The sequence below is a fragment of the Zea mays genome, chromosome 5, assembly GCF_902167145.1.
Source record: "Zea mays cultivar B73 chromosome 5, Zm-B73-REFERENCE-NAM-5.0, whole genome shotgun sequence".
In the NCBI taxonomy this organism is placed as follows: Eukaryota; Viridiplantae; Streptophyta; class Magnoliopsida; order Poales; family Poaceae; genus Zea; species Zea mays.
Window position 1 is genome coordinate 13,086,131 of NC_050100.1, and position 71,161 is coordinate 13,157,291.

The 71,161-nt window shown below is 42.8% G+C and overlaps 5 protein-coding genes, 1 long non-coding RNA gene and 1 pseudogene across 21 annotated transcripts; 3 read left to right on the forward strand and 4 right to left on the reverse strand.

The window, feature by feature from the left end:
• Positions 1-2,521: 2,521 nt before the first annotated feature.
• On the reverse strand, positions 2,522-5,590 carry LOC100502538 (uncharacterized; annotated as a pseudogene). The gene is made up of 4 exons (NR_160693.1): positions 5,267-5,590; positions 3,425-3,514; positions 3,201-3,312; positions 2,522-2,998 (listed from the first exon to the last, which is right to left on the reverse strand). The product of NR_160693.1 is annotated as an uncharacterized protein (transcript).
• A 2,674-nt stretch (positions 5,591-8,264) lies between these two features.
• LOC100278078 (uncharacterized) lies at positions 8,265-8,941 on the forward strand. Its single transcript, NM_001151473.2, is given in 1 exon segment — positions 8,265-8,941. A coding segment is annotated over 1 exon segment (345 nt). The 5' UTR covers positions 8,265-8,364; the 3' UTR covers positions 8,710-8,941.
• A 469-nt stretch (positions 8,942-9,410) lies between these two features.
• Positions 9,411-14,238, forward strand: LOC100216642 (uncharacterized). 10 transcript variants are annotated; one of them, XR_004849353.1, is made up of 8 exons: positions 9,411-10,352; positions 10,441-10,726; positions 11,872-11,986; positions 12,117-12,161; positions 12,597-12,687; positions 12,842-13,058; positions 13,140-13,573; positions 13,668-14,238. It is a non-coding gene; the product is annotated as an uncharacterized lncRNA (long non-coding RNA). The 10 variants fall into 10 exon arrangements; XR_004849356.1 differs by having other exon boundaries at positions 9,411-10,726; positions 12,842-13,485; positions 13,549-13,573; XR_002262164.2 differs by having other exon boundaries at positions 12,842-13,573.
• A 1,667-nt stretch (positions 14,239-15,905) lies between these two features.
• LOC100273513 (uncharacterized) lies at positions 15,906-19,263 on the reverse strand. Of its 4 annotated transcripts, XR_002748306.2 has the most exons (5): positions 18,480-19,202; positions 18,120-18,247; positions 17,164-17,234; positions 16,203-16,274; positions 15,906-16,115 (listed from the first exon to the last, which is right to left on the reverse strand). XR_002748306.2 is itself a non-coding variant. In XM_008646371.3 (3 exons), exons 1-3 carry the CDS (start codon positions 19,077-19,079, stop codon positions 16,113-16,115), a joined length of 675 nt encoding a protein of 224 aa, XP_008644593.1. In that variant the 5' UTR covers positions 19,080-19,263; the 3' UTR covers positions 15,906-16,112. The 4 variants fall into 4 exon arrangements, 1 of the variants encoding a protein (XP_008644593.1); XR_552642.4 differs by lacking the exon at positions 17,164-17,234 and having other exon boundaries at positions 18,480-19,225; XR_004849357.1 differs by lacking the exon at positions 17,164-17,234 and having other exon boundaries at positions 17,625-19,204.
• A 3,024-nt stretch (positions 19,264-22,287) lies between these two features.
• Positions 22,288-25,556, forward strand: LOC100282105 (uncharacterized). The gene is made up of 3 exons (NM_001155018.2): positions 22,288-22,605; positions 22,761-22,884; positions 24,974-25,556. Exons 1-3 carry the CDS (start codon positions 22,448-22,450, stop codon positions 25,322-25,324), a joined length of 633 nt encoding a protein of 210 aa, NP_001148490.1. The 5' UTR covers positions 22,288-22,447; the 3' UTR covers positions 25,325-25,556.
• A 1,619-nt stretch (positions 25,557-27,175) lies between these two features.
• On the reverse strand, positions 27,176-33,375 carry LOC100274109 (uncharacterized). Of its 3 annotated transcripts, none has more exons than XR_004858142.1 (6): positions 32,507-33,375; positions 31,884-31,986; positions 30,154-30,209; positions 29,489-29,847; positions 29,276-29,389; positions 27,176-27,516 (listed from the first exon to the last, which is right to left on the reverse strand). XR_004858142.1 is itself a non-coding variant. In XM_008683310.2 (6 exons), the coding sequence occupies exons 1-6, from the start codon at positions 33,134-33,136 to the stop codon at positions 27,424-27,426; spliced, it is 1,113 nt and encodes a 370-aa protein (XP_008681532.1). In that variant the 5' UTR covers positions 33,137-33,375; the 3' UTR covers positions 27,176-27,423. The 3 variants fall into 3 exon arrangements, 2 of the variants coding, with proteins under 2 accessions (XP_008681532.1, NP_001141960.1); XM_008683310.2 differs by having other exon boundaries at positions 29,683-29,799; NM_001148488.1 differs by having other exon boundaries at positions 27,209-27,516; positions 29,683-29,847; positions 32,507-33,223.
• A 3,991-nt stretch (positions 33,376-37,366) lies between these two features.
• On the reverse strand, positions 37,367-43,045 carry LOC103625973 (stromal 70 kDa heat shock-related protein, chloroplastic). Its single transcript, XM_008646372.3, has 8 exons — positions 42,246-43,045; positions 41,393-41,645; positions 40,247-40,326; positions 39,294-39,436; positions 39,118-39,216; positions 38,770-38,959; positions 38,116-38,514; positions 37,367-38,016 (listed from the first exon to the last, which is right to left on the reverse strand). Exons 1-8 carry the CDS (start codon positions 42,726-42,728, stop codon positions 37,612-37,614), a joined length of 2,052 nt encoding a protein of 683 aa, XP_008644594.1. The 5' UTR covers positions 42,729-43,045; the 3' UTR covers positions 37,367-37,611.
• Between the last annotated feature and the right edge of the window lie 28,116 nt (positions 43,046-71,161).

Here is a 71,161-nt window from a genome sequence, read left to right on the forward strand (position 1 = left end):
AAGCAGTCGCGGTTCTGTTGTAACCCCACTCATTAGTGAAAGGCTCTATCTGTCATACTGACAGATCTGAGCAAACGGAGGAAGGAGTTGAAATAGACTCCAAGCCCAGGTGTGGCTAACTCCAACGAGGACTAGGCAAGCATTTCAGGCTTGGCCGAACCTCGGGATAAATCCTTGCGTCTGTGTGCTCTGTTCTGTATTGTATCCTGACTCTCTGTCTTACTCGCCTTTTTATCTGCACTTCAATACTTATCTGTGGTATAAGCTTGATTTGAAGTGCGGGACATTTTGAGACAGGATCTTCCATTCCGCTGCGACCTACTCGAAGAGTCTTCTCATTCCACTGCGTACTAAGTCTTCGAGTAGAGTAAGAATTTAAGTTTTTAAAGTAATAAGTTTTATTCACCTATTCACCCCCCCTCTAGGCGACATCCAGATCCTGTTCCCGGGTCAAAGGGAACTTTCAATTGGTATCAAAGCCGGGCCTCTCCAGTGTGGGCTTAGCCGTCCGGAGATAACGATGTCGTCACAAGAGGTAACTGTAGAACTTCTTCTAGGCGATGGCTCTAATTACAAATCCCGGTCTGTCTCTATTTATAATGCTTTCATGAGTGTTGATCCTGATTTGAGACAGATCTTTAGTAGAAGTATTTTTCCATCTGATATTAGTAAAAATCCCTCTAATGATGAACTAAGATGTTTATCTCTCAATCACCGTGCTTGCAACATCTTAGTTGAATCTCTTTCTAGAGGTGCTTATTTTGCCATCATGAGTAGTGATAATGATTTATTTGGTGATGCTCATGATTTATGGAATAGAATTAAAGTAAAATATTGTGTGGCAAATTGTACTGCTTCTACTCCCTATATTGCTTGTGATGCTAACCTTTCAAAGGGAGAAGATCAAGAACGATGGGCACCCAACGATGAATCCACCTCGTCGACAGGTTTGGTCTCCACTAATAATAAGTGTTTTGTTGCTAACAATGACGGTGGAGACAAAAGCCATGATGATGAGGAATATGAGGATGATAGCGAGGATGAGTCTTCATCACCTCAAGGCACATTTTCCTGTTTGGCTTCCACTGACATTAATGACAGGAAAAATGATACCGATGATGTGGAAGAAGAGGAGATTCGCCGTTTCTACATCCATCTCAACAAAGAGGACAAGACACTCTTGGTTAAGCTGTTGAGAAGGAACAAGGAACAAGGCGATACGCTTCTCAGGCTAGAGGAGTCCCTCATCAAAACCAACAACAGCCTGGAAAAGATGACCATAGAACATGAGGAGCTAAAGTGCTCTCATGATGATTTGGTCCAAAGGTATGAATATGTTTTAATTAAGCAAAGAAATAGTCATGATGTTTTATCTAACATTGCTCAACTTAAAACGGAAAATTCTATGCTTAAGAGTCAAGTAGAAACAATGGAATTAGAAAAACGTGCTCTAGGTAAAAAGTATGATATGTTGTCATATTCTCATAATAAATTAGTTGATGACCATATCATGCTTAATGTTGCTCATGAGGTTATAATTGCAAACTTAAATTCATGTGAACCTCATTCTCGCACGTGTGCGCAATTGAATTGTATATCATCATGTGCTAACCCCTGTTGCTCAAAAGAAAGCCAATCATTGATTGAGCAACAAGTTTTAGGGTCACAAAAGAAATTCTGTGGGAATAAGAAGCAACGACATCTGAGGAGAAGACACTTTGCTCAACTCTCTCAAGATATCCACGGGCGCGTGGTGAAGAAGCTTGAGAAAGAAAAAACTGCAGCAAGTGTCAAGCTCAATAAGAAAAATGTTCCTAAAGATGAAGAAATCAACATGAGCTTGGAAAAAGGTAAAGATTCAATTAATCATGTTGTTTGCACTGACCCTCTCTCCATGTCATTCAAGTACACAAAGGGAAAAGGAAAAAGGAGGTGTTTCAAGTGCAAGAAGTTAGGCCACCTCATCGCGTCTTGTCCGTACAAAGACAAAAATGAAGGGACAAGGAGTTGTTTTGGATGCAACAATAAGGACCACACGATCACTTCATGTCCGGTCATGAAGAATCAAGGATGTGCATCCTCCAAAGTGATCCTCACCAAGGAAAATGACACACATCAAAGTGATCACTTCATTTGCAAAAGTTGAATACAACGTCGCTTTCAAAACATTCATACGAAAGCGGTAAATTTGAGGTACATGCATTAGGTTTTTTGTTTTGTACTAGTGCACATGCACCTAAAAATCCTTATTTTTCACGTAACTTTTCATTATCTGAATTTATACTTCATCTTTTGCATGTGAATAGACGTATATATATGTGGATGCACTATAAATGCGCTAAGTTTTAAACAGAACATTTAGTGTAAAACAATGTGTTTAGCTACTTCACATGAGATACGCTAGATAAACAATAAATCCAAAGGATTACTGCATAGAAATTCAGGACGAATTGATCGGGCGCACTAGCTACACCACGGCCCGAGTGGCTGATGGGTGTGTGACCCAGTAGTGTGCCTACTAGGGTAATACGACGAAACTGACGAAAAGGACGCACGTACGGCGGTACAGAAGTTGACCTATGAATTCCACGAGAACTCTGTAGGGATTTCATATGATTTGGTGCAGTTCAATCAGAGCCACATCAGAGCTAGGTCACAGGAAACTTAGGTTGTGTATAGCAATCGGACACAAGCTCAGTTTTCCACTTACAAGTTACAACACAGCAGCTACACAAGTGTGCACGAGATGGATGGGCTGCGCATATGCTGTGGAGTGGAGCTACGGATCCGGTCTCAGATGCACGTGCCTGTGGACAGAAACCGCTGCTCTAGGATGCCAGCCAGACCGCTACCTCTTCAAGCCTCGTTGTGTCGTCGTAGCTGTATCAAGTCATCAGGAGGGACACGGTCACTCTTCTTCGTGTTTAGGAAGCGTCCACCGTTCCCTCTCGCCCTCCTCGTCATCGCGTGCTGATGACGGGGACTCGTGAAGATACGGCTGGCAGAGTGAGTATCAATCAACACGCATGTCGTTCTTAGCTTAGCAAACTACCATCAACCACTGCAAGATACATACATACTAGTTTGCCAAGAAAACAAGCTGAAATAGTCGCTGATCCTCGATCGATCTTGAAAGGCACAAGGGAAGTACGTACAGAGGAGGCATGGTGTGAGTGATATAATATTGCTAGTACACTAACCTTTCTTGCTTTGACCAGCGCTTTCTCTCAAGCTCGGCCTTGGCACGTGACTGCCGCCGTCTTAGAATGCCGCGGTACTGCTTGGCGTTCACATAGACAGGCTCCTCGGACACTTCAAGAGGTAATGGCATTCGAGATTGAGTTAGCCCAGGTAAGGCTATTAAAATTTGCATGAACGAGGCCCCATGATTAATAATGCTTAATAAATCGACATAGAATAGTACCACATCTTGACTTCCATAGGGAGCAACAACGCCTGCGTAGTAAGGGTCTGAGTACTGCTATGCTGCATGATATTGATATGCTGCAGAAGCCTACACGAGGAAAGATATAAAACATTAGACAAGAGACACGTTGCCTTACAAGTTCTCAGAAAATGGAAGCATATACAGACAAGAAACAGAGTCCATGGAAAAAAAAAGGGTGCACACAATTGATTGGTTCACTTCCAGCTGCGAGTATGGTGCCAAATACTCTGGCACCAAAGCAGGTGTCTGCGATGTGGCATGGTGCCTTTCTTGACCAGCAGCGCTTCCATCTGGAATTAAAGTAACACACCAGCTCTTAATTTCTTTTGTCCGTAGCAAAAAGTTGCTCGGAGCTAAATGGCTTTCTTGTTACTGATGTTAGGTAGCAAAAAGATCTACTTTTGTTACCAACGCAGTGATTGATAATGAATCAAACTCTTCAAATCTAGCAGTATAGCATGTTTACTCAAGTTGGACGTGTACAGATGTACGCACACCAACGTTTAAAACATTACATAAGGAAGTTGCATTCTCTTCTCATCTGACATTATAGAGCGCAGTATTGTCAACAGAGGCAAACCAATACTGTGGGAATTTCAAAACAAGGAGCATACTATAATTCAAAAGGAAAGAGGGATGGATGGGAGGGGGCTATTCCAGAAGTTGGAACTAGCAAAGCATGGGATTTTTGCAACCATACTACATTTCAACAGCCTGAGCGGTTTATGGCATCCTTTCAAGGCAGTCAAATGACTCCTCCATGGAACCATTTAGCCTGATAATGGTGGTGAGATATGATAATGTAAAAATGGACAGGAGAGCGATGTAAATCACTTTGCAGAAGATTGCAGCTTGCTTAATATTTTGTACAGAATGCTCTAGTTGATTAAAGTACTTGCTTAATATTCCACCACGGCTGCACCGCCGGGCCACCGGACGGCAGAGCGGCGGCCTGCCCTCTGGGCTCCACCAGGTTCGTCGTCCCGCCCGGCCGCGACAACATGCTGCGCTCACGCTCGCCGCCTTGCTGGCAGCCGCGGCCGTCGCTGTTTCAGAGTGGCATTCAAGAAGAGAAGACGAGTGATGGAAAAGTAAAACCGAGGTGAACAGTGGCGGACTGGGCGGTATAGCACGTCACAAACGAGGATCGACAACGAAAGCAGGATATGCTCGGTCCAAAACAGGCCAGCGATCTTGTTGGCTTGATCGGCGGGCACGTAAAACTCCGCGACGCTCTGAATCCAACGCGAGAACACTGAACACATGCGCGCGAGTCGCGCGAATCATGGAGCAAAAGAGCTCTGGACACGAACACATCATGGCCAATTCAACGACGGATAGTAGAGCAAGGTTTTTTACCGCGAGACTCGAGTTTCAGCTGTAGCGGTACCAGATCACTCGAAAACCATAGAAAACCGCAACCAATAAGAAAACGCCGATCGAAAAAGGGGAAACCAAACTCCATGTGACACAGACGCGAGTGAAGAACACGGGAATTCTCCCACAACTCGACCAGCTCCGATGAACAGGACCCATCTCCGCCCGATCCAACCAGAATCCCCGACCCACTACAAGCTCCCCGAAACGGCTCCCCACTCCGTCGAAATTGGGAGGCCGACTTATCCGAACCCCGCCCGGCCAGGCCAGCCGCCCAAAAATGGAAACGAGGCCATCAAACCCGAGGCTGGCAAAAGAGGGCCAACACAGCAACACCAAACGTCCAAACCGCCAGTCAGGAACCAAGAGAATAAAAGGCAAGCAAGCGAGTGCGATTGGGCGAACGGGAGGAGAGGCTGTGACGCCGCTGCTGGTACTGACCATTGGGCGCGAAGGAGCGGAGGCGGCGGCCAATAGGCGAGCACGGCGTCTCCTTCCCTTGTTTCGTCTTTCGTCTATCTCTCAAGTCTCAACCTCTCCCTCGCGCGCGCGTGCGTTCGCGGGAAGGAGGATCGAGGAGGCCAGCCAATCGGAGCACACTCCGCGCAGAGGTCGTCGCCGTGGACGCGTACTAACCCTAGCGCTAGGTAAGACGGGAATGGGGTGGGGCATTGGGCAAGTGATTAGTATTGTACTACTAGTGTCTCGGACAGGTGGACGACGCCACGACGGGATGGATTAGTTTAACAAATGAACAGATTCTCGAGGGGCGGGGGATACGGATGGGCGGACGAGTGGACGGCCGGTAGAGTAGAAGATTCTTGGGATCGGACAGACGTGTGCGCGGCGCGACAAAAGCGAGCCAAGACAAGTGTCAAGTGACAGACGGACGGCCAGAGCTTGGGGAGAGAGGGGGAGGGACAGAACACGCGCTCTAGTTTAACTTGGCTTGCCTTGCCTCCCATGGATAATGCTAAACAGGAGCGAGGTGCCTAATCCCATTCCCATCCCGGGTCTCCGGTAGTGCCCGGCACACGGCGTGTTTAATTAGGCTTGCGCTCTGCCAGATGTCCGGTTTGCGAGCTAATCACTACCCGATCCGTGCTCCTTTGTGGTGCTTTTCCTCGTCTTCTACAAAGTGGCCCTTGATGACGTTCTGATTAGTGAGCGCAGCTAGCTTGTCGGGGACATGCGGGGCGACGTGGCCGGCTCCGCCGCGGCTGGTGGAACGGGCGCGACGGTGACGTCCGGCGGACGAGGCGGGCACGTGACGTGACGGCGCCGCGACCTCAACGTGGACGATCCGTCGGTTACGCGGGTACGCACTCGGCACTGCGCAGGCGACGCGTCGGGAGGGTTCGGTGCTGCTGTCTCGTGGCGAGGTGGCAGCTCGGGTTTTGGGGACCACAGCGGCGCGTGCCCTCGTCACGTTTCGCAGAGGCAAAGAACAGCCACTCCTACTACCCTTTGTCGGATAGTGAATATATACATTCAATCATACATACTTCCATGCTTCTAGAGAGGACGGGTCATCGGGGTCGTCTCAGACCGAAATCGACGGTTCAGATCGTATAGGTGCAGGTACGCACGGTAGCATTTCTCTAAACAAGTGCAAACGTGTGTCAGGACGTGCATGCTCACAGCTCACCTGTGCACACAACCGTAAGATTTACGATAGAGAGAAATGGCCTTGGGGAGTGCCGTACCTGCCGCGCTACCAGTGGTATAGCCATATAAGTGCTAGTAGTGCTGGGAATTGGGCCGGGTCGGGCCAACCCGGCCTAAGCCCATCGTGCTTCGTGCTAAACGGGTTCGGGCTAGCAAAGCCCAAATAATTTTTGGGCTGTATCGTGTCAGCCCAAAGTATAAAAAACTGTGGCCCAGCCCGGTCCTAAACCACGTCGTGCCTTCTTTGGGCCGTGCCAGCCCAAGCCCGGCCCGTGTATTTGACCACATAAAATCAAAATATTACAACCATATAAAGTTCATAACTTACTAAATTAAAGATATTAAACAATTCTAGCATTATTTGACCACATAAACTCTAAAATATAACAACAATATAAAGTCGATATCTTACTAAATTAAAGAAATTAAATAGTTTGGGTTTAATTGGGCCATGCCGGCCCAAGCCCGGCCCATCTATGCGGGCCGTGCTGGGGACCCGACGGGCTGAAAATTGAGGCGCGGCCCAAGCCCGCCTTCGGGCCGTGCTAGCCCGGCCCAAATTATTTCGTGCCGGGCCATGCTTTGGGCTCATATTTTCGGGCCGTGCTCGTGCTGGTCCAAGCCCGGGCCATATTCCCAGCACTAAGTGCTACCATGCCAGCGGCAATTTTGGCATAAAAAGGGTGATTCCCTGTACTGCTGAGTTACACACTCCTGCTCAATTGGCCGGTAACTGTTCTCTCAAACAAAGTTGATCAGCAAATAAACTGAACTCCTTTTATTTTACCGAGATAAATGACCTGAACTTTTGTTTGTTCTAAGTTATCCTTTCAAACTCTCCCTCTCTCTCACGATGTCTAGAGTATGTTTGGTTCGAGCTTTCTGAACTAGATTCACTGTCAAAAATCTAGAATCCTAACAATAGATATAACAACGGAATAGATTTCTACCAATCTACGTATTCCTCTAATTCAATTCAGGATTACCGTATAACGCCTGGATCTATTCGCTGCAGCTCACGCAGCGGCCGTTGCTGGCTTGCTGCAGCCACTGTGTTTGGAAGATCGCCGATCCAAGTCACTACCACCCCTCCTTTTTACGCAAATCCAGCTGGTTCGATTGTTATAATCGAGAACACATTGCCGCCATCTCTCCCCGTCTCCCAGCTCTGTTCTCGAGTCTGGTGGTAGGGACGCCTGCCGTTTTGCGACCGCACAGGCACAGCTCTGCGCCGCGCAGCTGCAAGACGACACCAATGACCGGTTGGTGTCACGTACTACGCCTCTGCCTGCCTGCCTCCAGCCACTGAACCGAGCTCTGAGCTCGACCGGTCAAAAGCCGCAGCAGCGCGCCCCCGCGGTCCCGCGCGCACAGCGCCGAAACGACGCGCACCCGCCTGCCCGCGTCCGAAATGCTGCCGCGGTGCCGCCGCGCGGTCACGGGTCACGGCACGGACTCACGGCGGTTTCCCAGGCGAGGCGAGGCGAGGCGAGGGAGAGAACGAAAGGGACGCCAACGTCGTTTCAAAAATCATTGCATGCGAGGCAACGGTCGCCTAACCTAATACGAGTCGTACTCCTCCTGGTCTCTTGCGGGAAGCGGCTCGCAGCGGCCGGCAGCGAGCCGAGTGTCACGCTCGAACACACACTGACACCGCACAAAGGACTCGCCGCTGTTGATCAACATACGACTCCTCTTTTGTCCGCCGCGCGCATGGCCCCTCCCCTCTCCGCTCTCTCCTTATAAGCAGCCACATAACGGCGGCGTCGGCGAGGGCGAGAAGCGGCGGCAGGCAGACACAGCTCTTAGCTCTGCCCTGCAGTGCGCGCGAGCGCGACGGGGGTGCTGTGCTGCCGCGGTGGTGGGAGACCATGGCGACGGTGCCGGTGCCGTTGCCGTGGCCGAGCGTGAGGAGGTCGCTGCAGGAGGGGGCCGCCAGCGCGGCATCGTACGAGCGGCGAGCTCCGTGGCAGGGGGCGGCGCGGCCCGCGGCCACGGTGAGGTCGGTGGAGACGCTGGTGGTGATCGTGGCCGCGATCGTGCTCGCCGCCGTGCTGGCGGGCGTCCTCGCGCGGGTCTGTGGCGGGCGGCACGTCGTGCCGAGCGCCCAGTACCACGACGAGGAAGGCTGGGTGGAGAGGCGCTGCCGGAGCTGCCTCGACAGCGGGCTGCCGCCGCCGGAGCAGGGGGCGTCCAAGACGAGCGAGGCCAAATAGCGTCATTGTGCATTGTGGTAGTACTACCCTAGTAGCCTGCTCTGCGTACTAGTACTGTGCTGTGCTGCTGTACTATTATAGTAATACTACTAGCGTTTGTCTAGGCAATTCATTACTGCAGGCTTCTTATCAGCGTATGCAAAGTTTGTGTGTAATTAGAACAGCCGGGTCTGGCTGCATTGCTACCTAATTGTACACAGGAGTGGTACGAGGCTAGGACATCAGGCATTAATCCTCGTTGCAGTATTTTTATTGTACGATATATTGGTAGCAAGGAAAATTTATTAGGCTCCATTTAGTTCGAGGAACTAAAGATTAGTCCTTCCATTTTAATCTTATTTAGGTCATGTTTATTTCAGATTATAATCTCTCTAGATTATATAATCCAGCGCAAATAATTCAACAGGTAAACAAACACTAGATTATATATTTAGATTATATAATCTAAAGTCCAGATTACAATAATCTCATATAATCTCCTCAAGAGTAGCTTATTTGAGATTATTTTGGCAAAAGACCCACTATCCATGGTTATGTAAATAGAAATTACAATATATGTCATTCTTCTTTTCTCACCTCAAATCTCTACTACTCTATAGGACTCTAATGTAGACCACCCGTGCACCATGGTTCTGAATCGGTACCGTCTGTATCATCCGACGGCTCGTGTGCGTCGACCCCCCCCCCCCCCCGATCTGCCGAGCCGTCGCCACTCCGCCCCTCCAATTCTCCGTTTCTCACGCTTGTAGGGTTTCGTCACCTCCCTGCAGCCGCCTCCGTTCGTTGTCCGCACCGCCGCCTCCATTCCCCATCCGCACCATCGCCGTCCACGCATGTCGCCTCCGTTCCCCATCCGCACCATCGCCATCCACGCTGGTCGCCTCCGTTCCCCATCCACACCAGCGATTCTGCACCAGCGCCCACCACCCCCGCATCGCCCCCACTCCCGTCTGCTGCCCCGCCAGTCATCGTGGGCTCGGTCAAGCACCTCACGCCTGCGTGGGTCAGCCGTCGTTCCCGCTAATCTCCTTCGCTCAGGCACCAGAGTCACACCATCCTCGCTGTCAATCTCGTCGCAAACCCTCCGCCCCTCTCCGGTCTGGCACTACCACGAGCTTCCAGACCCCCCGCCCGAGAAATGTTGTAGCGTCTCATGCTGGGATGGGCGGCGTCAGCGCCGTCTCTCGCCCTGCTGTGGTCCTCCTCCTCTGGGTGGAGTCCTGCACTTCTTTATTGTCTCGTCTTGCTCGCTCGTCCCCTAAATCATGTCTGTGTCGCCCCCTCCATTTCACGAGTTTGCTCGCGTTGGCCGGGGGACGGGGGTCCGGAGCCTCGTGCCGCACTCCATCAGAGACCCTGCAACCTTTCCGCGAACGCTGTTGTTCCTGCTCCTGCCGGCGGCCTTGCTACCAACCCGAGCGTGCGTGTGTTGGTGGAGCGAGGCAATTCCAGTGCACGGCGTGGATTCAGTTTTCGATCAGTGAATTGCACATACAGCTACCCTTGAGTCAAATTGATTGTATCCGCTTGTTTCTAACATCTCCCTTCCACAGTTCCACTTCGGCGACCGGTGTGACGAAGCAGGTTAGTCTGTAAGTTGTTGGGCTGTGGAGCAACCGTTTCCTAATGGGAAATTCGATCTGGTATGGTCCATGGAGAGTGGCTAATTTAAGTCTGCAATGAACAACCTAATTTAAAGCTGCAATGAACAATACATTTTCCTTGGTTCAGAAATTTCAAAGGACCTGATGGTGGAAGTAAATCGTACCTATGCAACCTATATTCAACAAGCCCTAACAGTGTGCAATTGCAAAAAAACGCCAAAGTCTTAATTTAGGAATTTAAAGAAAGGAAAAGTTAACTTTCAGACAATTGGAGACGTGTGTTCGATGGGGGGGTATTTTGTGCTGACCACTCATCACACATATGCATGGCGCCCCAGCCCACGCACAGCCGCCCCTGCCCGACCGACGACCGCTGGTGCCGTCCGCTCCACGCCTGCGACCACTCCACAATGGTAAAACTCTATTGTCCTGTTCTGTTCCAGAATCACTAATAAACAAACTTCTTTCTTTCTTTTGGGTGGAAATTCAACATATTATGTCTTAGATTTGTCTGGTCTTGGTTGAATTTTATAAGCACGGGGTAATAATTAGTGTCGAGGATTGAACTTGTTAATTATGAGAGTGACTGGAGTAAAAAGCCAAATTAGCAAAGCTGACAACAGAATAAAAAACTGCAACTGACGAAACCATTATTTTAGTGTAACGTCACAACACGTAGTAAAATTACCTCACCACTTCACTGTTTTTAAGGCGTCGCCTAGGCGTCGCCTAGGCGACGCCTAGGCGTCCGGGCGGTGGTCTGACGCCTAGGCGCCTTGCCCGCCTACCTCGCCTAGGCGTCGCCTAGGCGCCGCCTAGGCGTCTAGGCGGTGGTCCAACGCCTTGTAGCGCCTTACCGCTTTAAAAACCATGCACCACTTTAGTAAGCAGCATCCCTGCAGTCTTTAGAAGCTCAATTTCCTACTATTGTCCTTCTGAAGCAGAATCCTGAAATGGCATAATGGTTCTGCAGGTTTAATTTAGAAAACTAAGTGTAGATCGGTTGTGAAGCCGAGAGCCACCCATTCCAACTCCATGCATTATTATTTTATTTGTTGTAACTGATAGGCAAGGATGAATTTTCCTGTTTTCTTAATCATATTGTCCATATCTACAGGCTTTCAGAAATTCGCTTAGATGTCCGTAGAAGAATCTTAGGGAAACTAATGATGGGGTTTTGCCAGTTGAGGGGCTGTTAATTACTTTTTACTATTATAAAGCATTAGTCTTGACAGTTCTACGGTCGTCCAGCGTAATCCTTTTACAACCATGGTTAGGCTCCTAAAGTTTTTATTACGGATCTCACTACTCTAACATGGGAATCATTCTTCATTTACATGCTTAGGCTCAAGCCATTTACATCTCTGCATCTAAATTTTCAGGTTGTCACTTTGCTCATAGGTATCATTGTTTCCTTAAAATTGAGCACATAGCTATTATTTAAAACATTATTCACGAATTTGTCAATACATAATTTCTCTTGTCGTATTTCACTACAATTCAAAATAAGGGATCTTGTCATATTATTTACATTTATGTTTGTCTGACACTTGTGCAGGGTGGCAAGTTTGACCATGTAGATCGTTTGTTCCAAAGCATGGAGAGCGCTTACATAAATAGCTTATCAAATACAAGTGACGTCAAAGAGCTTATTCCAGAATTCTTTTACATGTGTGAGTTTCCCGAAAATTCAAATTCATATCATATTGGTGTCCTGTAATAAGTTTGGCCCTATCCTCGCAATGAGGTGAAAGCTGGATAATTGGTTCCATTGTCTAAAAATATCATCTTGGTGTCAAGCAGGATGGGGAACCTATAGGCGATGTTGCTCTCCCTCCATGGGCAAAGGTAATAGTTCCTCTTGATATTAGTTATACTTGTAATAATAGTTTTCTTGAGGATGGATTGTTTGTCCACCAGGATAGTTCTGTTGCTTTTATAATGACGATTAATTTAGCTTTGCAACCGTGTTAGTAAAAACCTGTACTGTTCTCAGATACACAGGGTATATCTAGCTTTCTCAATATAAAATAGATTTTCTCAAACATTCCAAGCAAATTTACTTCACATAATGTTTTATTTATATTCTGACTTTGGCCATCTTCAGTTCGCAAATTCAACCCTAATAGGTTTAGCATTGCAAAGAACAACTTTTGCATACTATTATGTAGCCCAACTTCATAACTTGAAGGTGATGATGTACTAGCTTTCGCATACATGTTACATTTTCTATCCCATTTAATGTTTTCCTTGTGCTATATGATTAATCCATACAAATTGTAGGGTTAACCTGAAGAATCCATCCACATAAACAAAGAAGCCCTTGAAAGTGAATATGTGAGCTCTAATCTCCATATCTGGATTGACCTCATAGGTGTGCGGTTGCTTTCAGTTTAAAATCACTATTTGTATACTCACCATGATCAGTTGATCATCACTTGTTGGTTTAGTTTTCACAAATTCACCCAAAATCTATTTCAAGTCTCCCCTTTGACCAACTCATTATTGTTTCTATTGTTGTAATCTAGATCAGGAGGTGTTGATCAGGAGCAGCTAATCAGGAGCCTCATCAACCAAACTGCAGGGAAAGCATTATAATACCATAGCAACACTATGTGACATGTATGCTTTCTTGGTGTTCCTTTTTGTCATTTTTATCTGGTGTTATCATCTAGCCATATCTATCGTAACAACACCCAAGAGGTCCGTGAATATGATGGGTTAGCGTTTAGTACTCTATACAAGGTATTTAATCTCAAACATATTCTGAATTTCTGATATTAGAGATAATTTTCTTTTTCTTTTTAATTTATTCACCTTATATAGAGTACTGGACTGCAAGCCATTGATGAGATTGTCCCCAAATCTATGACGAGTTCCTCAAGCTCTATAAGTTTCTGGATGGATTCAGTTTTATTTACATCGGTGCATGGTTGCCTTCAGTTTTAAATCACTATCTATCTACTGACGGCGAGCAGTTGATCGTCATTTGTTGGTTTAGTTTTCACAGATTCACCAAAAATCCTTTTCAAGTCCCCCCCTTTTGACCAACTCACTGTTGTTTTCTATTGTTGTAATCTAGATCAGGTGTTGATCACGAGCAGTTGATCAGGAGCCTCATCAACCATACTGTAGGGAAGCATTGTAATATCATAACAACACTATGTGACAGGTATGCTTTATTGTTGTTCCTTTTTGTCATTTTTATCTGATATTCGTTCTTCTGGTATCACAGCGCTGACAACATTGGTCCGTGAGAGGTAAGTTGATAATGGAACTCAAGCCTCTGCAGATGTTAACGGTTGTTTCAGTGCTATGATTTAAACCATTCTAATATTCGTTCATATCTTGCAGGCAAATGTTGGGGATTGTCGTGCAGTCCTGTGTTGGAAAGGAATAACAGTGGAGATGTCAAAGGATCACAAGCCGACATATGACGCAGAGCGTCAAAGGCATCAAAGATGGCTACCTCAACGGCGTACTGCCTGTGACCTAGGCTTTGGGGGACTGGGACCTGAAACTACATCAAGGCTCGCCATCGCCTCTTATTGCTAAACCAGAGATCCGCTAGATGATCCTGATGGAAGATGACGAGTTCCTCATCATTGGCTACGATGGGATATTCATGATGACTAGCCAGAATGTTATGAGCAGTCCGCAAGGGACTCCGGAGGCATGATGATTTGTGTTCCGTCGCAACGTATGGTCACTCTATTATCACATATATATAAGTCCGCATGATACTAATGGTTGTAATGTAGTGGTGAAATGGCTAGATTAAGGGCCCGTTTGGTTCCTTTAGTTCAAGGATTAAAGTTTAGTTAGAAGACTAAAGTTTAGTCCCTATCCTATTTGGTTCTAAAGACTAAAAGTATTCAAAACATACTACATGAATCATAAGAGAACCAAAATACCCCTTAACATTCTTCCTTCTCCCGTCATTAGTGCAACCGAAATAAAGGAGGGGTAAAAAGTGGAATTTATATGGTTTAGTCCCTTTTAGTCACCTCTTGAGAAACTAGAGACTAAAACAGTTTAGTCCCTGTTTTAGTCCCATCGTTTGGCAATTTAGGGACTAAATGAGACTAAAATGAAGGGACTAATCTTTAGTCACTCAAACCAAGCGGGGCCTAAAATAACAAAATTTATGTATGGCTATAATCACAAATAGACAAAACTTTTTCTCATAACAGTATAACACAAATTTGTACATAAGTTATCATGGTATTATATATTCCCGTTGCAACGTACGGGCACTCAACTAGTAAACAAATAAGGGTACTGTTGTCTTTATGAATAATCTATATTTATATAATCTAGACTACCAAACAATTACATGTAGATTATAATATGTTTAGATTATAATCTAGATTATATAATTTAGATTATAATGCAGATTATATAATCTATAAGCTGAAACAAATATGCCCTAGTCTATAAATTGCTAAATAGTGGAACTAAAATAGGAACTAAACTATTTTAGTATCTAGTCCCTAAAAGGGACTAAACCATATAAATTCTACTTTTTTCTCTCCTTTATTTCAGTTGAAGGAGAATGTTAAAGAGTATTTTAATCCTCTTATGATTTATTTAATGTGTTTTGAATGCTTTTAGTCACTACAACAACAGAGTAGGGATTAAATTTTAATCTCCTAACTAAACTTTAGACATTGTAATAAAGAAACTAAACGGATCCTTACTCAATGATGGTATTATAATGCGGAAGAGAGGTACCCTATAAACCACCATAGCCAGTCGATACGTACTTTTCTCCTATCGCACGTAAAATTGAAGATAACACGGAACCTGTTCGAACGACTGGGCAACAAATATGTGCGCTTCGGTCGACCATTCGGTATTTCGGTGGCTAATGCGGACGTATAACAAAAGAGTAAAAATGTCTCGTTCGTTTGTCACGGATTGGAATCATTCCAGATGATAAAAAATATATAAATTAGACAAGTAATCCAGCTAAAAACCCTTCTAAACGTCAGTTTCATGAGAACCGAACAGACCTGCTAAGCCATGAAGCAAGCCAGTCCAGGATCTAGTGGATCACTCATTCCTGGCCAGGGGTGAGAGGTCACTTGGATTTGTTCTAGGCGGAGAAGTGAGAAAGGGTTCACAAAATCAGACATATTTGTTCTTAGCCTAGATCAAAATGAACAGCTAGACCAAATTCTAAGGGCTCGTTCGCTTCCACCGGAATAAACATGGATTCGTTCCGACTCGTCAAAATCTATATAAATTAGAAAAGTAATCCGGCTAGGAATCAATCCAGAGCTCCAATCCCTAACAACCGTCCCTAACAACCGAACAGGGCTTAAATCGGATCAATTTGTCTGCCTAGAACGTGGCTAGGAACAGACCGATCCGGCCAAAACAAAACAAGGCCTAAAGGATCTGAATCGAGACAAACGACCAAGAGTTTGAAGGTTCAGTGTCATCGTGAATCCTATATGCCAAGGAACAATCATACGCGAACTATCCATCAAAGTTCAACAGTGGGTCGATGGTACGATGGCACTATAACCATATACTCCGTGTGACAAATATCGCAGACTCTGCAGTGAACTCAAACATCACCGTACGTAACACCAATGCGAAATATCAATTTTCTCATTGTAGGGAAACTGATTGATATTAACATGACGTGTTAACGGCTTTACAATAGGCACATTATCCAGTAGAGTTTAGTTGTTTCTTACTTTTACAACGGCTCCAAGCGAAGCTTAGAAACGAACCAAACGATTCATTCGCGAGGCAAGATAGCACACATCCTTCCACGCCGTAAGCATTTCACTGGTACAGGACACGAGGAGAGAAAAGGTCAGTCTCTTGAGAAGTTCAGCCAACTTTCTGAGCGTAAATAAGTTTGCAGTTGCTAACCTCGGGGTAGCAGTCCTGATGTACTATAGTTTGGTTGTGTGGATTAACATGAACCACGCAAGATATTCTCCCCTGCAAGAAGCCAAGAACAATCATTAAATCCTTGTTCGATTATTCCTATCCCATGTGGATTGGATGAGATTAGAAAAAATATAAAAGATTTTGATTTGTTTGGGATTTAAACCCACCGTTAAGCCATGTGGATTGGATGATATTGAGTCGGTTTAAATCTATAGTAAGTTAAAATACATCTCAATCCATTTCAATATACTATACTCCAATCCACGTGAAATTATAATAACCGAACAAGGCCTCAATCTTATCCAATCCACCTAGATTGAGAGCAAAACGAACATAGCCTGAATCTTGATTCAGAAGGACAACACGTGGATCATACGGAGTATACAGTGCAAGAAAAAGAACCAATAACGTTCACTTCTGGACAATATTTTAAGCCTAATATTCATCCAAATCTTTTTGTTTACTGCAACAATAAAAACCTCTAGCTTGTGCGAGCTACAGGCACTGGTGGATCTTTCACAAAATTGTAAATAAAAAATTGTTTGCTTATACGAAATTTGAATACAATATACAAGAATAAATAAAGTAACAATAGCAACCCAACCCAGGAATTTGACAGATAGCCATTAGATCAATGGAACCATGAACAGTCTTGCAGTCATACAACAACATTACCAGTTTATCACCATAGAGCTATGTTAATAAACCACCTATTTTACAGAAATATAGTAACACAAATACACACATAGAAGTACTTCTCTAGCATGTGAAACCAAAAAAGGGTAGAATTAAAAGTAGTTCCAGCAGAAAATTTTCTAATTTCTAGGATATTGCAATTTTTTCAATAAAATGAAGAACCAGGCCTACTGCAATGGAAATTCCACAATGAAAACTTTGCACTGGTCATCAGTCTCCATGTAATCAGTGGAACAAAACTAACCATGGCACAGGATTACGCATAGGCTTATAAATATGACCTGCTCCTCTAAAGCCTAATCCTCCAACAATATTCTGGAAGAGAGAAAAAAGAGGAAGATTTGTTGTTTCATGGCTAAAACAACTGTATCTTGTTGCAGCTATATGCCAAAACAACTATATCCAAATGCAAAAACCAAGTAGGGCAACTTGACATGCCTTATATCTATCAACATTGCTTAAGGCTTTACTTGACAAATTAAGATGAACACTTCATATTTTATTCTAGCAGATAGCAGGATTACGAAAAAACAACATCCATGCTACACTGTTTCATTTGTTCAATGAGACAATAGTTTTCCTCAGTTCCTAAGTGGAAAGTGCAAGCGATAAATTTCATTAACTAGCACTGTCTTTTCCTTTGAACGGAAATCCTTCATTTGGGCATTAAAAACAAAAAATACTTAAGCAATATAGCCTCCATACCAGTAGTTCCATAAATCCGTAGAGAAGTGGTACCACGAAGTGAGAAATGATAACAGTTAAAGACACAAGGAACATGTGAAATGTTGACGAGTATTCTTCTTCTCATGTGTTATTAGATCTATCACTACTCTCCCTCTTACTAGGTATCCCTTAATGATTGCAATTTATTACTGTAAATCAAACACTTCATTCAAGGATTAATAAACATGGAGATAGAAAATTTTCAAACAAAGGATATGTTTGATTACCATGCATTCTTACAGAGGCAACATACTAAATTACTGTTACATCTTGAAACAAAATCTTATAGAGAAATGATATCTAGATACAGGAGGTAACTTGTCACTGATCATGCTAAGTATTTACGACATGTCTCGTTATGTTCTTTTACAGATATAACAAATAATATATCATTTAGTGAATCAAGAATCAGAGACTTAGAGCATGTATCCTGCTAACATTACGCCATGAATGTTCTGAATATGATGGACATACCATGTCTGACAGATGAATGGTATCTAGATCAATGCAAGAAGATTGTGTAGATCTTCTTTCCTCACAATTTTTGTGCTGCACCGTCCTGTATTGGTTTCTCTCTATAATGCATTAGACATCGTATGGACCTTAAGAGTTAAGAATCATGTCAGATAAACTGTGTGGGCAATGCTAAACTCTTGTCCGCAGCGGAAATTCTAACTTGCTTCACCTCATCCTACCAAATTTATCGTCATAGAGATATGGGGCTTTTGCAATTCGCATTACCATAGGAGAAAATCAACACTGACACAGGTTGTAATCCAATTCATGAGATCTGCATATAACAATATACTAACAAACAAGAAATCAACACTTCACCTTGACCGGGATACTGAGGAAGAAGAAGTGAAGGTGACCCTCGACCTCGGCGAGGGCGTCAAAGGGCACGGATCCCCGCGCGAGGTCCTTGAGCAGGTAGATCGCGTCCTCGACGACGCGTATGCCGTCGAGCTGCAGGTTGGCGTCGACGTACGAGACAGCGCGCGCCTGGACCCGTCCGCCGCCGGACGTTACCAGGCCAAGCGGCTTGCCGCGGTAGCCGATGGCGACGTCGAGGCGGGTGTAGTCGAGCGCGAAGAGGTCCGGGTTGCGGACGCGGACCTTGAGCGCGGCGGATATGGTGACGGCGACGGCGGGGCGCGCCACGACGGAGACGTGCCCCAGGTGGAAGCGGGCGAGGGAGATGTCCGGGTCGGCCGGCCAGAGGAGGAAGCCCGCGAGCGCGAGGAGGAGGGCGGTGAGGCAGGGGGCGATGCAGCGGCCGCCGCGGCGCAGGCGGCGGCGGACGGGGACGAGGAGGACCGCGTAGGAGGAGGAGTCGGCGGGGTGCGGGTCGAGGTAGGGCGGCAGAGAGGCGGCGGCGGAGGTGGGGAGCAGCTTTTCCCGCGCCCCCGCGGTGGGTTGCGTGGTCCCCTCCATGGAGCAGTCGGGCAGAAGCAGCGGTGGGTGGGCGGGTAACGAGGCGGGGCGGGGCGGGCCGGCGGGCTCCCTGAATTGCTGATGATGGTGGAGTGGCCGAAGGGAGCTCGCGATTGGTAACTTTTTTTTGTTGTTGTTTTGTAGCGTTTCTAGTTCTGTCTCTGTTTTGGGATACTGGATAGCGATCTCTGGTGGAACGCAGCCCCGCGAAGCAATTAACAGGACGAATATTTAAGGCTAGTTTAGAAAACCATATTTTTAATAAGGTATTTTTATTTTCTTAAAAAAATAATTTATTTTTTCTTTATAAAAATATAAATCTCTCCAAAAAATAGAGTTTCTAAACTAGACCTAAACACAGCTATAAACCTGCAGTTTGAAATGATTTTGCAAGCAGTGACATTCAAATTTTGCTTTTAAGTCAAACCGACTTGTGTTCGATTTTCTTTTTAAACAATCATCAACATTATGACACTGAGCAGACTTGTCATGTATCTATATACCATGTTATAGATGTACATTGGGCCGTAGCCCAAAAAAATCGGGCTCATGCTTCACGTATAGGCCCGACCTGACCTGGTTAACATATCCGGTCGTGACGTGCCAGCCACAGGCTTAATGCTTGGCCCATAGCACGGCACGGTAAACTTTAGACGGGTCGTGTCGCCCGTTTAGCCCAGCAACCCAGTAACTCATTAGGTCTGCTGGATGTTAAAGCATGCATGCAAAACGGTAGAACAAAATAAGTATAGATCTTCAAATATAGCTAAAACAACTATAAAATTGTTGTAAATGTTGAGAACTATGATTTACAAAACTTCAATCTGTCATTAAAAAACAAGACAATAGCCATAAAACTGTTATAGAACTTCAAACATCTCATTATATTATTATAAAACTATTATAGAACTGCTTATATACGTCGACAAATTAAATGGGTCGTGCCACCCAACGGGCCTTAGTGGACCGATAGTTACATTGGTCGTGTCGTGCCATCTATTGGGCTCGATGCTCAACCCATATCTCAGCCCGTATATTATGATGTTATTGGCTCGGCCCATGGTCCACCAAATTTCGTGTTGTACTCAGATCGTGCCAAAAATGTCGTGCCTGGTGCTGGCTCTTTTAGCCCGGCCCTGAAGTACACGTATTACCATGTGCGTTGTTGGTTTCATATATAATTATATAAATCTTCACCATTTTGAAGTATAAATGTTTAGTTTATTTATAAATACATTATTATGTATCTAGATACAAATACAATGCAATCTATAATAGAAATCGAACGTCTTGCAATTTGAGAATATAGAGTAGTAGTTATTATAAGCCCTTTTTAAAATGCATGGTGAATATAGTATGCAAATGGTTGTGTTGCCACATGGGTGTTTATGAAGGCATGCTTTCAGTAAGCAACAAGCAGGTGCTTAGACATTTAAATAAGTTTTTAACCTTTTGTACATATTATATTTTGTTTGCCCTAAGCAGCGACGACACAAGAGGAGAGGTCGGAACGGAACAGGTGCGCGTGAAGCAGGGGTAAAATAAAACTTTTCATGAATTAAAATCATTTTTTTATTTTTTGTAAAACTCCAAAAAGGAATTCTAGCGGAAGTGTATGATTTGAGAAGAGCATAAAATCGAAACCGTTAGAACGCAAGCATTATATAAAAAGCTTATATTTAAAGATGGTAAAGCCCGTTTAGTTCCTCACACTATATTTAGTCTCTATCACAATGGATGTTTGGATTCTAGTTAAATATAGTCTAATTATAAAACTAATTACATAGATATGAATTGATCATCTATTTAGAAACACATCGTTTTTTTAAAACAATCTCTATCCTTAATTTCACTAGTTTATGGAGAGAGAAAATTGTTGGCGGTGTTTGGAACTCAGATTCTAGGAAACCAGTTTATATCTTTTTATACACAACTAATTACACATATATGGACTAAAGGCGTGTTTGGAAGTACTCCAATTTTTAAGAACAATTTTTATCATCATTGCAGAAACTGTTTTATGGGAAAAAAGGTTGAGTGTAGATGTTTGGAACCCAGTTCTTAAGAAACTAGTTGTCAGACACCTAGAAGCGGGCGACCAAGTACCTCACCGAGCAAGTCTAAGCGTTGAACCAAAGCCACAAACATACATTGACCACAACAATGTGTGACGCCAGAAGCCTAGGTGATAAGATACAAACACAATTCTCATGTCAGGGACGACCTTAGCACTGGAGCCTCTACAATATCCAGTATGGCGGAAACGACACGACGCCATATTGAATGGACGAATCCATAGACGCGGAATGACAACATGGGGCCCACGATAGCGGAAGGGAATCGTGCCCTGTTAGTCGAGCTCCGAGGCTGAACCATGGGACCCACCACACATCAGCACAGGGACATCAGCCACGAACCCATCACACGGATGGGGCGACGCCATATCCAGGAGCACTACTTCGTACGATCAGGAGAAAGAACCCGCCACAACGAATGAAGGACCCTTAAGATATAAAAAGGGAAGGACCCTCTTCCTCTCAACAGATATGCACATAAGTTGTAACACGCTCCATTGCAATATCATGATCAGTACTACATTGGACTAGGGCTCTGACCCGAACCAATATAACCCATGTGTCCCAAGTGATTCGTTTGAGTCTCAACAATTCACCGTCCGGAGTAAATCCATGCTAGCATTTCCACTGAACACAAATCTTATTGTTTACCGGTTACCGAAACCACGACACTAGTTTCTATTATTTGATACACAATTACTAGCATACTCTTCATATATTTTTCTTTAAAAAATAGTGGCAATAGATGTAAATTCTATGAAACCAACAAGGACATAATATAATTAAACAAACAAAAACTTATTTTAGCTAGTGGAGAGTAGCTTCCTGTTTTTTTGAAAAAAAACTGGAAATCCAATTTCTATAAACATAAGCTGGTATGTCCGAATCACTCTAGTTTGTATGAATCAGTTTTTTAAAATTAAAATTTTCCAAATAAGCTCTAAAGATAACAAGAACTACTAAATCTAATTAGTCCATGATTTAGTCCTAAAAAATTGTTAATCATTAATTGTTTAGACTTAATAAATGTATCTTGCAGTTTTATTTTCAACTAAATAATTAATTTTATAATTATACATATTTAATACGCGTAATAATTATTCAAACATTATTGAAGCCCCCTGCAACCAACACCGCAAACAGAGCTGCCAGGAGTCCAGGACATCAGGCCCCAGAAAAAAGTCCGAACGCATCTCTTCTTTCTACTTTCTTGTAACCCAAGACGAACTCGGTGAACTCTTTCTCCTCGCGCAGCACCGGAGCACAATCAAGGATTCCAGTCCAGTCCTGCCAATGGAGTGCGTTTTGGGCTTGGTTGGCCGCGACTTCGCGGTGGTGGCGGCCGACACCTCCGCCGTGCAGAGTATCCTCGTCCACAAGACTGACGAGGACAAAGTAATGGTCCTCGACTCGCACAAGCTGTTGGGCGCTTCAGGGGAGCCTGGTGACCGGTAGGTTTTCCGCCCTCGCCGATCCGTTCGTTCGACGGCTGGCCATCGATTCCATGTTCGACTTTCTAGGGTTTTTTTTTTGTGTGTTGCGCGATCTGATGCCGATCTGCCTGGGTTTCTGTGAGTTCTGATTGGAGGCGTTTCTGTTGGCGCAGGGTGCAGTTTACGGAGTTCATACAGAAGAACCTCCACCTGTACCAGTTCCGCAACACCATCCCGCTGTCAACCGCCGCTGCCGCCAACTTCACACGCGGCGAGCTCGCCACAGCCCTTCGTAAGGTACCAATCCAAATCAATCTTGTTTCTCTCTTTGCGTTACTGGGCTTGCCGTGCAAAAAGGTCGAGCTTTTAAAGGGGGATTGGCGCTCTAGAGTTTGGTTTGGGGTGGATTAGGGTTAGGTGCAGTCAGGTGTAAAGCCGATGTGGGTGTTCAAGTTTCGATTGAATGGATATTATTGCATGGTTTGTCCATTTTGTAGTCGATGGTGATTACAGAGCAAGTTTTATTTTTAATGTCTCTATGTATAGTTTAAGACCAACCCCTGTTTGCATATGAGATTTGCTCCTAGCTGCATGCTGTTCAGTATTTGCTCTAGTTTGGACAAATTTGTGTGGTGAAGCTTCCTGTATTCAAAATGTGGACTAGTTACAAACTTCTTAGGCTGTGGAAATCATATTTATCTTATATTTCGTCTATTTCTTGCTATCTAGTTATCTTGGTACTACATATATTCTCTTCAAGCCAGAACAGTTTTAAAAAATGATTATGTATTTACATCCTATCTTTGGTGTGTGGTGTCTGCCATTTATTTGGTATATATCATAATTTATCATGTGACCTTAGGAACTTACCCAAGTAACTCTAAGGTAAGTCAAGGTAAAACATAAATGCATAGGTGGAATAATCTCGCTACTTGCTGTGTATGCTTTGCGTTCAGCATGCTTTCAGTTTCCTAGCAGCAGGTTCCTGTTCATGGAGCTCCTGTACGCACCACCGCAACAGTAATTCATGTATAAGTAGATTCACTCTGATTTCTGATTGATCGTTGCAATGGGCATCACTGTTTATTGTGGTTCCATTCAGAAAAAGCTATGGTTTTGTGTTTGTATTTTTTTTCTATCAAATCATTTCTTCGGTTTAATTGCAACTGTACAGTATATTATGGTACCTTGTTTTTTTACTTGATCAATTGACAATTATGCTTCACTATGTATACAGATGAAATTATAGATTTTACATGATATATCAATATGAAATTGATGGGCCTGTGATAATAGTCTTGGCTACTAATATTATTTTTTGGTAAATATTTGTGGAGCGATGTTGCATCATGTCCCTGTCCTTGAATTGCATCAGCCTCTAATTGCAATTGTACTTTGGGGGAGCATTGGGCTGTTTTCATTTCAAGAATTCCACTTTTTTTTTGCTTTTAATGCTTTCTGCGGCCATGAAATGTGCTGCATATGTGCCACCATTTGTGATCCCATTCACATGAAGAATCGTGACAAATATTAAACAATGCTTGTTTCTTTTGATATTTTCCTAAGAGCACTTTCGTTGATATTATCACCTTTTTCTTCATTGTGCCCGCTATATATGTATTGACTATCCTCTTTATTGAGGCTTTGTTTAATACTCCCACCAGTGTCCTATTATTTGTCGTTTGGGACAAGGTTTAAATCAAACTTATAAAATTTTGACTATAAATAACTGTTTTGTTGTTTAGTTTTGAAACCTAATATTTATATGCACCGATTTGTCTTAAAAAGTATTTTCATAAAAGTATAAATGTACTAACACCCTGTTTGGATGTATGAATTGGCCCTCAGAATCTAGGAATCTGTATTGGCTGAAGTAAATATGGCTGTTTGGTTGTCATAGAACTGCAATAGGGAAACAGCTGAGCCAATTCCACACGGTATTCATTTTAGTAGCCTGCCACACACGATTCAGAGGTCGTGCCCTCCGTTTTGGGTGGAATTGTCCAACCTTTTTCCCATCGTGCAGCAGTTCAACAGTGTTATGTACTCTTGATGGCTTGGAATTCCAAGCTTTGTCTAGCCAAACATACATTGGAATTGCATACTTCCCTATGATTTTACATGCCAGTTTCTTGTTCATCCAAACAATAGAATTTGATTTGGAGCCCATTTCAATATCTTCAGTGATTTGGTATTCAACATCGATTCAATTCCTTGCTACTAAATTCTAACACCCAAATGAAGCATAAGAGTTTATTTGTATTTTAACAAAAATCATTGGTCAAAGCTATATTTTGGAGACTGTCGTTGCCCTAAACGATAAATAATAGTACACCGGAGTATATGTTCCTCTCCCCTGACACACGTCTGATTTTTACCTTGTCAGAATCCATACATGGTCAATGTTATTCTCGGTGGTTACGATAAGGATGTTGGCGCCTCACTGTACTACATCGACTACATTGCGACCTTGCACAAGATCGACAAGGGCGCTTTTGGGTACGGATCGTATTTCTGCCTGTCTCTGATGGACAAGCTGTACCGCCCGGACATGACCGTTGAGGAAGCGGTAGACCTCGTTGATAAGTGCATTAAGGAGATCCGGCTGCGGCTGGTTGTGGCGCCCCAGAACTTCGTGATCAAGATCGTCGACAAGGACGGGGCCAGGGAGTACGCGAGGCGTGAACTCGTCGGCGACAGTGCACCTGCTGAAGCTGCAGCTACGGTTGCCGCCTGAGGCATGAAACTTGTTTGTGTTAGTTGTTTGTTTCTCAGCGAGGCTACTATGTAATCAAATGGATACTGGTGGGGGTCCCACAGCTGTTTTTTAATCAATTTTAGCCCAGACATGTAATTCTGTTTCTGCACTAATTCATGTCTTCGCCGAGTACAAGTTGACACGGAGTGTGTGGCGCTTGACATTGCTGTGCACCATTTCTGATCACTGAAATGAACATAAAATCTGTGCCAACGTCCAACGGTGCGCAGCATATACAACGCACTGCTGAAACCTTTGCCAACGCCGCCCAGCGTACGCATTCTTTTTTAAGACGTTTCGAGTATAGATGGCCAATAACGGCACGAAGCCCGCTGGTTAAGCCCGATCCAAGTCCGAAGTCTGCTGTTTAAGTCCGATCCGAGTCCGCCATGGCTCGGTTTTATGCAGGTTCGGACTGGACCGGCATAAATAAGCGGGTTGGTCGGATAGGAAATTAAGCACGAGCTGGTTAAACCCGATCCGAGTTCGAAGCCCGCTGTTTAAGTCTGATCCGAGTCCGCCACGGCTCGGTTCTATGCAGGTTCGGGCCGGGCCGGCATGAATAAGCGGGTCGGGCTTGGATATGAAATTAAGCATGGTGGACTAGCCCGATACGGTCCGTTTACCTCTAAACCCGTTTTTTGTACTAAACCGTGCTTACCGGCCCGCTTAGCCCGTTTTTTGCCCTGTTTTTTCGTGTTTACCGGGTCGGCCTAGCCCGTTTAAATCCGCTGCGGGCCAAGCTCGGACAAGAAAATAAGCCTGCGGGCTTAAGTAGCTCGGCCCGGTTTTCTAACCGTATTTGGCGGGTCGAGTCCAAAACGGGCCGGGCTTCACCGGGCTGGACCGGGCGGACCGTTTAGGCTGTCTCCAGCAACGTCCCCTAAATTTCGTCCCCTAAAGGAATATTCCTTGTACTTTACAGAACACTCTAAAAGATTCTGTCCCCTATATATTCTGTGTCTCCAGCCGTCTAGCAGCACGACGAGGCGCTGACGCACCGTTTGGCTCACCGGCGCCGACGCGCAGTCGTCACTGGCTACTGTTGTCGGCCTGTCGCCCACCACCTAGCCAAAATTAATATAAATTTGGTATTTTGGTTACAACAACTATAGATTTTGTAATAGCATGGTAGCTTATAACATGGATAACATAATTTTGTAACATGAATAATAGAATTTTAGAAGATATGAGGTATGCATAAGAGATGATTCTGAATTAAAAAAAAATCTTAGGTTGGAGATGATTCTGAATTAAACTAGAAATATGTAGGTTTTTAGAAATCTATTCTCTTGTTATATCTTTGTTGAGATTGCATATTTTTTGCAGTTGAATATGCTGCGGCTGCCTTTTGCCTATTTCAGGCTTTATAGGAGTGATCTGCGATGGAAATTGAACGAGCTGGTAGATGCTGCTGAACTGCCGGTTCCTACTTCAACAGGAATTGATCCTGCCATTGCAACACGTAGACGATTGATTCGTTAAGGACTTTGTTTAAGGGAATGCGTTGCGATTCGGCGTTCAGGTGTGCATCATTGGCGTGCTAGATAAGGTCAGAAACGGTACAAGTATATATTTACGAGTTGAGTTGCTTGTCACAATGTCAATAATATACCATTTGGGTCAGAAAGTAGCTTGTGTCAATCTGGCAACTAGCAGCAGACCAACATAAAGTACTATGATCTTGTTCTCCACAGAACAAAAAAAAGGTGCCTGCCAGTCTGCCACACAGTGATCTCACGAACGGTATTCTACTGCGCGTCCTGGAGTTGGAACTGACACGCAATATTTCATCAAATCTTTTATCTAAGATATGCATGGCAGAACGGGTACACGCACAGATGCAGCCTCTCGTGTTCTTTTCAGAACAATCTATTTACAATTTTGTGTTATTGTGTCAGGAACAGCGACCAAGACTACCGGCAGACAATCGCAGACTTGTACTGCGATGCGCTAAATGTTCTGATATGAAGGCTAACAGTGACGTCAATAACAAATTATACACTTTTATACAAACACAAGATCTGCGCTATAGTTAATAAGAAAACCGCCAAAACTGAATCTACAGCAGCTTCTTTCTACAGAGGCCTTAAGAGCGGGTAATCTTCAAGGAGCTCTCGCTCTGACAAAGTGTCATTCTCATTTTGTGGAGTCCATAGGACCTCGACTGCCTGTAAAGAAGATTAACAAACATCAGGCATCGCTATTGTAGGCTGTAGCATATGAATATGAACAAAATGCAGACAACCTGAATTTTATAAGGAAGTAGGTTAGCAAGATGCAGCCTGCCTGTTTGCCTGGATGTTTTTTTTTGGCTCGGGCATATGAGCCTAGCGTCGGTCAGGGTGAAAAAAGTACGGTTCAGGAGATGCAACTTGCTGTATTTGTTTCTAGGCTAGATAGGGATTCTGTTTGTTTGCAGGGGAGTAATCACCTTAGAATAACATGTGGTAGAGTTACGCATTTCATTGAGCACTTGGGTGTGACAGAGGGAGGGGTGGGAGTAGGGGTGACAATAGGATCTAAATTTCACACTATAAGGTTTAAGAATCAGATTCGTATCGGGCTCTATTTCTATTATTTTTTACTAAAATTTATTTAAAACTCTAACATTTTGTGAAGAATCATTTGGATCGCGATCCATTACCACCCTACGTGGGAGACAGACCCAAGGGCAGGTGGGGTCGCCGTAGTCAGAGAGGACAGCCGGAGGCACGGGCACGTGCGAGGCACAACCGTCGTAGTAGGCGGCTGTCCTGACCCTGTCGGTGCCGTCCTTGAGCAGCTTCAGCAATGGCGGCATGCTGTCCTCCTCGATAATGAGCTTGGCAAAGTGCCGGCTATCGCAGGCGAACGAAGAAGTTGGTTCGCTTAGTCCTTTTTCCCTTTTTTATTCTTGTTTTCATTTTCCCTTTACTTTTAGAGTGAATTTGTGAGGCTCTTGCTGGTTTCATCTCTGAGTTACTACACCTTACTTGGACTAAATGCTTTGCAATCTAGCAATGTGTTACTGTCGCCTCAAGAAAATCTAGCAAGATGTTCCTTATTAAATGTCGGTATGTCACTACAACATAACATTGATTTGCTGCAATTTTAAATTGCTGACTAGATTTGACAGCCTCACACAACAGAAATCAACTATGGAACTGTTTTTGGACCAGCTGGATCAAATTTTGGAGCAAATACTCCCTCTGTCCCAATTTATAATTTGTTCGACTTTTTTGTACCAAGTTTGACCTGTTCGTCTTATTTATTATTATTTTTGTGAAAAATGGAAAATTCAAAGCCATACTTAAAGTATATTATGTGCTAAACAATATCACAGTAAAAATTAATAATAATTATGAATCTTTTTGAATAAGACATGCCAGTCAAACTTGGGATGAAAAAGTCAAACAAATTATAAAATGGAACGAAGGGAGCACCATTTTATAGAATTGTAGATGTTGGTAACCAGGTTGCTATCGGTTAACATTATTTTACCCCCATACAATCAGGCCCCTTTGTAACAAAAGAAAATTGTAAGAATACTACAGGGTTCAAATCCTACATAGAAAATTTTCCATAAACCCTTTTGGGACAAAGGATTGGATTCCTACAATTCCTATCATATTCCTATGGAATGGCTTGTTTTATTGGAATTTTATCAAGAAGTTGAATCTCGTGGAAAGTTTCTTTGTGTCACTCTTATCAAAATCCTATGTTTTCAGTGTGCTTCATCCAAACGTTCAATCTTACTTTCGTTTTTTCTCAATCTACAGGATTCAAAATGTTACTATTCCTATGTTTTTCCAATTCTTATGTTTCTATAATCATGCGTTCCAGACAGGCCCGCAACATGGAATGACTCCTGACTCCTGGGTAGGGATGGTAGGACTAGAATAAACTTCATGATATAACAAGAGACAAAAAGAAACTAGCAAGAAATACCAGTATTTTGCGCGATGGTATGGCACCCATCTTTTGTAGAGCTGTCTTTAAGTCATTGCTGCTATTTATAACCGGCACCTTATGTACTCCCTCAGCAGCAACCAATATGGTTATCTGCAAATACGAAATTAAAAAGGCTTAGATATCATGTGGTCACTGCTGTGCTAGTGATACTAGCAAAACTGGTAATCAGAAATATTCAATCACACAAACCTACACAGTATACACGACGGAAATCATACCCCCTGCCCCCTCTTCTGGAATACGAGTTTGTAAAGCAGCGTTTTTAAAGACTATTAATTCTTGAATCACAATCGGCATCTAGACTCTATCAGCAAAAATATATTCATTGCATTTGCATGCACATAAGTTACAATTTTACAAGCCTGGTGCCATCTGCTACATACCACAATGTACTCGTTGCTAAAACCACTTGATCTTTGGCTGCCTCCTTTATTCCTCTTGATGCTGTTCACATTCACAAGTGTCTCTTCATCAAACTTGCCCCTCTCCTCAATTGAAAGCTGATTGAAACGTTTCTCACCATTATCAATGCTTCGTTTCACATCCACCTTTTTTGAACAATAAACATATTAATAGGCAGCAAAGTGAGAAATTTGTTGAATTCCAAACCTTCACTAAACACATGATAAGATGCTCAAGCATGAAGTATTGATATGACTTACAACCTAAAAGGAGTTTATGATCACTTCATCGCTGGCAAAATGGGAATGTAAATGAAAAGGTCGCTTTGCATTTTTCTAGGAGTTGTGCATAACATTACATTGCAGGACAAGTCGAAGAGTTACATTTAGATGGAAACAAGAAACAAATGGCAATCTGTTAAATAAGCTAAAGAAAGCAAAAGGTGGGCTTACCGATGAGTAAGCTGAGATACAACAGTCCGGATGCCGAAGTAATGCCAATGTTGTCTCTATGGAAAAGAACAGCATAACAACTAAATAATCAGCATGATTTCAATGCGATAGCAGAATGGTCATAAGCCTTACAGAAACAATACATCTATACAGTTTATTTCCAAGGAAATTATGGTGCATAATGTAATTACAATTTAAAACAATACTAGAAATATAATCAAGATTATTATTTTGTATCAGGTAACATACATTCTAGCCCAAAATAGAGATCGTAAAAACAAAGCAGCAGCAGCGCGATGAAATATCACAGATAGAAATTGTGTCCAACAAAGTATGGAAGTGATCCTTGGCATGGGCTGAAACTTCCTATACAGCAACAAGTTAAGGACCTCTTTGCGAATTCTGTGTTTTCTATTGTTGGGAATGGGGCCAACACGTTATTCTGATCTGGTAGATGGTTAAGTGGGGCTGGTATCAGGAACATTGCCCCTGAAGTTTTTTCTAAGGTTGGCAAGAGGACTCTATCTTCTAGAACTGAGGCCCATGCTCTTCAAAATTGGCAGTGGGTCAGTGATATTATGACTCCGTTTCACTGGCTGGGTTACAACAATATTTATCATTATGGGATACTTTGGGGGCGGTAGAGTTAACTCATGAGGCTGATCCACATGTGTGGAGGCATGAAGCCTCAGGGCAATTCTATTCCAAGTCATGTTATAGGTTCCTTTTCGCTGGATCCATCACTTTTGAGCCATGGAAGAGGCTTTGGAAGACTTGGGCTCCACCACAATGCAAATTTTTCCTTTGGTTGGCTATGAAGAATAAATGTTGGAATGTTGACAGATTAGAAAAGAGAGGGTTGCCACACCCAGAAGTTTGCCCCCTATGTGATCAAGAACAGGAAACGATCCATCACCTATTGAATAGGTGCATCTTTGCCCGTCAGTTTGAGCACAGTATTTTATCCCCCTTTGACCTTGGTCACCTCACTTCTGGTAATGATGAATTCTCTTTCTCTGAGTGGTGGAGACAAGTGTGTAATCGGGTGCACAAAGATAGGAAAAGGGGCTCAACACTCAACAGTATCATCATTATGGGGGTTTGGTGCTTATGGCTTCACCGTAACAGGGTGGTCTTTGATGGGGTAGCTCCTTCCATAGGCAGATTGCAACGAAGTTCTATAGATGAATTGATGTGTTGGGGTATGGCTGGACCTCAAAATCTTGAGAGTTTAGGCTTAGGTAGGGCCCTGAATGTAGTAGGGTCCAGTTTTATCTCTACTGTGTAGTTCTCCCCTGTTTTTTTTTTGGGGGGGGTTGTTGTTGTATTATGTAAGATGTGCAGTTCTCGTGTGCATTCGATAAAAAAATACCACCAATAAGGGTGACACTACCCGATGAAAAAATGAAAGGAACCTAACATATCAGAACATAAGGCCAACATTATGTACATTACTTCAATTAAAAGCAAGATCTTGATGATTATCCTCAACAACCACATGTTCCAAGTTCAGTTTTTCCCTTTTTGTTCTGACGTGGTGTGTGACCCATACTAGTTCATGGCAAGCTGGCATTGCGGCTGCAGCTGTAGCAGCCAACCAGCAGAGGCAGCAGCAGTAGGAAGGCAGGAGCAGCGGCAGCTTAAATGTGAAGTGAACAGGCTCCATGCCAACTACATCACCACAACCCTGAAGCAGTAAAATCAAGCAGCATGTATGTTTTCTGTTTTACCTGTCAACACATAGCTCAACCCAGCTGGGGTAGATGTATCTGCTTTCTCAGCTATTTGATCAAGCTCCTTCTGAAATGATCGTGCCATGCCCAGCAAGCCAACCTACCAACAATGTTAACTTATTATAATGTTTTAAGTGGATGCATATACCTTGTTACTTAAATTGGATACATACTACTAAGTACTAACAATGAAATTAATAGAAGCATGCATGCCTTATTTTTGTACATCTAGGTACATCGTGTAAACGTCATGATTTGAAAAGCATATAATACCAAGCACTAATTACTTATCTTAATCTTAAATATACTCCTGCCAGCTAAAATATACATGCGACAAATGAGCTATTCACATCCAAACAGTCACTGATATGGATTCTAGGCAACATATCCGGTGTACTAACCACAAGGCCGGCCTCGGTTGCAGTTCTATTTAAGCAATGGCTTAAACCAAGCATGTCGAAATGGTGTGGCAGATCAGGAAGTATGTTACAAGGAAAATAGGCAATGTAGCAGCAGTTTACATATGCACTAGTACTATTTTCCGCTAACCGATGAACTGGATATGGCACCTGATCCGTGCAAATGTGAATGTATCCACCAAAGCAACAGCCAAAACCTACCTGTAGCTTGAGGACGGTGGTCTTCTCCGTCTCTGTGAGCACACTGGTAGCGCCGGACGAGTCGGACAGGAACCCGGCCAGGTAGAGGAAAGCCGCGAAACCCATGAGGGTCACGAGGAACCCCGATCCCCCGAAGCCGATGCCGAGGGCTGGGCCGACGGATACGAAGGGCGAAGGAGAGTAGAAGGGAGCGGCCGTGTACCCGCCCCTGGGAGCCGGCGCGCTGTACCCGTAGGATCGAGGCGAGGAGGAGCGCGAGGAGAAGGCCGACCCGCCGACGCGCCCGCCCGAGGCGGCCAGCGCCGCCGCGTGCGGCCCGCCCGCCGATGCCGCGGCGAGCAGCACACCGGCCAGGAGGAGCGCGAGCGCGGGCCGCTTGAGCGCCGCGAGGGAGTCGAGCACGGACCTCCTGAGCGCGTCTACGGCCAGGAGCGCGCCAGGCCTCGCCGGCTCCTGCGCGCCGAGAGGAGCGGGACGGTGGAGGTGGACGCGGAGAGTGGAGAGGCGAGGGGTCCTGAGGAGGTGGGGGTGTAGGCCGCTGCCGGGCGGGAAAGGGAGCGGGCGCGAGCGCGAGCGTGGGTGCGGGGTGGAGAGGAAGCGAGTGGCCTCGAGGAGGGAGGCGGCGGCCATGACGGCGGCGCGGGCCGCGCGAATGGAAACGGAATGTGATTGGGAGGAGGAGACGGCGGTGGGAGCGGGAGGGATTTTTTTGAGAAGTGTATGTGTGCGTGTGTGTGGTTGACTGGGTGGTAGGGGAGCATCGATCAGGTTGTGAGGCTGCGGGCTGGGGATGCCGGAGACCGCGCGACGTGGCCGACGACGACCGGCGGGCGGCGGCCGTTGCGGCTGAGGAACAGAGCGGAAAATAACTAACGGCCCAGACCTGGAACGGTGGATTTCTATTGCCGGATTTATACTTATATAACCCATTAGTTTAAACTTTACAAACCCTAACTAACCAAATTATCCTCACACCCATATTTTTCCTGAATTTATCAAATAAATTGCATTCACACATAATATATTATCAAAATCAGCAGTTCAGATCGCTAAATAACTCTCACTTAAATCCAATGATCAATTTTATTTGGATACATGTGAGTACTATCTATACCCATGTACTCATAGATACAATACATTAGCATTGTACCACTATTATCATATAATAAAACTCATCTAAGTGTTTAAATGGTCTCTCAAACAATTCTTGCTCCATATCCTCTTTTTCTACAAGTCTTGCTGATTATCTAAACTTGGTCTTCTGATTCAATCTTTTGATCATACAACCATACACTTAGCAAACCAATTAGTCCATAAGGTTGTGATAATCATCAAACACCAAAAAATATACGAATAACTTTTAGATCAATTTCTCTTTCGACTACGATAAACATTCACTAATTATAAATTAATTAGGCTTAATAAATTTATCTTGTCATTTAGTATTTATTCGTGTAATTAGTTTTGTAATTAGACTATATTTAATACTCGTAATTGGCATTTAAACGTTGAATATGACACATGCTAAACTTTAGTTAGAAAACAACGCCCCCTAAGCCCTACCACAACAGGAAGGCCACCCACCCGATGTCGTCCTAATAATCACCGGCGTCATCATACTTTGCGCCATTACCGTGGCAATCGTATGTAAAGCTTTGTCGGGCAGGTACCCGAAGAGGATGCGGGCGTGGGATTTACATGATGATGTGGCATTGTACATGTATCCAACAGCAACCAGACGCGGATGCATAAAAGTAGGGTAGTGTGGTCTATGCGGTAGAAATTGTCGTATGCTCCCATCGCGACCCATCAATTCCAACGACCACAAGAAGTTCAGACTAAGTTTCTGTACTGGGAGGCGGGAATTATTGGAAGCCGCGTTCGCGCGGGACACGGGCCCGTGGTTAGCCCATTGCGGAAATAAGGCTTTTTTCGCATTCTCAACACGCAAGTTGCTGGTAATGGTCTTACACCTTGTCCAAACAGACACGATACCTTCTCCATGGTCAATAATCACCTCATCTGCTACCCAATCATAGAATGAAGTCATATGAGATTTATGAGACTAGAATTAGACAGCGCCTATCAGGCGCTATAAAATTTCTTTGATGCAGCTCTAGTGTCATATCAACGAAGACATCATGTGTTAGCAAATGCTTTAGGATTGTGCTCTAATGCAGCCTCCCAAATTTCATATATGCCTTTCTGAAATATAGATTAACAACAATATCTTATATTAGTGTCAGATACTTGAAACTGTTTCGGAGGCGTAAGATACAAATATTAGTGTGCCCTCGGCTATTTGCAATTTTCTAAATTCAATCAAGATGATAAGTGTTTACTTCTTTTTATGAAGGAGAGTGGGATACTGGCTGCCAGCTCCCAGTTTTCCAAACATGACTTGGGATATCGAGAAGAGTCTATTGTTCAATGACATTGGTTCTGATGCTTCTGCTTCAAGTTTAGAGTCAATGGCTTGTGTGTCCGTTAACTCTAGCTCCCAACTACCGTGGAATTAGATCTCAAGGCATTCTACTAAATTGTAATACTAGAATAAGACCAATACTAAGCATGATTCTAAATGCCAGGAAATCGAGAGAGAGAGAAAACAAGTACCGCAATCACACTTACCTTTTGCTATAATCACTGAAAGTGGGAGTTTCCATGCCTTTAAACTGAAACAACGAAGAGGGTGAATCAAAACATAAGTAATCTGATCCAGTCTTTCAGCCATAGGTGGTTAACAAGTTTGATTTTCCCTTTTTTGCAACCATATGCTTCTCCAACGATACATAACAAAACTATCTAGCATTAAAGATATAATATATGCATAGCCAAAGAAATGGATGACGAAAAATAGAATCTCCTAACTACTGTAGACCGGCCGGTGGTGGCTTGGCAGGACGCGAGAGCCGATTGGACGCTCGCCTAGCGCGCGTGGGGGTGGTCGCGCTGGCAACATGTGTGGGCGAGCGCGTTGGCGCCTAGGTGGCGAACGCGGGCGAGTGCGCTGGATGCTGGCTACTGGAACGTGAGGCTAGAGGCTGAGCCTGGAGGTGGCTGCTAGGATTTGGCGTGGGGGCCAGGGGCGTTGCCATTTGCCAACAACGTCCTAGCGTGAGGGTGGCTAGAGCCTTAAGCAGTGGACGAAGCTTGGCGTGACTTAGGCCGCAGCCGGGTCCAGGTCTCCGCCACTGCCTTGGGACCAGGTCGCCGAGCTCCTTAGCGTGAGCGGTGCAGCTATGCCCAATGACGACGACCTTTATGCTCGTCGTCGTAGTTGCTGTCATGGTCGGTGAGTGTTGGTGGACCAGAGGTTTCAAGGAGAAAGTGAAGGCGAAGGACATGCAAACTGGTTGCTTCGAAGCCCACCGTCTGGACATTTAATTATCACGAGGCATGAATGGGTGGAGCATAGGTGAGGCGGGACCCACGGATGTTGCCATCGTTATCATTGGATAGCCTCGCCCATGCGGTCATGCTTCCTCAGTCGTGCGAACAGCATGCTTTCAGCTCTCACTCAGTGTGCGACCACGTGTCAGGCTGCGAAAGCATCGTAAAGCGAGAAGTGCCTGCTTGAAGGGAAAAGAGATTTCTCCGACGCGCGTCGACTCGTGATGGGCAAATGCCCCGTGAAGCGCGGGGAGGCATCTAAAAAGAGTGGGGTTTTAATAACTTAGATTTCTCTGCTATATACTCAACCCGTCCCAGTTTATAAGGCGTAACCAATTTTTATTCTTATCCCATAATATAACGTGTGCTCTCTGTGAGCATACATACATCGATGCAGCAGTATAAAGATAATTAAATATATGTCTTAGTCTTTGAGACAGAGATAGTTACACCTTATATATTGGGACGGGAGAGTAAATCACTAGTTTCATGGTTCCATATTTTCACTGTCGTCCTGCTCCCCATATTAAAATGGTAAAAAGTTAAAATAATGTATAAATGAAGATTTAAACCATTGTTGTTGGTTCTAAACCCACATTTATACTCATCTAGCCAACAGAACACACATATCTTTATGTTTCATACTCTATACTCAAGTATAAATGGAAACCATAGCAACATTTGAGATTTTCTACTATAAAGCATCAGTTTTCACCATCGTCGCGTGTCAACACTTTTGTAAAAAAAACAGTTATACTTCTTTGTAATCAAACCACAGTTCAAACCTCCTCATCTTAGCTCCCTCCCCTCTACGATCACCTAGGTGGTTGTTTGTCCCCGCCACCTCCTCATCCTGTTGCTCCTCGGCTACGATAAGGATAGGCAATGTGGACCATGAGCTAGACGACGAGGCCGAGTCGGCGACGACGCAAGGCGAAGGCGAGAGTCACCTCCTCTGCCAATGGGTCACGTGTCAGGCCAAGGTGGTGCTCTCCTCCATAGAGTGTGAGGTCAAGCGCCACAACCATGAGACTGAACCGTGCACTCGCGAGCCCTCGTCCGGTCTCCACTCTTGACCCCTCCTCCTTCCTCCTCTCCTCCGTGCTCGTACGTGCCCTCCTCGCTCCTCCAGATGTGGTGCGAGCTTAAGCATCGCCGCGCCGACGCTGCCCACCCCTTAAATCGCTAGCCCTTCAAAGACATCGTCGACCGTGATCGCGAGCACACAATCTAAATCGTATGCCGGTGTCCGCCAACAGTGGAACTGTCAACAGCGTCATATGTGTCATCACAACGCACAAACGTTATGCTATAAAATTTAGTTATCTGATTTTTCTTTTTATTGTAGACAATTTATAAAATTACAGGTTTTTTTGCTGTAGTTTTTATACATACAATTTGATTTTAAACGATTTTCATCAAAACTCGTCAAAACGAGTCTCACAAACCGGGTTCTGACAAAACGGGTTGAAACAAACACCAACTAGGTCGAACGTCGAACGGTCGAAGGCAAGGCACAAAAGAAAAATAGGCCTATGTACATTCATTTGACAGTTAAAACCCGACCTTTCCCTAACTCACCTTCATCCGAACTCCAAATGGGAACAAAGGTGCAAATCTACCAAAAAGTACACCCACATCCTACAAAACAAATCTCTCCCTCGCGGCAAAACATCCCCAGCGAACAGCCTCATCTAAACCTAGCATGCCACTCATTTGCTGTCAGTGAAATCTGCGTCTATTACATCGCCATCGTCACCTGGCTTCTCAGAAGTGCCCGCCGCTGAACCAGCAGAAGCATCAGCTGGACCAGGTCCGGCGCCTGGGGCACCCTGCTGGCTGTAGAGGGACTGCCCAATCTGCATGACTTCCTGGTTCAATGCACTAATGGCGTCCTTCATCGTCTGTGTGGAGCCACCAGCAACAGCATCCTTGAGCTCTTGCAGCTTCGACTCGACCTTCCCCTTGACGTCGCCTGGGACCTTGTCCCCTAGTTCCTTCAGTTGTTTCTCGGTCTGGTAGATGACCGACTCGGCTTGGTTCTTGGTGTCAATGGCATCTCTCTTCTCCTTATCCTCCTTTGCAAACTTCTCAGCTTCGTCAACCATCCTCTCCACCTAGACGGTTTTCGTTTGATACAAGTCAATCAAATCATTCAGAAACGTCGAACAGTACTACCAAGAACATGACAGTACATTCACTTGCTGGAAACATACCTCGTCCTTTGGCAGAGTGCTGGCACCAGTAATTGTAATATCCTGCTTCTTCCCTGTACCCTTGTCCACGGCAGTGACAGAAAGGATACCGTTAGCATCAATATCAAACTTGACTTCGATCTGCGGAACACCACGTGGGGCAGGAGGGATTCCATCAAGCCGGAAGCTACCAAGAGACTTGTTGTCTCTCACGAACTCCCTTTCTCCTTGGAGAACATTGATCTCCACACTGGTCTGGCCATCAGCAGCTGTTGAGAAAACTTCCGACTTTGAGGTAGGCAGGGTTGTATTCCGTGGGATAATCTTGGTCATAACACCACCCAGTGTCTCCAAACCAAGGGACAATGGGGTCACATCGAGAAGGACAATGTCGCTAACATCACCAGACAAAACTCCAGCCTGTAGTAAAAAAAATGGCACTCAGAAAAAACATTCCATAACGCAATGTAGGAGCAACTACAAGATATAACATACATTAGGACATTGATCATCTCCAAAATCTGTCAACAAGGACAGTATAATATTCTAATAATATTCTATGGTTCAGACAGAATTTTGCGAGAATGCCATTCTCAATATAGTGCTGTGAAATGTTTGGTAGCATACTTCCAAACATAAGTTAGTTAACCAAACAAGAGTACATTGTGAACTGACCTGCACAGCTGCTCCAAGTGCAACAACCTCATCAGGGTTGACTGTCACATTGGGGTCCTTTCCTGTCATTTTCTTGACAAGCTCCTGAACGGCTGGTATTCTAGTTGAGCCACCGACAAGAATAACCTCATCAATATCTTTGAACTGCAACTTCGCATCTCTAAGGGCATTGTCCACAGGGGTCCTCAACCTGAATGACAATTTGACAAAAAATATATATCAGCAACAAGTTATATCTTCAATTCAAACGGCCAATATTTAACCAAATGCTAATAGCTGTCAGAAGCATACAAAGATATGTACATCTATAATCTTTCATTTGACATATCATGGGCCATAATTATGTACCTGTCAAGGAGATCTGAGCATAGCTCTTCAAATTTAGCCCTGGTAAGAGTAGTCTCAATATGCTTGGGGCCATCCGCAGTAGCTGTAATAAAAGGCAAGCTGAAGGAACAAATAAAAAATTAGAACTGAACAAGCAAAAAAACACACTTTAAGGATGTTAATGCTGAGAAAAAAACCTTATGTTTGTTTGGGTCAAAGATGACAGCTCCATCTTTGCCTTCTCAGCCGCTTCTGTCAATCGCTGGAGAGCTTGCTTATCTTTTAGCAAGTCAATACCCTCATCATTCTTGAAGTTTCCAGCGAGCCAATCAACAATTCTCTGAAAGCCAAAGCATGTATGGCATTAGAAAGACACAAGTTCTGCAGAAGCTTCGAGTTATCACATCCACAGCAACCATTCAAGATTACTGTACTACTTATGATTACAGTTCTACAGGAAAGAAAACTACCAAATCAAGTTCAAAGTATATTGCACTATCAATCCCAGAATATGTAGTCTTGCTTACCTCTTCTACCCCACACCAAATTTAACATATTCTACAAATAGTGGATTCTAAAAATCGTAATAACTAGTGTATAACTGTATATAACCTCATTGAAAAGGAGGAGCCTAAAATACTTGGTGCATAACTTACACCTTGGCACACTGCATTGTTAAGTGCTGATGATCTCCCAGAAGAACTAACATAAATAACATATTAACATGTACAGTACCAAAAAATCAAGAACACACTGTGTCAACATCAATAAACACCCTGGAGCTTAACTAAATTACTCAATCCAGAAACTACATTTGATGTCTTGATCCACACATTGTCGGAGTCTCAACTTTTTGTGTGTATGGTTGAATATAGCATATAAAAAATGGATACTTGTGCAGACATAATTAGCTATCACAGTTCTCTAAGGTTCATGCCATACATATGCAGGTTTTTATAAGAAAAAGTAGAACATGCAGTTGCCAATGCCCTATTGATGGATTGACAATAGATTACAACAGTGAAGGAAGTAAGATTTTTTGTGTCCCACAAGATACGTGGAGAGAGAGAAAAATAAACAAACCTTCAGAATTGCAGTAAAAAGAAATGAAAATGCATTTGCTGTTGAAAAAACATAACCCATGACTAACCTTGTCAAAGTCATCACCACCAAGGTGAGTGTCACCTGATGTAGACAGCACCTCAAAAACACCATCACCGACTTCAAGAACTGAAAATATCAAGGGAAATATATGACCCAAGAGGAACCAACAATTTCATTTAAAACCTCTCAACAAGTCAGGGGAATTAGAAAAAAAAATGCGGACCATGATAATATGGTTCAAACTTTCATGGTACTTGAAACCTTTCAATTTTAGGGTTCATTAGGGATTTGTGTAGGATTAGGATCTTATTCGAGATTCTTTTGTCCACCAAGATTCTCATGTAATTCTGTATGAACCACCCGATCATACCTCTCTCATATTACTGTTCTTCATCCTTATGAATTCCACCACCACCATTTTTCATGAAGCCCAGTCTTCCCTTTAGACTTCCATGTTCCAAATGGGATTACACGGCTATATATGAGCATAACATAGTACTATAACATGACCCCCATCTTGCTGTGTTTGCATAACAATTCACTATTTCCCTTCATTTTCTGTTGCTTTTAATGGCACCTTCAATGCCAAATCTCTTGCCGTTGCATTTAAATATTTCAATTTGCTATGGGCCTATTAGATCTATGTTAAGCAAGTCATGCATAAATCATTCACTAGCTAAAAGCAGTATATCCTGCCTTAACTTCCAGTTAAGATTTTTCAGAACCATGATTTAGACACATCACAACTATGGCTGCGTTTGGTTTCCTTCGGATAATAGAATCTACAGCGAGCACGTTACCCGAGAAAATGCATCCGTCACTTGATTTTCAGATTTTTGTTTCTGTGGACACAGAATCCAAGGTATAGAATGAGAAGTGTTTGGATCCATAATGTATTTTTAAAACTAGATTTTCAATATCTGCTTGCAACCAAACACGGCCTATAGGTACTCAAAAAGATTGTAGCCCAAATCTTTCCAGATAAAAGGTTCAGTATCAGTTAAAGTTAAACCTCCTATAGGGGTATGTACTGCAACATTCTATAAAGCTACCTAAAATATAGGTTATAAATTGTGTGATAATTGTGAACATACAGGTAGGTGGCTGTGGAGAGCTAATCATGCAGGAATAACTTAAGTCTAAAAAACTCTGAGAAGTAGGTATTCACAGAAACACCAAACAGGACAGATACCTGAAACGTCAAATGTGCCACCTCCGAGGTCAAAAACCAGAATTGTTTCATTGTTCTTTTTCTCAAAACCATATGCTAGTGATGCTGCGGTGGGCTCATTTATAATACGCAGAACCTCCAGCCCAGCAATGCGGCCAGCATCTTTGGTTGCTGTCCTTTGTGAATCGTTGAAGTAAGCAGGGACTGTGATCACTGCCTTTGTGACTTTGTCATTCAAAAACTTTGATGCATCATCCACCAGCTTTCTCAGCACCTACAAGATATAAAATGTACAGCAACCTGGATCAGAAACAGTATATACAAACAAAATTACATCCATGCAATTAGTTCCAAAGGATACTCATATCTGTTTCAATTCCTATCATCAACAAAATTAATATAACAAATATGGATGACATGCAGCGCAAAGCATATAAATATTAGGTCATAGAAACAGAAATGCACAGAACTGTGTGACAGAACTTGTGAGATTCAACCACTTAATTGATAAAACAACCATCAAGGCATCAAACATGTTTTGAATTTAAGACATACAGAAAAGCTAAGGCAAAATATTGGGCTCCCATCGAGCAACCAACAGAAAGAAAACTAGTTAACATAACAATAATTTAAATTTTATGATAATTACGACTAACAGATGGTCATTGATCTAGGAGCATCGATCTTTTAAAAGTAAATGCTGCAAACTAATTCTAGCACCACACAGGTTCGCTAAATTATAAGGCAAATTGTCCACTGGTAACTGTACCAAATGTGTTGAGATAGCTGATTAGCTGTATACTGTCGGAATAAAAAAAAACAGAGTAACAGTGGTACTGGAGAAGTGGAGATACATTCGAAGTTAGTGTTAAACCTGTGCGGAAATCTCCTCAGCTGCGAACTGCTTGCCAATCGCCGGGCAATCGAGCTTGACGTTGCCGTTGTCGTCCCTGATGACGCGATACGAGACCTGCTTGGACTCCTCGTCTACCTCGTTCATCTTGCGGCCGATGAAGCGCTTCACGGAGAAGAAGGTGTTCTCCGGGTTGACGACGGCCTGGCGCTTGGCGATCTGGCCAACGAGGCGGTCGCCGGACTTGGTGTACGCCACCACCGAGGGCGTGGTCCGCGCCCCCTCGGCGTTGGTAACGATCGTGGGCTTGCCGCCCTCCATAGCTGCCACCGCGGAATTTGTGGTCCCCAGGTCGATGCCTACCACCTTCTCGCACGCCACCCGCAGCGGGCGCCACCGGCGACTGCGGCTGTAGACCGCGGCGGAGATGGAGGGTCGGCTCCGGCGGGGGCCGTGATGGGCCGCAAAGAATGGGGTCGAGGTGGGGAAGGTCGTGGTCGCCATGGGCCGACGGTGGTGCCCAAACAGGAGAGTTCACAAAACCCTATGGAGGGAGAGGAATGAAGAACGTGGATTGGAGTGAGCGGGCGGCCGGATTTTGGCTTCTGCGGTTAACCCTGGGAAATGGCTAGAGGTTGAGGAAGATAAGGGAAAGGAGGTGGATTTTATAGAGCTCACTGCTCACTGGCGGGATGCCGCGTGAAAGCTGTGGCTGGAGCATCGCATCTCGATTCTCGAAGGTTGTATAAGCTTCTGTAAGCGGCGGGACGGGGGCGCTCGCACGTCGCACCAAGTGTAAAAGTACAGTAGGGACGATTTTCTAAACAAAAGACAACTAAAAAACTTTATTATACACGGACTGATTTGTTGACCAGAGATTACGGGAGATTGAAGGAGAAAATTAGTTTATTTTCCCCACAGTAATTCTTTATCACCAAAGTGTTTATAAATAGTCTCTATTACTTATTAAGACTGCAATAGTAGTCGGCCATTCTGCGTTCTGCATATTCCGTGTTCTGCCATTCCGATTCCCTCCTCCCCGCCCATTCTCATTCCCCCGTACAGCCGCGCCTAGCTAAAATTAAAAAAATACACATGGCCCCAAGGGGATTTGAACCCACAACCTCTTCTCAAGCAAATGCTAGCATCAGCTACCACTACACCACATATGTGTTTATGTCTACATCTATAACAGAAAACATATCTACTACATCTCTCCCGAAGCCCACCTGCTATCATTGCACAATGCGTAGTATTAGATAAGTATCACCGAGATTCTTGAACTATACTTTTGGATAGAGTGAGTAGTATTTAAAGAAGAGCCTTACATGCAATTTATTTTGTTTGAATAATATTTTCAACTTAAATTCTTTTTTTTTGCATGCGTGACATTTATTCTTTGTAATATTTTTTCCATGGATCTGACTTGTGAGTCATTTTTATAAACCAACGTCAAACATGAATCCATGTTTCTTACTTAAAAACCCCAAACAAACATCATTAGCAGGAGGCACTCGCGTTGGGGTTGCTCATCGACGACAAGAACTTGGCGACTGCCAGTTCGACCTCTAGAAACAGCCCTACGTGGCTGCATGTGCCGCTATGTACGACAAGCTCTGGCGCCGCCACCGCTTGGACGCGGTGCAGAGCGGCTGCTTCGCGCTGTCCATCGTCAAGCAGGGGACCTCATGGTCGTCGCCAACATCGGTGACTCTCGGTTTGTTCTGGGCACTGCATTTAACGACGACGCCATCACGTCGTCCAGCTCATCGTCCACCTGAAGCCCAACCTGCCACGTAAGTCGCTACTGACTCGCCATGAATTCTTGTGCGCTGAGACGATGGTCGTTGTTGATGTTGTATGAGTGTCCTTGAACACGATGTATGTAGAGGAGTATGCATCCGGTGGTGCAACGGTCAGGGGTACTACCTTGCTGATGAGCCCGGGGTGCACTTCGTTTTACAGCCCAGCCAAGAGTCATTAGTACTCGGTATGTCGCGCGCGTTCGATGACTACTATATCCAGGACTGTGGCGTCATCTTGGCGCCAGAGGTGACGCAGAGGAGGACCGACAACAATGACCAGTTTGTCATCCTCGCCACCGTTGGGTAGCTTTTGTGCCGGCTTGCCTTTAATTCTCTTCGCAAACACACACTTGCCTTTTTGTTTAAGCAAAAGCGTATGGTGGTATGTGTCTGATGACTAACGATGTACGATGTAATTTCTTCCGGTATGTGTGGAACGTGCTCTATAATGATGAGACCATGTAAATCGTGACATATATCGAAGTCTGCATGATACTGATGGTTGCAATGTAGTGGTGAAACAGATAGATTATAAATAACAAAATTTATGTATGGTCAGAATCACAAATTGATTATGAAACATTTTCTCATAACGGTATAACACACATTTTGTATATAAGTTATCGTAGTATACTCGTATTATATATTCTCGTTGCAACGCACGGACATTCAGCTAGTATATTAATAAATACAAAATTAAATATGTTTCTACAACATTAAACGTGTTGAGAAGAAACCAAAGCAGTCTAATTGGGCTTGTCTTGTTCAGACCGGTAGGCCCATTCATATATCATCCATGTAAATTTGGATTCTAGACCAAATACTTGGGTTTAGGTACTACTAAGTTTTAGTCACTATATTTTATTCTAATTTAGTTTCTAAATTGTTTTAGTATTTAATAATTTAAGAACTAAAATAAAAAATAAAGACTACAAATTAGACCTTAGAAACCAAACATCTTTCATCAATAACTATAATAAACAATACATATTAACCACATTTAGTTAGTAATATATATTAATAATATTTAATAATTTATGAACTAAAATTAAAAAATAGATAGACTAAAAATTAGTCTCTAGAAACTAATAATAAACAACATATATTAACCACACCTAATCTAATCTAGTTAGTAATATATATATTAATAGTAAGCATGTATGTGAATATCTTATATTTTGATAGAAATTTAAAACTCCCAAATCTTCTTATCTTAAGACAGAAAGAGTAATAAATAATATATTTTTTTCGTTCGAAGTTTTATGTCGTTTTGTTTTTTCACTACGTATCTAAAAAATATACATCTAAATATTCCGTAGCTAAATATCCAAGACAACTTATGAATATGATTGTAGGACCTATATTTTATATTACTAAAATGGGCGATATTCGGATATTATTTTCATAGTGATTATTATTTTGACATAATAAAAATCTTCAGACGGTAGGTTTTCGTTGAGTGGTAATGTATAATCCAGGTTTATCATTTTACCAGAGTGTTTCTATTTTTAGAGATCAAAACATGCTTTCGTAGATGGTAACAGACTTGATCCTCAATTTTCAGAATTCTTCGATCTGTTTTCTACTCCTCCGTTCTAAATTAAAATTTATTTCAGTTAGTTAACAGGTTGATACAATACTTTTATATATATATATATATAGATTGTATATTAGGAGCCCTGGGCTTTCAATAACTAAAGGAAGCTCAGGCCAGACAGTGCAATCCGGTCGAGCCGGATCAGGTCCAGACGTCTATAAAAGCTAGGGATCACGTCCCATCTCGATTCATTAGCGACGGCGGTTGCCCGATAGCGCGCGCGGCGGTGGACCCTCGGCCGGTGGCCGCGGCTCCTCGACCTCGACATGCGGTAGCGGCGGTTTCCAGGCCGCCGGCGGCGGCCCCCGATCCAGAGGGCGAGCGACGGCAGTGCTCTTGTGCGGTGGCGGCGGTTCCCAGGCCGGTGGCCGCAACTCCATTACCTCGACGCGCGGTGGCGGAGGTTCCTCGATCCGGAGTAGTGGCGGCGGTTCCCCGATCCAGAGGGCGAGCGACAGCGGTTCTCTTGTGCGGGCAAGCGGCGGCGTTCCCGAAGCCCTGAGGAGGCGGCACTTCCAAGGCCGGCGAGCAAGCGACGTCCGTCGACGTGCGAGCGACGGCGACGCATGAGACGCGATGTTCGAGCGAGCGATGTCACGGAAGGCGCGAGATGCGCGTAGCGATGATCGCGCGTGACATCCTCCAATCCGGCACACTTTTCTTTTCGATTATTGTGTTTTATGCCTACCACATGTATTATTTACGCTAAAAACTGTACGATTTTATGCTTGAACACAGAGTTCGTATATCAGTTTACTGCATGCACATTGGAAAGGCAATTCCTTGATTTATGCTGTTCGTAATTTGCGCGCATGCAATGAAAACTCCCACGATTTTGCCATAATTTTTGGATCTGTATAAAAATAGAAACCGCATGCATGCGGCTGCCATATTTTTCGGATCTGTCATAAAAATAGGATCGTAATAACAACCTACTAAAGCTATCAACCTTTAATTGACTCGGTATTTACGCTTATAATTGAGAGATTTTATGCTCAAAGCTTAAGGTTTTTACGCTCCACCCGGAGATGCGTCCACTAGTGAACAACATGCCAGATTTTTTACGCAGTGTAAGGAATTGCATAAATACCTACACCGTGTAGTATAATTTGTTTCAGTATATATCATAAAGTAGTTCTAATGCGTTTAGCTGCATGGCTGTTGGAGGGATCCTATATTTATGAATGAAATAAAACATTAAATGCGATTTTTTGTTTCTATGCATGCAATTCATTTCCTTTTATTGCATATTTTTTTCATCATAAATTCGTGTGCATGCAGCTGGTAGCAGATTTTTACGCAGTATATCGAATTGCATAATTATCTACATAGTGTAGCATATTTAGTATCAGTATATATCATAAAATGGTCATTACGAGTTTTAGTTGCATGTCTATTACAACGATCCTAAATTTATGGAGGAAATAAAGCCTTTAAAATAGAAACTGCCACACATATCTTTCCTAAATTTACGCGTATGTCAGGGAACGTGTTTGACTCATGCATGCATTTTGCCATAATATTTGGATCTGTTATAAAAATAGAAACTGCATGCATGCGGCTGCCATATTTTTTGAATCTGCCATAAAAATAGGATCGTAATAACAACCTACCAGAGCTATCAACCTCTCACATTGGCCAGATATTTACGCTTATAATTGAGAGATTTTATGCTTAAAACTTAAGGTTTTTACGCTCCAACCTGTAGATGCATCCACTAGTGAACAACATGCTAGATTTTTTTACGCAGTGTACCGAATTGCATAAATACCTACATCGTGTAGTATAATTAGTATAAGTATAAATCATAAACTAGTCTAATGTGTTTAGCTGCATGGTTGTTGGAGAGATACTATATTTATGAAGCAAATTACACATTAAATATGATTTTTTGTTTCTATGCATGCAATTCATTTCCTTTCATTGCACATTATTTTCATCATAAATTCATGCGCATGCAGCTGGTAACAGATTTTTACGCAGTATACCGAATTGCATAATTATCCACACAGTGTAGCATATTTAGTCTCAATATATATCATAAAATGGTCCTTACGTGTCTAGCTGCATGGCTGTTGCAGCGATCCTAAATTTATGGAGAAAATAAAGCATTTAAAAATAGAAACCGCCACATTTTTTCCTAAATTTACGCGCATGCATTAGATCGTGTTTGACTCATGCATGCATTCCTTTTTTTGCGCTAATAGACGTGGGACAGGTGGCGCACCCGACAGGCTGGTTGGGCGCGCTGGCCGCTGGGTTGAACCAGTTTGTAGGGGTGGTCGGCCTGGGCTTCCGTTAACTATTGGAAGCCCAGGGCTCCCGTTATACCTACCCTATATATATATATATATTAGAAGCCCTGGGCTTCCAATAACTAAAGGAAGCCCAGGCCAGACAGTGCAATACGGTCGAGCCGGACCAGGTCCAGACGTCTATAAAAGAAATCTGTAGTGCTAAGGATCAGTTTTTTACGCTCCATCTCGATTTATTAGCGACGGCGGTTGCCCGATAGCGCGCGCGACGGTGGACTCCCGGCCAGTGGCTGCGGTGGCCGCGGCTCCCCGACCTCGACATGCGGTGGCTTCCGATCTAGAGGGCGAGCGACGGCAGTGCCCTTGTGCGGTGGTACGATTCCCAGGCCGGTGGCCGCAACTCCATTACCTCGACGCGCATTGGCGGAGGTTCCTCGATCCGGAGTAGTGGTGGCGGTTCCCCGGTCAGTGGCGGCGGCTCCCCGATCTAGAGGGCGAGCGACGGTGGGGCCCTTGTGCGGGCAAGCGGCGGCGTCCCCGAAGCCCCGAGGAGGCGGCACTTCCAAGGCCCGCGAGCAAGCGACGTCCGTCGACGTGCGAGTAGCGACGGCGACGCATGAGGCGCGATGTTCGAGCGAGCGGCGTCACGGAAGGCGCGAGATGCGCGCAGCGATGATCGCGCGTGACATCCTCTGATCCGACGCAGTTTTCTTTTCGATTATTGTGTTTTATGCCTACCACATGCATTATTTATGCTAAAAACTATACGATTTTATGCTTGAACACAGAGTTCGTATATCGGTTTACTGCATGCATATTGGAAAGGCAATTTCTTGATTTATGGTGTTCGTAATTTACGCGTATGCAATGGAAACTCCCACGATTTTGCCATAATTTTTGGATCTGTATAAAAATAGAAACAACATGCATGTGGTTGCCATGTTTTTTGGATCTGTCATAAAAATAGGATCGTAATAACAATCTACTAGTGCTATCAACCTCTCATTGACTCGGTATTTACGCTTATAATTGAGGGATTTTATGCTCAAAACTTAAGGTTTTTACGTTCCACCCGGAGATGTGTCCACTAGTGAACAACATGACAAATTTTTTACGCAATGTAAGAAATTACATAAATACCTACACCGTGTAGTATAATTTGTTTCAGTATACATCATAAACTAGTTCTAATGCGTTTAGCTGCATGACTGTTGGAGGGATCTTATATTTATGAATGAAATAAAATATTAAATGTGATTTTTTGTTTCTATGCATGCAATCAATTTCCTTTCATTGCATATTCTTTCCATAATAAATTCGTGTGCATGCAGCTGGTAACAGATTTTTATGCAGTATACCGAATTACATAATTATCTAAACAGTGTAGCATATTTAGTATCAGTATATATCATAAAATGGTCATTACGAGTCTAGCTGCATGGCTGTTGCCGCGATCCTAAATTTATGGAAGAAATAAAGCATTTAAAATAAAAACTGTCACACATATCTTTCCTAAATTTATGCGCGTGCAAGGGAACGTGTTTGACTCATGCATGCATTTTGCCATAATTTTTGGATCTATATAACCGCATGCATGCGGCTGCCATGTTTTTCGGATCTGCCATAAAAATAGGATCGTAATAACAACCTACTAGAGCTATCAACCTTTCACATTGGCTCGGTATATACGCTTATAATTGGGGGATTTTATGCTCAAAACTTAAGGTTATTACGCTCCAACTCGGAGATGCGTCCACCAGTGAACAACATGCCAGATTTTTTTACGCAGTGTAACGAATTGCATAAATACCTACACCATATAGTATAATTTGTATCAGTATATATCATAAACTAGATCTAATGTGTTTAGCTGCATGGCTATTGGAGGGATCTTATATTTATGAAGGAAATATAACATTAAATACGATTTTTTGTTTCTATGCGTGCAATTCATTTCCTTTCATTGCATATTATTTTCATCATAAATTCGTGTGCATGCAGCTGGTAACAGATTTTTACGCAGTATACCAAATTGCATAATTTTCTACACAGGGTAGCATATTTAGTAGCAGCATATATCATAAAATGGTCCTTACGAGTCTAGCTGCATGGCAGTTGCAGCGATCCTAAATTTATGGAGAAAATAAAGCATTTAAAAATAGAAACCACCACACATATCTTTCCTAAATTTACGCGCATGCAAGAGAACGTGTTTGACTCATGCATGTACTTCCTTTTTTGCGTGCACAGACTTGGGCGCGGGTGGTGCAACCGACAGCCTGGTCCAGTCGGTACGCTGGGTTGAACCAGGTTGCAGAGATGATCGGCCTGAACTTCCTTTAACTATTGGAAGCTTAAGGCTCCCGTTATACCTGCCCTATATATATAGGGACGAGCTAGTACCGGGAAGCCCCAGCCAATTAGACGGACACGGGCAGCACACAGGTTTGTTCGACGGTTTCCTGGTCTGGTCGAACCACAACGTAAATCATAAGCCAACACAACGTAAACGTGTTTGTATTTTAGCGTAAAAAGGTATACGCGATAAAATCGCGAACCATAAATGAAGCTTCCCGAAAATATCGCATGGCATGCACGTAAGCAGAAACGGGAGGCATAAATATGTATATACAATTACGTAACTGGGTACATATATTTGAGTAAATACAAATCTGTTTCAACAAACCGAGATAAATTCTCTTGGGTTGTTATCACGTGTCCGACAATATCTCCGGGCATGCAGGAACAAACTTTATAGAGCATAAATGACCGCAAGAAATAGCGTAAACATTGTACACGGGATTGGCCAGAACAGGGCATATAAAAAGGAAACTGGTGGCATATTGTATTGCATTGTTTACCATGGCTGACGGCAGAGAAGAAGGAACTGGCGATGATTGTTCTGCGTCATTGCACAGAGCTGCATCAGGTACATTAACATTTGTATAATTACTTCAGGTCATAAAATAATTAGTCAAATATGATGGCCGGCTTGCAGACACATGCAGTGGTCTACCAGCAGCGCCCACACCAATACTTGTATCTCCAAACAGTGCTGCGAGTCCACGGATAAATATAGTAACTCCACCTGCAGATTTACGAGTGCCAGGGGTCAATGATGGCAATACGACAGTAACTGAAACAATGGTAGCAACAAATCAAATGGTGCCTATGAGGACCATTAATGATCATGAACAAGATACACCTAATATCCTACGAAGTCATGTAAGTTATTTATCTTTGGTTATGTCTATTATACAATTTAATCAAACAGATACATCATGAAATTAAGAGTATAACTAATATAATATTAACTGTATTTATGATTATGTTAATTCACAGCCTGAAAGTATTGATCCAAACATGGTGCCTAGGATCGGTATGACATTTGGAAATATCGATGAGGCATACAATTTTTACAGTCATTACGCATATGAGGTTGGTTTTCCACTTAAAAAGTATAGGGAGAGAAAGAACTGTAAGTGGTTAAATTGTTCAATGGAGGGTAGAAATACAGAAAGGTTAGCTAGGAATCCAAGAATCCATAATACATCATCGAGTAGAACACAATGCAAGGCTGGTTTGAAACTAAAAAAATATATGATGACTCAAAAGAAAATATTGTAGTCGTACAAATCGATCTGGTACACTTAGAACATAATCATGATTTCATTAAGAAGGATACTGTAAAGAAACACCTACAATGCAACAAGACTCATGATCCTGAGTACATGGAGTTTCTAAGTTCAATGCAGCAAAGCAGAATCCCGCAACACTGTATCATGGACTTCGTGTCTGAGATGCATGGTGGTCCTGAAAACGTACCAATTACAGCAAATGACATTGCTAATTTGTAAGAATCGTTTTCTTTATGAATTTAGTATATAAATTTTAAAATCCATGTCAAGTTAATGAGTAATAATTACAATTTTTTGAACTATACAGGAAATAGGCAAATCAACGAGAAAAGAATGACAATGATGTGTCTAAGCTTTTGGCTTTTTTTCATTATGCAAAAGGGATAATCCATAATTTTTCTCTGATTTCCAGTTAGACAACGAAGGAAAAATATTGAGTATTTTTTGGTCTCATGCTAGTCAGCAAGGAGAGTATGTTGATTTTGGGGATGCAGTTACATTTGATATAACTCATAAGACTAATTTGTATGGAAAACCACTAGGAATGTTTGTTGGTGCAAACCAACACCTACAATGCACAGTGTTTGGGTTCTCATTGTTGGGAGATGAAACTGTTGAAACATTCGAGTGGGTGTTTAATGCATTCAAGACATGCATGGGGACTGAAGGACCAAGAGTAATGTTGATAGGTATGATTTATGTATATACAATAACTATGAACTCGAAGTACATGGAGTATAAATTCAATATCTTGGGCATATTTACAATGCATGCGAGTCGTGTTTTGTTATGTACCATACATTGTTTACATAAAAATAACCATCTAATAATGTCTCACAATGTATATTTATAGATCAAGACCCTGCAATGCCAGTGGCATTACGTCGGGTCTTCCCAAACACAGTCCACATGTTATGTCTATGGCATGTGCAAAATAGGTACATGCCATTTCTAAATGAGTTGTATGCATGTTATGCTGAAGCGGATTTTAAGACAAAATTCTAGTCTATAGTACATTATCCATTGACTAAAATAGAGTTTGAGGCTGCATGGAAAATGTTGATTGATGAATTCAACCTGCATGAAGATGGCACTCTTAGAAAATTATATGAAATGCGTAAGGAATGGATTCCTGTTTTTTTCAAACATGACTATTGTGGGCTTATGGTGTCTACGCAACATAGCGAGAGCATGAACAAACTCGTGAAGAGCGCTCATATCGATTCAAACACCCCACTTCATGAGTTTGCGAAGCAAATGTTGAAACTACTGCATAGCAGGAAGATGCAAGAAGTAAAGGAAACACTAGGATGTATGGTATGTAATATTATTTATGCATTATACTATTTAGTAGGCTCGCAACACGTATCTAATTATTATATGTGCAGGGTCAAAAAGACACCACAACACTATATATGTTCGAAATTAGGGCTGCAAGGGCATACACAAGGGCTGTGATGAATAGGTTCGAGGAGTCAGTAAAATACGCTATTGCATATAGGATATCACTTGATCCAGATGGAGGCGCAAATGAGTGGTTGGTGCAGCATACATCGAGATCGAAAAGAATCGTGTGGGGGCAACACCAATTCAAAGTGAAGGCGGATGTAGAGGCAGGAAAGTTTAAATGTGAATGCAAACAATGGGAACACACAGGTAAGCAAGAGTTAAGATATAACGTCATATTATTTATACGCTAATAATTAAAGGTGAATGTGAAATGTTACAGCCTTGTTTAAATGTAGGACTATTTTGTGTGCATCTTATCCGAACATTCATGCATATTCAGCTAGAAAGGATACCTAAGGAATACATTCTACAACGTTACACATACTCAGCTAGGCAAGATGTGGTATTTTCAAGAGATGACAAGAAAATGAGTGGAAAGGATGGAGAAACAAAATCATATAGGCAAAAAATGTTGCTTAAAAAGGCAATGAAGGTGGTAAACCATGCTAGTATGTCAAAGGCAGGGAGTGATAAGGCCTTGTACACAATGGATGAACTATTGGAGATGCTTAGGCGTTTAGAGCCAGATATAGGATGTGAAGATGCTGGTGGTGCAAGTACTGGAGAGGGCAACCATGTGGGTGTTGTTTTATATAAAATTGTTGAACATTTTATTCAGAACTTAATTATTGCTAATTGTAAAAATTAAACGTTGCAGGGCGAAGAGGATGCTGTTGGAAACGCTGAAGGTGAACATGTATCGCAATGTGATAACGAGGAGCATGTGGCAGTACATTCACGACAATAGGTAATATTATGGCAAAAAACAATGGAATTTATGTATAACGCAAACACATGGGATGATTTATACATTATTTGTAATATTGACTATAATGCACTAATGAGTATGATGGAGGCATAAATATTGATGCATATCATCAATCTGAATTGCAAATGACGCTTGTTGGAATTGATGATTGTGAAGGGACACAATATGGGGATGTTAGAAAGGTATGAATTTTAAATTTATTAAATTGCAGATATTCTGTATATTTAATGTTCGTAAATATTTATAATCTGACATCATAACATTTGTACCTATAAATACTTCTTTGTATGGCATGTAGAGACTGGAATATGATGTAGATGGCATTAGCTTAGTGCGTCCAAATAATGCAAAGCCAAAGGGAAGGACGATGAAGACTAGTGAACAAAGAGTTGTGAAACTAGGCGCGAAAGGAGAAAAGAAGAAGACTCGAAAGTGCCAAAATGTGGCATTGCTAATGGACACAATAGTCGCACCTGCCTGTCTATAGAGGAAAATAGGGTTAAATTGGCTAGCCTTGCTGATAGAAAAAGAGGACGACCGTCTGGGTCTAGAAACAAGAATTCAACAATGGCCCCGCAGTGGAATGAGACATCCACATCAAAAAAGCATAAACATACCAATTCTGGAGAACATGGTTCGGATGACGATAATTTAACATGATTGTAAAACATCTATACATAAATAATGGATGATATTGAAATGTTATGATCATGATACTATTTGATGATTATGAATATTTACGTTAAAAGCTCACTGTATGGATTATATCTATTAATGCAATGTAATTATTTCTTATGAGCTATGCTAATGTTGGGTTTGTTTGGCCATATAATCATATATTCACTGCATCACATACAATATTGAAAAAATCAAACAGCCGGCTAACTGAAGTCAATATGTATGTACTGGCACCAAGCATAAAAAACTGAATGAATAAGCGTAAACCGTATCAGATTTTTGCATAATCAATACAAAGAAGAACTGAAAATAGTGTACATAACTGAACGTAGAAAGGCAGCACATTGGCACTGGATATACAGGCGCATACAGTAAATAAGTATATAAAAAGACGTAAACCAGTTCAGTTATATGCATAATCACACCAGAGCAGAACTGACGAACGTACATAACTGAATAAAACAGCCGATGCATTGAAGTACTAGGTATATGCTGCAAATATCATAAAAAACTACATAAAAATTCATAAACCATTGCAGATAGATGCATAATCACGCCAGAACACAAATGATAAAGTGTATAACTAGCATATATAAATATGTCCATCTAAAACATACCTAGAACGACATATCTAGGAGTTTGCTAACAGCGCATATGGACAAAAGTATTATCTGAATGCTAACATAAGCCAACAGACCAATATGTACATCAACACCATTCAGTGACAGTACCCTAAACTAGGCTAGTACTGAAATAACTTGAAGCCAACAAAAGCCAACAGACCATCATGTTCAGACTACCATTCAGTGAGAGTAAACTATACTAGGCTACTACTGAGAGAACTTGAATCTATCCAGATGTGAAACCATGGAGTTGTTTCTGTTTAGTCGATGGAATATTATGTATTGCAGTACAAGAGAGCGAATGTCCTCTGAATTATCCTGCAAACAAATATAAGGAAAAGGTGAGTTACTGAGTTAGACATAACTATACATACATTATGTCATAACAAAAGAAAAGACTATCTATATATTATGTACCGGATCAATGACTGCATTCATAGCTCCAACCATGTAGTCGTAGTGCTGCATATATCTCATAACAAAGAATCCACAATCATTAGACCCCAATTTCATTATTGGGCAGTTATTCAAGAGTTCAGTAGGGTACTTCGAAAAAGCAGGGAGGGCTGATCTTGGTCGAGCATTTTGTATGGCTAGATTGAGCCTACTCATTATTAACCTGGCCCATGAAACCTTCCTATCACCCATATCCATAGGTATACAATGGTAATTCTTCCAGATAGTCCCACCCATCTCTGGTCCATATGGGTTGGAATCTAACACATGTATGCGTCCAATCTGAAGATTAACAACATACAATGTCCAATGTCCAGAGCGTAGCATGGGTACCATTATCTACACGCACATAAAATGGAAATAACAAATGTTGAATACACTATGGTTGATATGAATGATTTGATTAAAATTTAAATGCAGCAAAATGCAGTGAGAGTGTGATGGGTCAAGGAACAGAAATTTACTGATTTGTAGTCATCCAGCTGCTTGAAGGAAGGTAGTGTCTTCAATAGGTAACTCTCCAAAACTGAAGGGTCAAATGGACGAGGAGACTTACTATGTTGCTCCTGCTCCTCAAAGTTCAATATAGCCTAATAGGATAGAGAAGTATTATGTAATTTCCATATATGCTATGCAGTTAAAAAAGTGGTATAAATATAGAAGTCATACCCCAACATTAACATCTAGAATGAGCTGGTGAGCATTCAGTGGAGGAATATGTTTAGAACAGTCAACGCGGACACACTCAATGAAACATTGCATAAACACGTTGTCGAGACATGCGCCATCAGCAAAAGATTGTTGTATGTCACGACAATTGGCACGATATTCACCAAAGTCAATTATATTTCTGCAAATGAAAAGATTGAACATACAACAATAGAAACAAATGTTATTTGTATATATGAGATACATAATTACATAATATATATGCAATGTGAACATTGTGTAAGGAAAATGGACCCCGGGCCATTTGGCTAACTGAGTTTTGGTGTTTGATGAACAACACAATCCGTGAACTAATGTATTTCCCAAGTGTTTGTGTGTTGTAGTTCACATGATGCAAAGTGGATTGCACTGAGGCTCTGAGGATGCAACACCTCAAAGAAGACATTATAAGACTCATAGAAGACATTACAAAGTAATATTGAAGACACTTTATATATGCTAAGAGTCCAACACATCAAGAAGTAGAAGTGAGATACAAAGCTACAAAACAAAAGTGAAGTTGATAAAGTTGAGAGGAAGGGCTGACTGAATTGGAAGTGTTTCACAACATCAAATCTGTTCAAACTGACATGGCTTCAACTCTGAGATATAGACAATTTTATAAGCTTTCCAAAAAGTCCAAGATCATCAAAATCGGAGTTCGGAGCTAAAAGTTATGCCCACAATACGAAGTCAGAATTGCTGAAAAACTGCAGTAGCATATGGGATGTCCGGTGCACACTGGCCTGTCCGGTGTGCCAAATTTGCTCAAACTGATATGGCTTCAACTCTGGGATGTATATAATTTCATAAGCTTTCCAAAAAGTACAAGATCATCGAAATCGGAGTTCGGAGCTAAAAGTTATGGCCAAAATACGACAAGCGGACATGGGCTGTCCGGTGCACACCGGACCGTCCGGTGCGCCATGTCCGGTGCGCCATCTTCGGAAGCTCCAACGGCTACTTTTAATGGCTAGTACACGTGGCATGTCCGGTGCACCACCGGACAGTCCGATGCACCTGTCCGGTGCGCCACAGAAAGCTGCAGAACTGCTTTCTAACGGCTATATTTGAGTTGGGGCCTATATATACTTCACCCAACCGGCCATTTGAAGGTGTGGGAGCCCAAGCAACATACCAAGGCAAATAGTGCATATTTCCAAGATCTCAAACACCCAAGTGCTTAATAGAATCACTCGGTGATTAGCGTAGGTGCTTTGCGAAGTGCTTAGGTTAGTTAGACCGCTTTAGCGCTTGCTCTAGGTGAACCCTAGTTAGTTGAGTGAGTTTTGTAAAACCACACAACCCCTCGGCTCTTGCATGAGTCATTGTAATTGTACCGAGTGGGGCGAGAGTCTTGCGAGACCGTGACAACCGCGTTTGTGTCACGGCCGCCACCGTGTACCGGAGGGAACGAGGCCCGCGGCGTTTCGGCCGGAAGCTCGATAGTGGAGACGGCGGGGAGCGTCCGAGAGGAGCCGGAAGCGGAGCACCACTTGCGCGTGGAGAAGGCCCGCGGCTCTCTACGGAGTTACTCGACCGTGGTGCTTGGCCCTCGCGTGGGCTTCTCTTTGCGTAGGGGCACCAACGAGGATTAGTCGGGACCTTGCGTGGTTCCGGATACCTCGGTAAAAATACCGGCGTCATCCACGAGAGTTTGCTTCTCTACTTAGCTCTTTACATTCCGCATTTATATTAAGCATTTAAGTTTCAATCTTGTAGTCATACTTATTTAGTGTAGATTGAAACTTAGCCTTTGCGGTAGAGATAGCAACACTTAGACAAAACCTAGTTTGCACATTCTAGTTTTGATTATTTGCATAGGTTTTGCTCTAGGGTTTTAATTGTGGCCTAGTTTAGTAAAAGTTTTAGAAGTCCTAATTCACCTCCCCCTCTTAGGCGTCACCCGTTTCCTACAAGTGGTATCAAAGCCCGGTTTGGCTCATTTGAAACGCTTTAGCTTCACCGCTAAAAGAGCCGACGCTTTTTAGAGGAAGGGATGGATACCCATAGGCCACCACACTTTGACGGCACTAACTTCCCATATTATAGTGCTAGAATGGCTTGTTACCTAGAGGCCGTTGATCTAGGTGTTTGGAGAGTCACTCGTGACGGGATGAAACCCCTCAAAAATCCCGAGAAACCCACCACGAGTGAGGAAAAAGAAATCCATTTAAATGCTAGAGCCAAAAATTGCTTGTATGAATCTCTTAGCATGGACATTTTTAACCAAGTATTTACCTTGAAAACTGCTAATGAGATTTGGCTAAAATTGCATGAGCTCCATGACGGCACATCCAATGTCCGTGAGCAAAAACATTGCCTAGTCTTAAATGAGTATAATTCTTTTGCTATGAAAGATGATGAGCTTGTTAGAGACATGTATTCTCGTTTGAATCTAATAATCAATGAGCTCAACTCTATTGGCATTAATAAGCTAGGCGATGCAGACATTGTGAGGAAGATTATCTCCCTGCTACCACAACAAAGATATGGGAGCATCATCACCATCCTTCACAACATGGAGGACTTGAGCAACATGACCCCGACCATTGTGATTGGGAAAATCGCGGCCTTTGAGATGTCGCGAAAAATGAGTCGGGGAGAGGAGCCAACTTCCTCAAGATCATATGCTTTTGCATGTGATGAAAGGAAGGGCAAAAAGAAGGCTCCCACTCCAAGTTCCTCAAGCGAAGAAGAAGAAGAAGAAAGTGATGATGATGAAGATAATCAACCATGCACATCATCCTCCGAGGACGAAGAAACAATCCGACGCGTCGAAAAGGTAATGAGGATGATCCGCAAGATTAATCTAATGGGTGTGCCCCTGCAGGTCGAGGATCTTCTCTTTAACATTGACAGGAAAAAGCAAAGGAAGAGAGGATGCTTCGCATGTGGGGAGAAGGGCCACTTCAGGGACAACTGTCCAAATATGGCCAAACCCAAAAAGGAGAGAAGCAAAGGCAAGGCGCTCACAAGTGTTAGAACTTGGGATGATTCTTCAAGTGAAGATGAACCTCCAAGGACGCGCAGCCACCGGTCCTCGTCACGATCATCACGGTCATCACACAAATGCCTTATGGCAAGAGGTAACAAAAGCATTCCATCCTCTAGTGATGAAAGTAGTAGTGATGATGAAGGTGAGGGAAAGGCCTCTCTAGAAGAGCTTGCGGAAGCCGTAGAATTTTTCCAGGATGTTTGCACTAAGCAAAAAGCTCAACTTAAAATTTTGAAGAATAAGTTGGTTAGCTCTCAAAATGATTACAAAGGTTTGCTAGAAAAATTTGAAACTTTTGCAAACTTAAATAGTGAGCTATCAACTAAAATTGAGCTATTAGAATCTAGTGCCCCATCCACTGCTACCGATGTCAACCTTATTAAAAAGAATGAAAAACTTAAGGCTAAGTTAGCTAGCTCCCAAGAAGCTATTGAAAATTTGCTAGAGAAAATGGAAATTCTTAGCATACACAATAATGAGCTAACTACTAAGCTAGAAAACATTGGTAGCACCCCAGCAGCATCTTTAGTTGAAATACCTGAAATAATTAAGAAAGATGCTTCTACTTCCTGCTTTGATTTAATTGATGATTCTAACCCCTGCAACCAAGTCGTTCTTGAGAATATTGTTGTAGAGACATGTTCGGATGAGGTTGCAAAGAAAAATGAACAATTAAAGCAAGAAGTGGCTCGCCTTGGCAAGGCCTTGTATAACAAGAAAGGCAAAGCCAAACAAATCCAACCTCCACAGGATAACACCACTGCGGGAGTGAACAAGCCTATGGAGGGAGAAACTGTGATTTGTAGGCTGTGTCACAAGGAAGGCCACAAGTCTTTCCAATGCAAGGCGATGACCGGGGATAAACAAAGGCAAAAGCTCAAGCAAAAGCCATCAAGCAAAATCTCCAACACCTACATCAAAAAGGTGGATAAAAAGACTGCTACACCATACTTAATCAAAAAGAAGAAGAATGGAAAGGTGATAGCAATCAAGGCCAACAAGCAAGCCAACAAAGGAAAGGGGGCCAAACGCATCTGGGTGCCAAAGGAAATAATTTCAACCATGAAAAGCACCAAGAAGGTTTGGATCCCGAAAGGGAAGTGAGTGGACCGAAGGTCTTCGGGAAATTTGGAGACTTGGCTAAATTGGGATGTATATCATGGGATACATCATATTGGATCAAGTTTATTGCCAAGTAGGTTAGTGAAAATTTTGGACCCAAATTTCCCACCCATGACTAAGGTAACTAGTTTTATTGTATTTCTCGTTTTTAGATATGCGTATCTATTCATCTTTTATCTAAGTTTACCTTTCTTGCCTAGTATTACATTTGTTATGTACTTTTGTTCAAAATCATGCATACTAGGTAAATCATATGGTAGGATTGCTTGCTTTCAATTCATATACTTAAGCAAACCTACATGGTTCAAAATGTTTAGCTAAAGCACGACACATAGCTTTTATATCACTCCATAGTAAATGATGCATCAATTGAAAATTTTGTTTTCTCCAAAGTGTATCATTTAACTTATATGTGCCAAAGTTTGGATTATGGATAATTTGCCCCTCTTGATATCAAATCAAAGTGCATGTCTCCTACAAGTATTCAAAACTTGTATGCACACCTTTAGGGGGAGGTTACTCTATAATCTAACACTTTGAGACTAACACCTTTTCAAGTCTATTTCATGTGATAGTCTCATTGTAAGGAAAATAAGGTCCCCGGAGAAAGACAACAATCTTCCACTGCAAAATCTCCAAGAACTCTCATGTCTCTCAAGCTCACCATTGACTTTCAATTGGCATCTTTTGAGATTACTTTCAGTATCATTTACATGTCTTCTCCTAAATTTGATCAGACTATATTTCATATCATATGCTTCCATGTTGCTAAAAATGCATAAGTAGTTAACTCATATTCTGTTACCTATGCATAAGGGAAGTTAGTCTTTTCAAATCATGTCTTGCACCTCTAATTTTCACATGCTTTTTCCTAAGTAGAGGATCTCTGTCAGGGGGAGTATTTCTTCATCTCTAAAGGGGGAGAAAAACTCTTTCTAAAGGAGAATACTCATTTAGGGGGAGTAATCTTTTGAGGAACTCCTACAAGTGGTATCATTCATGGCTTAATTTAATATCCTTCTAGTGATATCATTTGATACAATTCTTGTTGAGGGCAAGCTTTTATTTACTTCCTACATGCTTTTAATGTCTTCCTTTTCGGTGGTTGATGCCAAAGGGGGAGAAGTTTAGGGACCAAAGCAATGAAAACTATATCAAACACCAAACACCACCAATTTAAAATTTTATATCTCCAAATGATTTTTCAAGTGGTTTTAGTTATTTGGTCCAAAAATAGGAAGTAAGTGAATTATGGAGTTAGGGGGAGGCTTAAGTCCATAATATCACATTGTGGGGACAATCATGCATCTTAGCAAGTAGATTGCATATTTTCACTCAAATACTTGTATTATTTGCTTGCTTTGGTTGTGTTGTCATCAATCACCAAAAAGGGGGAGATTGTAAGGAAAATGGACCCCGGGCCATTTGGCTAACTGAGTTTTGGTGTTTGATGAACAACACAATCCGTGAACTAATGTATTTCCCAAGTGTTTGTGTGTTGTAGTTCACATGATGCAAAGTGGATTGCACTGAGGCTCTGAGGATGCAACACCTCAAAGAAGACATTATAAGACTCATAGAAGACATTACAAAGTAATATTGAAGACACTTTATATATGCTAAGAGTCCAACACATCAAGAAGTAGAAGTGAGATACAAAGCTACAAAACAAAAGTGAAGTTGATAAAGTTGAGAGGAAGGGCTGACTGAATTGGAAGTGTTTCACAACATCAAATCTGTTCAAACTGACATGGCTTCAACTCTGAGATATAGACAATTTTATAAGCTTTCCAAAAAGTCCAAGATCATCAAAATCGGAGTTCGGAGCTAAAAGTTATGCCCACAATACGAAGTCGGAATTGCTGAAAAACTGCAGTAGCATATGGGATGTCCGGTGCACACTGGCCTGTCCGGTGTGCCAAATTTGCTCAAACTGATATGGCTTCAACTCTGGGATGTAGAGAATTTCATAAGCTTTCCAAAAAGTACAAGATCATCGAAATCGGAGTTCGGAGCTAAAAGTTATGGCCAAAATACGACAAGCGGACATGGGCTGTCCGGTGCACACCGGACCGTCCGGTGCGCCATGTCCGGTGCGCCATCTTCGGAAGCTCCAACGGCTACTTTTAACGGCTAGTACACGTGGCATGTCCGGTGCACCACCGGACAGTCCGGTGCACCTGTCCGGTGCGCCACAGAAAGCTGCAGAACTGCTTTCTAACGGCTATATTTGAGTTGGGGCCTATATATACTTCACCCAACCGGCCATTTGAAGGTGTGGGAGCCCAAGCAACATACCAAGGCAAATAGTGCATATTTCCAAGATCTCAAACACCCAAGTGCTTAATAGAATCACTCGGTGATTAGCGTAGGTGCTTTGCGAAGTGCTTAGGTTAGTTAGACCGCTTTAGCGCTTGCTCTAGGTGAACCCTAGTTAGTTGAGTGAGTTTTGTAAAACCACACAACCCCTCGGCTCTTGCATGAGTCGTTGTAATTGTACCGAGTGGGGCGAGAGTCTTGCGAGACCGTGACAACCGCGTTTGTGTCACGACCGCCACCGTGTACCGGAGGGAACGAGGCCCGCGGCGTTTCGGCCGGAAGCTCGATAGTGGAGACGGCGGGGAGCGTCCGAGAGGAGCCGGAAGCGGAGCACCACTTGCGCGTGGAGAAGGCCCGCGGCTCTCTACGGAGTTACTCGACCGTGGTGCTTGGCCCTCGCGTGGGCTTCTCTTTGCGTAGGGGCACCAACGAGGATTAGTCGGGACCTTGCGTGGTTCCGGATACCTCGGTAAAAATACCGGCGTCATCCACGAGAGTTTGCTTCTCTACTTAGCTCTTTACATTCCGCATTTATATTAAGCATTTAAGTTTCAATCTTGTAGTCATACTTATTTAGTGTAGATTGAAACTTAGCCTTTGCGGTAGAGATAGCAACATTTAGACAAAACCTAGTTTGCACATTCTAGTTTTGATTATTTGCATAGGTTTTGCTCTAGGGTTTTAATTGTGGCCTAGTTTAGTAAAAGTTTTAGAAGTCCTAATTCACCTCCCCCTCTTAGGCGTCACCCGTTTCCTACACATTGAATTTAAGCTACTAAATGGGAATAATGATTTATTGCATTCAAAGATTGAAAAAAACTTAACAGTATCTATACCATTGCCATGATGTTGATCAATCAGAATTAATAAGAATTAAACATTATGCCAAGTCAAACAATTTGAAAAGTATGTACCTGTCCAATTCAATGACCTTAGAACACAAGTAGGCCCAAAGAGCGCGAGCACATTCTAATTCAGATAAGAAGATGCATGGTGCACAAACACTCCCAATAGGAGTCTTGTCAAATACTGGGCCAGAGTCATGGTCAACTGTGCCACCTAGCACTGTCTGACCTTGCTGCACAAAAAAGGTGAAGTATACGTTAATCATAATATGTAAACATGAAATGCACGCTATCAAGACAGAAAATATATATAAGTCAAGCTTAAATACTAACAGTATTAGGTGTAACAGATTCATCAGCCCTAAGAACCTCATCAATCAACTCTCCAAATGTAGCAGCTAGATTGGACTGCTTTGTACCAATATTATTCAAACATTGCTTGATAGTGGCAAATATTTTGCCAACCTCTAAGTCATAATCAATCAACTTAGCTTGGAACTTCTAGCGTTGATGTACAGGAAGCATCTGAATCTTATTTGCCATCAGGTCTTGCATAAGAGGCAGTTGGATGTTTATATTTGGAAGTCGACAATATTGATTTGGGTCTTCATCAACTGTTTCTGGTCTCATTGGAGACTGAAGTAAAAAATATAATAATGATATAATAAGTATGGTAAAGAAACAGACAAATAAAGAACATAGCGGGTATGTGATCTAACCTCAAGCTGACCAGTAGATGGCGATTTTGAGACATAACATGTCTCACTGCTGCTCCGAAACTGATGAAACAGAATGAAAATTAATAAATATGTATATGGATTGACTCATGCCATGAATTGAGATCATTATATGACTACTAAAATCATTGGATTTGTAACTACTCATAAATAACATTGTTGTAAAAAACAGAAAAATTATGATAGAAGAAATGAAGACTCAGGGCAAACACCAAATGGTTCGCCACCCTGGCAAGGCTTTCGCTTATCGGCCATTGACAACGCCCTTATGATATTCTTATTAAAATACTTTATGCGTGGAGTGCCACTTTTGTTGTTTGGAGCAGCGGCATGGTGCAAATGATCCAAATAATACAGCTACATAACATATATATCATGAGAGTCATATACAAATGAACGTAAACACATAATATATGTATGTATTTTCAAATTGCAATTGATTAATATAATAAAAGATTTGCCAAATTAATTATGAAACTTACAAGAACAACGATGGAACAACCATATATCGTCGCCGACACATTATTAATGCTCCTGTTGTGCCATTTCTGTGCAGCCTCATATAAGTCACTAAAAATAGATGACACTAATCAATTTGAGGGAACCGCTCCATTTCTTCTATAAGTAGAACCTCATTGTAAGAAATAGACCAGCTAGCTGTTGGGAATAGCAGTCGGTTGAAGAGAATAAAAAAAACATCTGATAGAAAGATCATCATCCTGGCCTAGCCTCAATCTGTCCCGGAGCTTTGAAATAACAAATTCATCCTTGCTAATATTCAAGGAGGCCCGAAGTGTTGCCGCAACGTTCGCTTCATCAATATTAAGTGGCTTTCCACCACCCAAATTTGGAAGACCCAATATCTGATGGACAGTCTGCTTGGTGATTTTGAGTTCTTTGTCTGGACCAATACGAAGAGTCATGTCTCTGGGGTCTAGCTTCTGCATGAGCCAACAAAGAAGTGTTCGACATCCAATTGCATCAATAGTCATGTCAAGAATACTAGAGAATCCTTTTCTGACTATAGCTTGACATTGCCTTTCATTCAATATCTGAATGGACGCAAGAACATCTCCTGGGTTGCATCTGATGTTGAGTCTCTGTAATGAAAAGGTAGATAGATGGATAAATATGTTAATACTTAAATATCACAATTTATGCATTCTTATTTGTACAAAGTTCCTTGGCCTATGATTGTTTTGGATTAATGAGCTAAGGTAATGTAGAAAGCTATATCTTTCAGCACATAAGGTATGTATTGTGATTAGATGCATGATTAAAATATTGGAAATGATTAATTTCTGCAATGTTGTAAACTCACATGTGTCTTATTTGGGGCATCCATTGAGATATTGCACATCTTTTTTGGTGGCTCAAAGTCATCATCATCATCCACATTAGGCATAGGAATCTTTTTAGCATCGGCTGGAACACCCCTCTTTCTATGCTGCAGAGGATCACCATCAGACCGCGTATTTGTAGGGTCTCCAATGTCAGTCAAGCGCGGAATGTCAACACTGAAACATTCTTGACTTGACTCAATGATTAAACACTTTGGATTGGTTGGGGGTCGATCAACCTTTCGCATAATTGAAGCAGCAGCCTGCAAAGGAACAATGTAAAACATATGTGCTTTATTGAGTTACATCAACATATACACCAATGACTATACGAACTAATTGAACACTCAACACAGTCATACACATTAATTGTGTTATATGACCCTAACAACATAAATGTCATATACATATATGCAAACCAACAGACTGTTAATCTAAAACAATATTTACTCAGAAAAATATATATTTATGCAGTAGTAGCAGTTAATAAGCAGCAACATAAACATTTATACATGACTAAAACAAAACATGCAACCAGAAGTTCAAAAATTTATTGTTGCAATTTGGACATGATTGATGACCATATTTATGTGAAAAATATGATCCAGTAAGTATATAAAAAGTGAATTGCATTCTAGTTTATCTGAATAATATATAGTAGCACAAAGTCATGAGCAGCACACTTGTTTCCACATCAAAATATCAACCATTACTTCATAAAGGTATGTATAATTCACATCAATTGTGTTATATGGCCCTACCAACATAGATGGTAAGTGAACAAAACATCAAAAAAGTCGTATCATTGCATTGTAGAAATTGCCATATACATCTATGCATACCAACAGAATGTTCATCTAAAACAGTATTTAACCAGCAAAATAAACAGTTATGCAGTAGTAGTAGTGACTAAGCAACAAAATAAACATTTATACAGTACTAGAATAAACATTCATATCCCGACAAACAAAAATATACATTTATGCAGTAAACAAAAAACCAATTTAGCGTAAGTAGATCACCAATTTAGCGTGAATAGATCTTAACGTGCCTGCTAAGACGCCAGTAAGAAAACATGCTATCCCTTACTAATACCCACTTGGCAACATGCATGTTGTTATGGTTTTCCTACTTATTATGTTTGACTGAAGCCACTTGCTATATAGCTTTGCTAAGGCCCTGAGAGACACACATTTCTAATAACTGAAAACATTTATCTTCGAATACCTATCATGCACACAAATCCACGAGGCGCCAAAAATGATCTAGCCAAATCATATGCATATGGGGTGTTTGTCATGCTAAGCCTGTTTGGATTGACTAAAATAACTTGCTAGCTGCTAAAACTGATCCAAGTACCTTGGGCTGATCATCATCTCTCTGGTATCCTGGTTACATTTTGTATATGCATAATATGAAAACATTAATGTGCTGCACTGTGAACACTGCAATGCAGTTTTCAAGATTGGTTTGTTGGGTTCAAATAAAAGGCCGAATGCAGTTTTGAGTTTCAGGTCATAAATATTTGCATCCATCGCATTAACAAGGTTATAGAAAAGGGTAGATATTACAAAAAATACCAGCAGAGCTAAAGCTTTTGAGCAAATATTAGTATAATTCCCACACTGTTATTATCAATGTTTGGTATTATTTTTTCTTTTGAAAATTGATGTTCCAAAGAGATCACTGGATTTTTATAATACAATTTCTGCAGGCACACAATGATGATAAAGAAATTGTACCCAATTGTAATACAAATTTGCAAGTCAAGGAAACACACAATGATGAATACGATGTAACTGGATCTGATGGGTTTGAACTGCTAGATGTGAAGCAAAAAATTTGAACTAGATGTGATGGGTTTGGACAAACAAAAATAAACAAAACAAAAATAAATATTTATATAGTACTAGAATAAACATTCATATCTCAAAAAACAAAAAACATTTATGCATTAAACAGAAAAATAATTTAGCGTAAATATATCACCTGTGATTTCTTTGTCATCGACGGCCAGAAAATCCGACAGAGGTTGATGGAGTTGGGCACCTGGAATACGGCGCAGAGATTAACGTCGCACAAATACGGCACATGATGCATAAGAAAATGGAGCAGATGAATGGGGAGATTAGGAAGTAGCAGTGTATGCATAAAAATTACAGAGGAACTCGAGCAACTTGGGAAGCCGGACAACCGTCGGCGAGTGTGTAGAAGAACAATGTGACGCGTGGGCGGAGGATTGTCAGCGGCGAGCGGCTCCACGACACTGACAACAGCGGCGTCGATTAGGGTTGAGGGTGAGCGGGGGCGGAGGAAGGTGAATCGCCCTAGCGGGAGGGGAGGAAGGTGAATTGCCCTGGCGACGCCTAAAGAATCGCGGCGAGCCGGCCAGGAAAGTTGACCGCGCGGGGAGTTAGGGTATAGAACTGTTTGACCGAGTGGAAAGTGGGCCTAAACAGGTATTTCTGGAACGTGGGTCTAGATGAGGTATTTACGCTAAATCGATATTGTTGCATAAACAGTGGATTGAAATAGCGTAAACATGTTTTGACTATGACAGTAGTGGTTGACTGCGTGGAAAGTGGGCCTAATCCGCTTTTTCTGGAACGTGGGGTCGAGGGAGTTACTCTGTTTACGCTAAATTGGTTTTCTGTTTACGCTACATTGGTTCGCTGACATAAATAGTGAGCGGACGTGGGCTTAAACAGATTTGTTGGTGTTGGTGGTCGGGGCTCTCCACAGTTATATAGAGCCTAGGGCTCTTAATAGATAAACTATATATATATATATATGTCGGAGAGGAAATCTCCGGCCGGGTGGCGGAGTGCACCCGCCCAAAATCCTAAGATGAGGAGGGGCCTAAGCATTTTGCTTGTTGTGAGATTTGGGAATGAACACACAAGAACACGCAAGAGTTTAGAGTGGTTCGGGCCGCCGGAGCGTAATACCCTACTCCACTGTGTGACGTATTGCTCGTGAGCTTGAGTTGTGTTTTGGATGGCTTGGGTCTGAATCCTCCCTATAACGCAGCGTGTCCTCCCTTTTATAGTCTAAGGGGGGCACGTACAAGGGTGTTGAGCCCCGACATGTGGGCCCAGGGACATAACGGATGTTATACTTGGAGCAACTAATGCTCGTCCCCAGTGCTATCTTCCTTACGCCCTGATATCCGCGATCTGCGCAGCATTGGCATGCAGGGGAAGCTTCCCTGGCAATGTACGAGTGATGATGGATGAGCACAGTGCACCTCGCAGCATGGGCGTACTGTTTGGCATGGACAGGCCCGCCGCCTGCAGGATGGCCTGGACACCGCCTTCCAGCTGAGTGGATAGGACACATTAAATGCTGAAGGGGCACATTGAAAGGGAAATGTGCCCTTGGGCCATTTCTAAGTATTTTGGTGATTTAGTGTCCAACACAAGTGCCTAAGTGTAAAATGGTGGACAAAGTACAAATCAAGGATAAAGGTATGTTTCTCAGACTTAGTACATTGTTTTATGGACTGATGTATTGTGTCTAAGTGCTGGAAACAGGAAAAATCCAATTGAAATTGCCTTGGCTCGAGCAGCCAAGACTTTGCTCAGTCTAGAGCACCGGACTGTCTGGTGGTGCACCGGACAGTGTCCGGTGCGCCAGGCTGGCTCTGGCGAACAGGCTGCTCTCGGGACTTCGACGACGGTGTACGGCTATAATTCACCGGACTGTCCGGTGGGCCGTTCACAGGCGAACTCGTCGCTCTCGGGAATTCATCGACGACGTATGGCTATAATTCACCGGACTGTCCGGTGTGCATCGGACTGTCCGGTGAGCCAACGGTCGGCCGGGCCAACGGTCGGCCGCGCGATCTGCGCGGGACACGTGGCCGAGCCAACGGCTAGTAGGAGGCACCGGACTGCCCGGTGTGCACCGGACATGTCCGGTGCGCCAACGGCTCTCTGGATGCCAACGGTCGACTGCGCCATTTTTGGAAGGAAATCGGGCACCGGACAGTGTCCGGTGTGCACCGGACTGTCCGGTGCGCCAATCGACAGAAGGCAAGATCAGCCTTCCTAGATTGCTCTCAACGGCTCCTAGCTGCCTTGGGGCTATAAAAGGGACCCCTAGGCGCATGGAGGAGCGCACCAAGCATTCCTACAACATTCCTAAGCACCAAGACATCGATTCCGCGCCTTTGATTCTTTGTGATAGCAATTAGAGCTCTAGTTGAGTGGTGAACTCATTGAGTTGTGTTGTGAGCTCTCGTTGCAATTTGTGTGCGTGGTGTTGCTGTGATTTCGTGTCTTGTGTGCGTTGCTAATCCCTCCCTTGCTCTGTGCTTCTTTGTGAACTTTAAGTGTAAGGGCGAGAGGCTCCAAGTTGTGGAGATTCCTCGCAAACGGGATTGAGAAAAGCAAGCAAAACACCGTGGTATTCAAGTGGGTCTTTGGACCGCTTGAGAGGGGTTGATTGCAACCCTCGTCCGTTGGGACGCCACAACGTGGTGTAGGCAAGCGTTGGTCTTGGCCGAACCACAGGATAACCACCGTGCCATCTCTGTGATTGATTTCTTGTGGTTATTGTGTTTTGACTCCTCTCTAGCCACTTGGCATTTACTGTGCTAACGCTTAACCAAGTTTTTGTGGCTTAAGTTTTCAAGTTTTACAGGATCACCTATTCACCCCCCTATAGGTGCTCTCAATTGGTATCGGAGCCGTTCTCTTCACAAAGGGACTAACCGCCCGAAGAGATGGATCCTAAGGGGAAGGGTATCGTGATCAACGATAAAGAGAAGGAATCTTTCGTCAACGAGCCGAAGGATGACAAGCCTACCGACTCCGGCTCGGGCCATAGACGGAAAGATGGGAAGAAGAAGAAGACGAGGCGCATCAAGGAGATCGTCTACTACGACGACAACGATGAGTCTACTTCTTCCCAAAAGGACGACGACCACAACGACTACGAGAGAAGGAAACCGGTCAATTCGAACTTTTCTTTTGATTACTCTCGTATTCCTCAAAGTACGAATGCTCATTTATTATCTATTCCACTTGGTAAACCTCCTCATTTTGATGGAGAGGACTACGGATTTTGGAGTCACAAAATGCGTAGTCACTTGTTCTCTCTCCATCCTAGTATATGGGAGATTGTAGAGAGTGGAATGCACTTTGATAGTACGGATAGTCCCATGTTCATTAATGAGCAAATTCATAAGAATGCACAAGCTACTACTGTTCTTCTAGCTTCATTGTGCAGGGATGAATACCACAAAGTGAGCGGCTTGGATAACGCCAAGCAAATATGGGACACCCTCAAGATTTCTCATGAGGGGAACGACGTCACCTTGCTCACCAAGATGGAGTTGGTGGAAGGCGAGCTTGGACGATTCGCGATGATAAGGGACGAGGAGCCAACCCAAACATACAACCGGCTCAAGACCCTTATCAACAAAATAAGGAGCTACGGAAGCACGCGATGGATGGACCACGACGTCGTCCGATTGATGCTAAGGTCCTTTACCGTTCTTGATCCTCATTTGGTGAATAATATTCGTGAGAGTCC

Bases quoted from the DNA above. Each gene is read 5' to 3' on its own strand.
- LOC100273513 (XM_008646371.3), bottom strand. From the start codon at position 19,079: ATGGAGGGGACCACGCAACCCACCGCGGGGGCGCGGGAAAAGCTGCTC. The intron at 16,275-18,479 runs GTGAAGTGTTGA...GGCTTCTTGCAG, and splicing joins TCCTCAGTATCCCGGTCAAG to GGGAGAATATCTTGCGTGGT.
- LOC100282105 (NM_001155018.2), top strand. From the start codon at position 22,448: ATGGAGTGCGTTTTGGGCTTGGTTGGCCGCGACTTCGCGGTGGTGGCG. The intron at 22,606-22,760 runs GTAGGTTTTCCG...CTGTTGGCGCAG, and splicing joins TCAGGGGAGCCTGGTGACCG to GGTGCAGTTTACGGAGTTCA. The intron at 22,885-24,973 runs GTACCAATCCAA...TTACCTTGTCAG, and splicing joins TCGCCACAGCCCTTCGTAAG to AATCCATACATGGTCAATGT.
- LOC100274109 (NM_001148488.1), bottom strand. From the start codon at position 33,136: ATGGCCGCCGCCTCCCTCCTCGAGGCCACTCGCTTCCTCTCCACCCCG. The intron at 29,848-30,153 runs GTAAGCCCACCT...TGTTCAAAAAAG, and splicing joins GTATCTCAGCTTACTCATCG to GTGGATGTGAAACGAAGCAT. The intron at 29,390-29,682 runs GTATGTAGCAGA...TCGTATTTGCAG, and splicing joins TTAGCAACGAGTACATTGTG to ATAACCATATTGGTTGCTGC.
- LOC103625973 (XM_008646372.3), bottom strand. From the start codon at position 42,728: ATGGCGACCACGACCTTCCCCACCTCGACCCCATTCTTTGCGGCCCAT. The intron at 40,327-41,392 runs GTATCTGTCCTG...TGATATTTTCAG, and splicing joins TGGCACATTTGACGTTTCAG to TTCTTGAAGTCGGTGATGGT. The intron at 39,217-39,293 runs GTTTTTTTCTCA...TTGTTCCTTCAG, and splicing joins TTGACCCAAACAAACATAAG to CTTGCCTTTTATTACAGCTA.